This window comes from Octopus sinensis, linkage group LG11 (genome assembly GCF_006345805.1).
Source record: "Octopus sinensis linkage group LG11, ASM634580v1, whole genome shotgun sequence".
Lineage (NCBI taxonomy): Eukaryota > Metazoa > Mollusca > Cephalopoda > Octopoda > Octopodidae > Octopus > Octopus sinensis.
This window is the reverse complement of record NC_043007.1, coordinates 67,743,924-67,816,012: the sequence shown is the minus strand read 5'-3', so window position 1 is coordinate 67,816,012 and position 72,089 is coordinate 67,743,924. Positions and strand designations below refer to the sequence as shown.

General features: G+C 36.9%; 2 protein-coding genes across 10 annotated transcripts in view; both read left to right on the top strand.

Moving 5' to 3' along the window:
• The first annotated feature begins 12,831 nt into the window (after positions 1–12,831).
• Positions 12,832–36,752, top strand: LOC115217316 (26S proteasome regulatory subunit 4). The gene is made up of 12 exons (XM_029786969.2): positions 12,832–12,979; positions 19,539–19,595; positions 20,468–20,564; positions 22,370–22,494; positions 22,904–23,089; positions 24,752–24,880; positions 26,394–26,490; positions 27,471–27,559; positions 29,241–29,341; positions 31,349–31,445; positions 32,033–32,242; positions 36,535–36,752. Exons 1-12 carry the CDS (start codon positions 12,977–12,979, stop codon positions 36,667–36,669), a joined length of 1,326 nt encoding a protein of 441 aa, XP_029642829.1. The 5' UTR covers positions 12,832–12,976; the 3' UTR covers positions 36,670–36,752.
• A 23,844-nt stretch (positions 36,753–60,596) lies between these two features.
• The window catches only part of LOC115217511 (pleckstrin homology domain-containing family D member 1), a 204,037-nt gene continuing 192,544 nt past the window's right edge, over positions 60,597–72,089 (top strand). For 6 of the 9 annotated variants that reach the window (XM_029787230.2, XM_036507643.1, XM_029787234.2 and 3 more), the window contains exon 1: positions 60,597–60,847. In XM_029787230.2, the coding sequence (XP_029643090.1) occupies positions 60,660–60,847 (188 nt within the window). In that variant the 5' untranslated portion in view covers positions 60,597–60,659. The remainder of the gene's footprint in view (positions 60,848–72,089) is intronic. The other 3 variants (XR_003882169.2, XM_029787231.2, XM_029787233.2) reach the window with 1 other exon arrangement.

Here is a 72,089-nt window from a genome sequence, read left to right as displayed (position 1 = left end):
GGATTTAGTAGACGGAAACTGAAAGAAGCTCGTGTGCATGTTTGTATGTGTTTGCGTGTCTGTGTTTGTCACCTCAACATCGATGCTGGTGTGTTTACGTCCCCGCAACTTAGCGGTTCGGCAAAAGACATTGATAGAATAAGTACTAGGCTTACAAAAAATAAGTCCTGGGGTAGATTTGCTCGACTAAAGGCGGTGCTTCAGCATGGCCGCAGTCAAATGAATGAAACAATTAAATGAATATATAAGAAATGATTGTTAACTTTCATATAGACGATAGAGCTGTTTTCTTCTGGCCAATATTATCATGGGTGCATATAAACATCTTATCTATGATCTATAGTATTTCAGTCTATAAATGAAGCAAACATCGCACAAGCTTTGGATTATGTCTAGTACAAGATAAGTAAATAAAAGTTCGGAGAAAACTAAAAACATACGTACAATAATTTATTGAACTTAAGTATTACAAGGAGTGGCTGTGTGGTAAGTAGCTTGCTAACCAACCACATGGTTCCGGGTTCAGTCCCACTGCGTGGCATCTTGGGCAAGTGTCTTCTGCTATAGCCTCGGGCCGACCAATGCCTTGTGAGTGGATTTGGTAGACGGAAACTGAAAGAAGCCTGTCGTATATATGTATATATATATGTGTATGTGTGTGTGTGTGTGTTTGTCCCCCTAGTATTGCTTGACAACCGATGCTGGTGTGTTTACGTCCCCGTCACTTAGCGGTTCGGCAAAAGAGACCGATAGAATAAGTACTGGGCTTACAAAGAATAAGTCCCGGGGTCGATTTGCTCGACTAAAGGCGGTGCTCCAGCATGGCCGCAGTCAAATGACTGAAACAAGTAAAAGAGTAAAAGAGAGTAACAAACAAAAATACAAATATCTTTTCTTAGACGAATATAGTGTGACGTTGACAACATCAATTCAAAGTTATTAATCGTTCTGCAAATTTTATTTTGTTGATCCCATGGTTAAAAACTTCCTTATAGACAATTTTTCGGGTTTTACCAGTAGCGGAAAAAATGAAAAGATTGTTCTTGCTCCCCACTCTGGATGTTCCAACATATAACTGACTGTGTGAGAAACAGTTCACTTCTAATTGCAAACCAGCAACTTTCAAAGTCTGACCTTGGGGCTTATTAATGGGCATTGCAAAAGACAGACGTATTGGAAATTGAAGTCATTTGAATATGAAGGGCACATTTGAAGGTATTAAAGGTAAGCGAGGAATAAAAACATCTTTCCACACCCAGAAATTATTGTGGCTTATATGACATTTCTCATTAATTTCTTGATAAGTCTTGTGTGCCATTGCAGAGCTTTGGTTGAGAAAGGTTGCGCAGAAGCATGATTGGAGCGCCTATTTTCAATAGAAGGCAACGAGGAGGAGCTCTTGGTAGCTGCAGTGAGTTTAAGAACTCAACCGGGTAATTGACTATTTCCGGTTCTGTAGATTTGGAAGTGTGTTCGTTCTCTGGTTAAAGTTTCTCGAGTCTTTCACTTAAATTATTCACAGTAACGTTCTTTGGCGCCATGATTGCTCTTTCGCACAACCAAGCAGCATTTGTGTAATTTGAAATTATATTTGGAAAAACTTTTTCAATAAGTTCCTCAACCGAACTGACCAAGGTGCAGGGTTTTGACGGATTCAAATCACCTTCATGATTGATATCTAGCTTTTCTTCTCCAAGTTGCCAAATAGTATAGGCAATTTTTTCCGACAGATGATCCTCGTACAAATGTGCCCTCATATTTGTAAAAAGCATTAACACTTTCATATGTTTCCATAAAGTGAAAGATTCCAAGCATGCTTTCAATTCATCCACCTTTGTTCCCCTGAGAATCACTGGCAAAGTTTGTCTGAAATCACCTGAAAGTACTATTGTCACACTTCACATCAAACAATTGGAATTGCACAAATCCTGCAGCATTCTGTTAACAGCTTCTACTAATTTTTTATGGGACATTGTAGCTTCGTCCCATATGATCAAAGAACATTTCATGAGAACTTGAGCTAAAGAACTTTTACTAATATTACAGACAGGTTCATCATTTGAAGTTAGATTGAATGGCAGCTTGAATGTTACGTGAGCTGTTCGACCTCCTGGGAGTAAAATCGCAGCAATTCCAGAGCTCGCAACAGCTAAGGCTATTTCCTTTTTTCTGCTGGACTTTGGCTAACACTAAATTTGTTACAAAAGTTTTTCCAGTTCCTCTTGGTGCGTCTAAAAAATATAATCCTCCTCTCTTATGTGTCACTTGGTCAATGTTTGTTATATATGCAAATTGTTGGTCTGGCAAGAGTTTCGGGACATTTTCTTCCAGGAATCTTGTTAAGGAATCAATATCATATGAAATTTAAGGCAGCGAGTTAGCAGAAACGTCAGCACGCCGGGTGAAATGCTTAGCGGTATTTCGTCAGCCGTTACGTTCTGAGTTCAAATTCCGCCGAGGTTGACTTTGCCTTTCATCCTTTCGGGGTCGATTAAATAAGTACCAGTTACGCACTGGGGTCGATATAATCGACTTAATCCGTTTGTCTGTCCTTGTTTGTCTCCTCTGAGTTTATCCCCTTGTGGGTAGTAAAGAAATAGAAATAAGTATTCCGTCTGTTTTTACGTTCTGAGTTCAAATTCCGCCGAGATTGACTTTGCTTTTCATCCTTTCGGGGTAGATTAATTAAGTACCAGTTGCGTACTAGGGTCGATCTAATCGACTGGCTCCTTCCCCGAAGATTTCGAGCCCTGTGCCTAGAGTAGAAAAGAATATCATATGAAGTTTCTCGGAAGACTTCTGTGATCAAATTATTCACCTCATTTCGATGAGTTTCAGGTAATCCAAACTTGCTGAGCTCCCCCACTCCCATTGAGACAGCGCAATCTTCAATATCAACCAATGCAGAATTATATGTCATCGTCGAATGCTAAATCCCTCTCGGGGAATCTTAATTGTGCTTGATATTTGTTGTCTTCTGATAAATCACTCTTATATTTGTGCCAAAACGCTAATGGATTACTTACTTCACGATTCAGAAGAACTGCAAAAAGATCTCTCAAAGAAATAGGTGTGTGCGTGACACTGAAGCCTCAACCATTGTTCTATCCCACTGATTGTCATCTTCGAACAGACTTAAGACTAAACAGGCTTCTCTATAAGTACGAACAGTTTGACCATCAATCGTTCTTAGGAAGGAGAAGGAAGTCGGTCCTCTTATTTCATGAAGAAGCAGACTCAAAAAAGAAACATTCATAGTGACTCGGATGCACAGAGTAAACTCTTCCGATTGTCGAGTCAAATAATTTTATACTTGGATGATCCTCAACGTCAGCTTCTCTTTTTCTTATAGCAATGTAAAGTAATAGAGGATATTACAGTTATACACACACACACACACACACACACACACACACACACACACACACACACACACACACACAACACACACACACAACGACACACATGTTATGTGTCGTTATATTATAAATACAGCATACCTACAGAAGAGTGCCCCACCGAATTTGTTTCTTCCTATGTTTTGGGAAAAATGGGTATTCTCAAATGAAAAGTTGTACAAATGTGCTGAAGTGAGATAAGAAAATGACAGCTGACCTCATAAATTTTGATGTAGAGTACGTGAAACAAAGAAAAAATGTTTGAGTGAAATTTAAGTTACGGTTTCTATTCTGAATGCCTGCAGGGAATAAAGCGAAAGTGATCTTCTACGGTTTCTATTGTGACGGTAGATAGTGAAAAAAAGAAACTGATCTTCTACAGATATAGAACGAATGCAAAATAATACTTATAGCAATATGAAGTAATGGAGTTTATTACAGTTATACACACACACACACACCACACACACACACACACACACACGTTATTTTTTGTGTCGTTATATTACACATATGGCATACTTACAGAAGAGTGCCTCACCGTATTTTGAAATAAAATGAAGAAATATATTAATCCTATAAAAATTATGTCCCTTACGCAGGTTATTTATTTTCAATTTGATTTTATTTGGTTTCCCAGCAATCCTCCTGAAATCGTGCAAACGTTCCCTGGTGAAACCACTACAGATTCTCTTCCAGAGTCTTCTTGCATATGGCAAGTTGCCACGCAAACTGAAGGAGAAAATAATATGCCCAATCCATAAAGGAGGAAGCAGAGCAGATGCCAAAAATTATAGGCCTATCTCTCTGACTTCACACATCAGCAAAGTCATGCAACGAATAATCAGAAGGAAACTAATAGCATCCCTTGAAGAAAACGCTTGCTGAGTGATACCCAACATGGTTTTCGACCACGTAGGAACTACCTGACACAGCTTCTACAGCACTATGACTGGGTGTTGAAGCAGTTACACGACAACTCAAATGTGGATGTAATATACTTCGATTTTACAAAAGCTTTTGATAAAGTGGATCATGGTATGATATGCCACAAACAGAGCGATCTTGGCATGGCTGGAAAACTTGGAGAGTGGTTACATGACTTTCTGAAAGATAGAAGTTGGGCAGTGGTGGCCAATGGAGCCACCTCAAATGAAACACAAATAGTGAGTGGTGTTCCACAGGGCGCTGTCTTGGAACCCCTGCTTTTCTCAGATATGCCCTCAGATGCCTGGATAGCCACCCTTGCTAGCTACGGAGACGATATGAAAATCTCGCAGGAAATACAAAACCTAAGCGAAGTTGCACACCTGCAGCAGTTAGACGCAATTTACAGATGGGCTGAGGACAATAATATGCAGTTTAATGCTGGAAGATTCCAAACTCTGCGCTACCAGCACCCAAAACTAAATATAAAACTTAAAGGGTACACTGGCTCAAGGGAGATTAGAATCCTAGAATCTAAATCAGTGCGTGGCCTGGGTATCGGCATGTGCGATGATAACCTCTTTCCAAGTACACGTTACCAAGATGGCGACAAAGTGCAAACGGCTGGTTGGATTCTGAGAACCTTCAAAAGCAAAGAGAAGGAAACCATGATAGTTCTTTGGAGGACATTTGTCCTCAAACGCCTGGACTACTGCTCCTAACTATGGTCACCCTACAGTGTAAAATTAACAGCGGACTTTGAAGCAATCCAGCGAAGCTTCACGAAGAAGATCGTCTCAGTGCAACAGCACAGCTACTGGGAAATTCTGAAACAACTAAGACTCTACTCCTTGGAACAAAGGCGGGAGAGATATGCAGTAATATACATCTGGAAGATCCGGGAAGGGATTGTGCCAAATTTTGGCATTGAAAGCTACACAAATGACAAAACGGGTCGTCACTGCACAGTACCAAAGATCCCAACAATGCCGTTGCACTTCAGGACCAGTTACTGCAACAGCCTGGGTTTCAAGGGCCCACAGCTTTTTAATATTCTCTCAAAGAGCCTGAGGGAACTACACAAAGTGGATGTAAGTGTTTTCAAAGCAAAACTGGATCTCTTCCTGTCGAGAGTCCCAGATAAACGTTCCTCGCCACAGGAAGTGCAAATGAGGGCAGCGACATCAAACTCCTTTATTCACCAAATGCCACATATCAGAGAAGGCTCTCAATAATAACAGTGCAGCAAAACGACGGTACCCCAGCATGGCTGCACGGCCGCAGCTGTGAACTGAAACTGATAAAAAAAAATGTGGTATGTTAATCCGATAAAAATTATTCCCTTTTTGAAATGCGATTTTGTTCTTGTTGGAAAAAAGTCAGTAGCTCTCTTCGGAGGGTCGCTAGAGACTCGGGACGACTTCCATTGTCTTCGTCGTGAAATTTTACACAAGAGTTAGCTTTTAGTTTTTACATCCACGCGGTAGTTTTTCTTCCTATAGCCTCATACAAACGCGTGCTCACACACCCACATTTAACGTTATAGACAGACTTCGTAAAATGTAGTGATTTTGATCACCAGCAGAATTTACTTAAAATTACCAAATTTACCACAACTAAAACATTTCTTCCTACGTGCAGAACAAGATCCTGAAGGTTATTGGGATCTTTCCGGTTTGAACGGCAGTTTTTTCTAGTGGTGTCATATGAAATTGTCACCCATAATTATGACCCTAGTATCGATCTATTGCATTTCAATCTGTTTTAGAGTTAGGGTTAGTTAAGGTTAGGGTTAGTTAGGGTTAGGGTGGGGGGAAGGGTATCTTTTTTTCTTCACAAATGTAAATAAACCCAATCTGTTTCTTAAACGAAGGACATATTCATACGGCACCGAATGTTTTCACCTCAATAGACGGTCATTGATTGGTTGAAATTGCCGAAATGCAAGAAATTAAAGACCAAATATCTTACAAACTATAGAATTTTCTCAATAAAGCCAAGAGAAAAAGATGTTTTATAAACACATTCTACCAGTATACGAAGTTTAAAATTTTTTAGTTACCTAGAAATTACGTTAAAAACTGCCGTTCAAACCGAAAAAATCCGGTTATTGTTATCCACATTTACTGCAATTACTTTACTTTGATTTCGTTTAATTTTTGTTTACCAAACCTACTTGCTAATGGTATAAACTACTTCTGTTTTAGAACTTGTCTATAAGTATTGACCCTAAAGCACAATACTCACTTTGATTTTATCATTGATGATGAAGGTTGTCTCGCGTAGTCTTAAAAAGACGGTCCTGCAATTTGTTTCTGAACAACCTGCACAAATAGTTTGTTTTTAGTGATCAAATGTTTGTGTTGTACATTAATTCTTTCCATGAGATCGACGTTGCCTGAACAGAAATGCACCAATACAACACAGCCAGCCAAGTCTATGATGGATGCTTTAGGCACATTTCTTACACAATCGAATATGTTTAATCTGTCTGGACACAGCTGGTGTCGTCAGCGAAACTGTTTCAGGAGCCTGTGATTGCAGAGAATATACTTTACCCTTTGAACGTCGAAAGTGAATATATCCGCTCAAAAATGTTATTGCTATTGACTGAATGAAAGCAGTTTCACTTCACACCTTTCAAAAACAGTCCTCTTTATTCGCTGAAAGGCGGATACACCCTCAGTAATCAAAGATATTTTTTCGGCTTTTTACTTCTTTCACTAAATATCTCTTTTGAGCAAGAATCAAATACTTTTGGTGACGGATAAGAAAATTGCACCAACAGGAGATACTTAAGAAGTATTGCAGAAGCAGAAAATATGAATTCTTGTTGTTGTTGTTTTTTTTTGTTTTTTTTTGTTTTGTTTGGCGGGGGGATAAGGAAAAGTGACCGTGAAATTTAATTAGCAATCAAAGAGTTAAAGAAAGATAAGCGTTGAGCAAAGGTATTTCTCCTTGTTTTATACTTTATGTTCAAATGTTTAGTAGGTTTTTCTTTAGGTAAAGTCACTTACCATAGTCATTTTCTTTTTCTTTTGACACCTTCCATCAAATATCTCTTTAGAGCGAGAATCAAATACTTATAGTGAAGGATATGAAAACTGTACTAACGAGAGATCAAGAGATCAAGAGATCAAGAGATCCTGAAAAAGCAAAAAATGTCAATTCTTTTTTCTTTCTGCTGCGTAATGAACATCATTACAGAAATTACTATAAAATTTAATTAGGCGATCAAAGGTCCAAACAAACTAGGATAAACGTTGAGCATAAGCAGTAAATTGTTAGCTATTTCTCCTTGTTTTAATGCTTTAGGTTCAAAAGTCTGGTCAGTTTTTCTTTAGGCATAGTTATTTTATTTTCTCGACTGCACATTTTAAATCATCAAAGGAATCTTTGAATGCCCATTTATCTTTTACTTGTTTCTGTCATTGGACTATAGCCATGCTGGAACACCGTCTAGAAAGGTTTTAGTCAAACAACACGAACCTAAAACTATTTTTTTTTGTTAAGTCTAATACTTATTCTATCGCCTTTTCTACCGAACCGCTAAGTTACGGGAATGTAAACAAGTCAACGCCAATTGTCACACGGTTTTGAACACACGGATACATACATACATACATACATACATACATACATACATACATACATACATACATACATACATACATACGAGGGACGTTCAATAAGTAATGCCTCTGACCCACTTGCATTTGTTTGATCTAGCTGAAATTTTGCATGTGCAATTATTTATATCTCTATAGAGTAAGTGGCAAATTACAGCTCTGAATTGTGGTTTCTGATTTACAGGTGTTTGAACCGAGTCAAGTGTGAAATGGAGCCTGTTGAGTGTCGAGCAGTGATCCGGTTTTTGTATTTGAAAGGACGCACACCACGGGAGACTTTTGATGAAATGAAAGTAACTTATGGTAATGATGCCCCATCATATGACCTTGTAAAACGCTGGCATCGTGAATTCAAACATGGTCGGAACTCTGTGGAAACAGCTCCCAGATCTGGTCGCCCCCTTCTGCCATTGATGAGGCATCTGTCCGTCAAGTTGAGGCAGCCATTTTGGAAGATCGACGCATAATTATTCGCCAAATAGCCCATGAGGTCAAGATTAGTACCGGGTCTGTGGAAACTATCATTCATGACCATTTGCATATGCAAAAAGTGTCTGCCAGATGGATTCCCAGGTTGCTCACGCCTTTCCAGAAGCAAGAACGCGTCGAGTGCTCGAGGGAGAAATTTGGAGATGTGCCAAGAAGATGAGTCAAATTTTTTCAAAAGACTGATTACACAGGATGAAACCTGGGTCCATCACGATGATCCAGAGACCAAAGCCCAGTCAATGCAGTGGAAGCACCGTGACTCACCCCCTCCAAAGAAGGCAAGGGTGCAGCCCTCCGCTGGCAAGGTCATGTTCACAGTCTTCTGGGACCAGGACGGAGTAGTGATGACAGATTTCCTGGCAAAGGGTACCACAATTGCAGGAGCCTATTATGCTTCACTTTTGAGGAAATTAAGAGAAGTTATCAAAATCAAGAGGCGGGGCAAGATCAGCAAAGACATCCTCCTCCTGCAGGACAACGCTCCGGTCCACAACTCGCTTGTCGCCAGATCAGAAGCACATGCGTATGGCTATGAATTCCTCCCCATCCCCCCTACTTTCCTGACCTTGCACCTTCTGATTTTCACCTCTTCCCAATCATGAAGTTGTTTTTGAAAGGAAAACGTTTCCCAGATGATGCAGCCTTGATTTCTGAAGTCACGTTGAGGTTGGAGGACCAAGCTGGGTTCTTCTACAAAAACGGTCTCCAGAGCCGCATCAAACGATGGGAGAAATGCGTAACTCTGGGTGGTTCCTATGTAGAAAAAGACTAATAACTGTGCCAAGTTTCGTTGCGCTACTGCTATGGGAAGTGGGTCAGGGGCATTACTTATTGAACGCCCCTCGTACATACATACATACAAACATACATACATACATACATACATACATACATACATACATACATATAGTTAACGTCGTAAGAACATTTTATAACCATGAAATAATTTACTTTTTCTTTTAATAATGGTTCTTGAGACACTTCACATACAGCTACAAAGAATAGCTGTAAAGAATTTTTAGAAGCAAACTATCGCTGTATGTGATGTGCTTCGAGAATTATTATTCTATATCATTATTATACACGTGTGTGTGTGTGTGTGTGTGTGTGTGTGTGTGTGTGTGTGTGTGTGTGTGTGTGTGTGTGTGTGTGTGTGTGTGTGTGTGTGTGTGACGGGCTTATTCCAATTCTCGCATTCCAAATTCATTCGCAGAGTATTGACCAACGCGGAGCTGTAAGTAGAAGAGACTGAAACTAAGGGGCCACGCAGTGGGACTGAACCCGAAACAACGCGTTTGCCAAAGTAAGCTTCTTAACTACTACACTGTCATGCCTGCACCTATTTTGAAGAATATAGTGGTGGAGGAACTTTTAATTTGATGCCTTGTACTGATGTCACGAAATTGTGTTATGCAGGCTCAACGACAGACATTTACAAACATCTGCAGTGATGCTGTTATATTCGTAATTGTTTCATAACTGATGTAAACACCGCATCTATATAATATCTTCCTAGACAGAAAGAGAGAGATCAGCCAGATTAGTAACATTTCTACTCCGAATTTCATCGGTGATTGAGTGTCTTCTTTAATTAACTCTAGGAGAGAACTTAATGTGTCTGTGGGTACTGGGGAATTTATTGTGTGTGCTGAACACTTCATTTTTTAACCAATCAAATCCATAATGATGACAACCAATCAAATCTCTAATGATGATTAATTATATTTTGATATGTTTGTTAATATTTTGTCATACCTTGCTTGACAGAATAGGTATGGCGAGAAACTAAATCATCGGTTACGTACGAATGTACGCACGTGCGTATGTGTGCACGTGCGTGCGTGCGTGAGTGAGTGTGTATGTGTGTTTGTGTGTGTGTGTGTGTGTGTGTGTGTGTGGTGTGTGTGTGTATGTGTATGTGTGTGTATGTGTGTGCGTGTGTGTGTGTGTTTGCGTGTTCGTGTGCATGTGTGCGAGCCAGGCGTGTGGTGGAAAAATCAGTGCCTCGAACAAAATCCCTAGTGATACCATGATCTTTCATATCTACGACTACTTGCATTCTTCTTCAACCAAATCGATAAAACTTGCAACAGATTAAGCTCTAGGATCGATGTTATCAACTAAAACCTTTGAAAGCACTGCTACTCCAGCATGGCTGCAGTCAAGTGACTAAAAACAATAAAAGAAAATAAAAAACAAATACCCAGTTGTAAAAAAATATACAAATATAAATGAAAACGAATATTAATTTAACACCAACCATAAGATATCTGTATTTTATTACAGATTAATTGCAAGTTAGTCACAGCTATGTTTAATTAATTAGATTATACAATTAAGTAAGACGACTTGGCATCATAATATCCACTTTTATGTTTTCTTTTCTTGTTGTTTGTTCTTGTTCTTGTTCTTGTGTATCCCTTGCTTAACTCTGACTTAGCAAACTTAACATCAAAGACGGTGCATCTGTAACCATATAGTCCTTTTATTATTGTTGTTGTTGTTATTATTATTATTATCATTATTATTATTATTATTATTATTATTATTATTATTATTATTATTATTAAGGCAGTGAGAGAGCAGTGCATGCCATCAAAGTGACACGGGGGTAAAATATACAAAACCCGTCTGATAAGGGTACACTAGGTACATGCATCACAACCATGTGTGCGCGACATGGTGATCTCATATCAAGATAAACAGTGCATGACCTTGCAGGTGGAGCCCAGTTAGAATTTGTTTCTAGGCGAGTAGCACATCCCGCTCAAATGGTCCCTGAATAAGGGTTGTTAAAGAATGTTGAACGAACCACGCATGTTTCCAAAGGTGAATTATCCACACCTCCAAGAATTCCTTTTAACACATGGCTATGATGCTCCCCCACTACTTCTGCTCGGGATCAGAGATGCACATATCGTCAGCCACAAAGAGACATGCTCAACTGGTTAAGGTCAAACAACTGACAAGCAAATCTGTGGTATTGAGCAGAATATTTGCTGTAGCCCATCTTTTATACCAAGACAAAACAATGTACATGATAACACTTCCAATCAGTTAAGATCAGAAGCCATGAGAGCCACTGCCTGGTATTGCATCAGGGCATTTTATTATTATTATTATTATTATTATTATTATTATTATTATTATTATTGTTGTTGTTGTTGTTGTTGTTGTTGTTAATATTATTGTTGTTGTTATTATTATTATTATTGTTGTTGTTGTTGTTGTTATTATTATTATGATTATTATTATTATTATTATTATTATTATAATTATTATTATATTTTAATATTATTATTACCGCCATCATCATCATTATTAAAACGGTGAGCTGGGAGAATCGTTAGTATGCTGAAAGAAATGCTTAGCGGCATTTCGTTCATCTTTACTTTGTGAGTTGAAATGCCACCAAGGTCCACTTTTCCTTTCATCCACTTGGGATAAATAAGAACCAGTCGAGCACTGGGATCAATATAACAGGCTTGCTCCAACCCGCAAAATTTCAGTCTTGGTGCAGAGTAGAAAGGATTACTATCATCATTGGAGAGAAAGAGACAAAATGAAAAGATGAAAAAAAAAAAAAAAATTGAGGAAGAAAGGCCAATCTCATGGGTAAAGGTAAGTAACTCTTTCAATGATTTATATTTATCTCCCTTGGAGAAATTTTTATATTTGCCTGCAAGCCAAATAATCGAAATTTTTGCCTTTGAAAAAACATGAACATAACGACACCCTCTTTTTTCTTCGAGAAACATATTTCTCTAGTCTTATACAAATGCAGTAAATAATTATAAATGCCAAACAAAAAAAACATGGAGGCGAATTAAATAGATTTTCAGTTGTGTTGTGATTCCTGACCGAAGTTTTACTAATATTACTACTGGATTTGGAACGGCATGAACATGCCCTAATCTTTTCCTTTATTAAAATTCATTGTTTTGCAATTACCAAGATAGAAATTTATATATGTGCGTGCACGTATGTGTATCTGTGAACGTATAAATATACACACACACACATACACACACACACATACACATACACACATATATACACACACAAACATACACACCCACGGTACGCGCGCACATACATACATACACACACACACACACACACACACACACACACACACACACACACACACACACACACATGTATAATTGATAATTGATAATAAAGTAATACATTTTTATCTTAAATTAGAATTTCACAAAAATAACAGCGGTTGGGAATGACCAAGTTTTGTCGTTTCATGCTTAAGGCCACCATTAAACAGTATAAAGGTGTAAATAAAATGAAACAGCTGCGAGTGGTAATCGAAACCTTGAGTTCATCTTCAGATCTCTCTGAAACTTCATTACTTGATGAAAAAGAAGAAGAAAATACGACGCTCAAAAATTTTCAAGTTAGATAACTCTGTTTTTGCCGGTCTGTTGTAGATGGCAGCACTGTCTTACCGGAAGATGACAAAGCACATCAATTAAGAAGTCAGTGTTTCCAACCCGTCTCTGTCGTATTAAATATACAATGGTGAGTTACTTGGACATCTCTTCCACTTATTTCTGCTCTTTCTCAACTATTCTATACAAATACTCCATAATTTCGTATTCCTTTACAGCACGCTGATATATATACATCATCATCAAAACGGGCTTTCTGAAACTGTAGAAGAAAATTACAGCTTAATGAAGCTTTAAAATAAAGATTTCTTATTTTCAGTCGATCATGCTGATTACAAATTTATGGATAATAGATGTTTTAATCGTTTATGGTTTGCAATTTCTAGTCTTGGTGTTCCTTTACTATCATAAAAGGCCCTGCATTTTTGATTTTCTTGGTTTGTGTAATCCCATCAGCCTATTTAAATTTTCATGCAACAGAGGTCTGTAACAAAAATACCGGTAATATATTGTTTCGATTCAGAGGACCTTTACCTTTTCTTTATTTAAATCGTTAGAATCTCTGACAAAACGCCTTGCAGTATTTGTTCTGGCTCCCTTTATGTTCCGAGTCCGAATCCTGCAGTAAGCAACTTTAGCTTTCATCCTTCGGGGTTCAATAATGTAAAGTGCCTCCAGTCAAGTTCCTCGACTAACTCCGTCCCACTAGACTTCAGGCCTTCGGTCTATGATAGAAACCTTTATTATTATCATTGCTAATGTCCTTTTGAAAAAAAAACGTGTGGCTGTTACTTCTATTCAGTTGGACAGAGGACTTAGACGTGGTTATGTACGAAAACGTTATTTTTAATAATAATTAACGTGTTTTACATATTATATTATCTTGAAGCCACAAAATATTGTGGGAGTGGATGGAATCGAAACTAATTACATTAATGGTATGGGGCTAATGCAGTTTCTTACCTCTCCTTGAAAAATGCATTAAAAAAAAAATCCATTGAGATGGATGCTTATAATTGACGTCGACGGGGTTTCAACTGAGATTATTGAGGGATGAGACCAATACTGCAGTTTGCATTGTACTTTAACCGTTTCTACTTAGTCCATTACTGCTTGTGATGATCCCTGCTGTTATTACCTGACGGAATGAGTAAGGGTGTTATTGTAAGTAAAACTTGCTATCCCAGGTTGTTTCAGCCTTACTATATGAAATATTTTTTTTAAACATTAAGAGAAGCAGTGATAGATTTGCTTAAGCGTCGAAATGTCTCGCAACTTTTTTTTCCCCTTAATCTCTATTCGTCTCTATTGTATCATCTTTGGGGTTTAAGTCGTTTGTTCTAGCCCCAAGTGCTTTATCTGGTACGTCATTCGTTATACAGTGGAACACTTGATCTCATTTCACTCATACTTTGATACTGCCAATTATATGGTGTTTTTGTAAGAATATACAGATTCTCGTCCCTACATACACTCACCATTATAAACATGTACACTCTCTCAGACTCATATACACACATAATCTTATGATTACCTGATTTGTTACCTAATATATGTATGCCCACACATTGTCATGTGAATTGTTTTTGAAGTCTTGATTTGTCTCTTTCTCCTAATGGTTTCTTTAAGGTTTTGGCATGTCTCAGAGTGCCACTCTGTTCACAGTACAGTCACATTCTAGAAAATCAAGGAAGAGTTGCTGGCTTTTTAACTTCTTAGTCCTTTGAGAAGAGGTGTGATGCCATTCTATGCACTAAGCTTTTGTTTCCAGATCATAAAGACACACCCACGTTTCATTCCATCACCAGTTTGGGGGGGGGGGGGGAAACACCTTTTCATTCATTTCAAACACTTGCATCAGATCAGTGATGACTTCACTGTTCTCACTTTCAAACCAAATGTCAGCTGCTGAGGTGCCCACTTTCATATTTTCTAATGCCCAAAGTCTTTCACCATCTTTTGTAATGCATTGCCACTATGGTCCAATTGTGTAGCAAGCTCACAAATTGTAATTCATCTGAATCAGTTCTACTCACTGGCGATTTGAGTCAGCAGTTGCAGTTGATGGTTTGTTAAAAGATATTTATTAACGAGAGGTAATATTTATCCCCACTTAAACATTCTGTTAGAACAAACTATACTTCTGTAGTTATCATGAGAGGAACTCTCATATTGGCTTTTGATGCAATGGTTTGTCTTTAATGCTGGTTTCTCATTTTTAGACCTTTCCATCCCTCTGTATATATTGCCATTTTTCATTGTGTCATCTCCATAAATAACTTGTAGCTCTCTGTAGATATTGGACTCAACCTTTGACAAGAACATGATGATGATACATTGCTTCTGCTTGAAGAAGTGGTGTTCATCTACCAACATGTGCAGTTTGAATGACCTTTGTCAGTTAATAAAACAAAACTAATCCCACTTTTGCATTACTTTCAAAACAACCTTCATTTTCTAAACTCTATGCTTTGGCTGTCTTGCAGACTGACATTACACATATACATGGTCATATGCAAATTGTAAAACATGCTTCCAAGTTTGGAACTTTTCTGCTATAATAAAATAGAAATACAGTATATAAAAGTTCCCAATGGTACTGAGTCCTGAAAGGTGGCGAGCTGGCAGAATTGTTAGCACACCAGGCGAAATGCTTAACGGTATTTTGTCTGCCGCTATGTTCTGAGTTCAAATTCCGCCGAGGTCAACTTTGCCTTTCATCTTTTCGGAGTCGATTATATAAGTACCAGTTATGCACTGGGGTCAATGTAATCAAATTAATCCATTTGTCTGTCCTTGTTTGTCCCCTCTGTGTTTAGTCCCTTGTTGGTAGTAAAGGAATAGGTACTGTGTCCTGAAATCTTATATTCTAGCTTCAAGAATTATAATTAAAATGGGCTGAGACTGTATCTCCTCAACTGCACTATAGGCCCCTATAAACACAGCAAAGGCATGCATAGATTTACATTGGATCCCTAGGTCTGTGGAACCCCTGGATAAGTGTCCTCTGTGCCCATATCTTAAGACAGGATTGGGCTGAAGAGCTGCACTAAATTTCTCAATGCACTCAGTGTATTCCACTTTGCTAAATTTCTTTTCCTGATCAACAAATGCAAACTAGCTTGTAGCTTTTTCTTAACCAAAAACATCTCGTAATTATTTCAGTATGGTAATCACTCAGTATCCTGGCATAAACTCTATCTACATTTTATCCAAACTAATTCTAGTTTATAATAATTTGCTAGCTACTTTTAAGACATGGTACATCCATTCTGTAATTGCTCTTCTGAAACTGTTAAAACTGTAATAGATAACATTACTTTCCTGTGTTAATTAATAATGATGATGAACTCCCATCAGTTTTTACAAACAATCCAATGTTTGATCAACCTACTCATTGAATTATACTGTAACTAGTTGTTCCACAGACACATGTACTATTAAACATATTCTTCTCGCAGACACAGCATCTCCAAATTAGATCTTCAAATTTCATGCAGTAGGTCCATCCAATGGGCTACTCCACAAATTCATCCACAAGACTTCAATTAAGCCTAAGTGTCATGCACTTAGACTGAATGTGGGACCTTGTAATAATAAAACCACTTTTTCTAAACTGAAGTAACTAATATATGACATTTGTTGATTCATCACTATTAGTAAACATTTCACCTCATGAATATTTTTACCAAAATTTTAGACTTCTCTTCCTTACAGCAAAATAATTTATTCCATTTTTGTCCAAAAATCAAGATCAAATCAAAATCAAATTCGATGACTGGCGTCCATGCTAGCGGGGTGCAAAGAGCACCACACGAGTGTGATCATTGACAGAGCGGCTAACTGGCTTCCGCGCCAGTGGCACCTGAAAGGCACAATTTGAGCATGATCATTACCACCGTCGCCTACTGGCACTCAAGCCACGTGCTAGTAGGGTATTAAGAGCACCATCCGAGCATGATCGTTGCCAGAGCAGCTATCTGGCCTCCATGCTGGTGGCACGTAAAAGACACCATTCAAGCGTGATAGTTACCAGCATCGCCTTACTGGCACATATAAAAGATTCGAGCGACGTCGTTGCCAGTACCGCCTGACTGGCCCCGTGCTGGTGGCACGTAAAAGCACCCACTACACACTCGGAGTGGTTGGCGTTATGAAGGGCATCCAGCTGTAGAAACTCTGCCAGATCAAGATTGGAGCCTGGTGCAGCCATCTGTTTCGCCAACCCTCAGTCATTCGTCCAACCCATGCTAGCATGGAAAGCGGACATTAAACGATGATGATGATTATTTTATTCTGTACCAACACAAACTATCACTAGCTTCTTTGTATACTACTGTTTCACTAAGCACAACATATCCTGACAATTTATCAATGAGTATCCTCAATACATGTACATTTTCCTTACCTTCATTTTAAAGTCCACTTTTCTATGTTTGTGTGGATATCACTCAGTGTTAAGACAAAGAGACAAACATTCACATATGTATGTACGTATATATATATATATATATGTATGTATAATATATTGTGCCGGTGGCACATAAAAAGCACCATCCATTCGTGGCCGTTTGCCAGCTCTGTCTGGCACCTGTGCGGGTGGCACGTAAAAAGCACCCACTACACCCACGGAGTGGTTGGCGTTAGGAAGGGCATCCAGCCGTAGAAACACTGCCAGATTTGACTGGGCCTGATGAAGCCTTCTGGCTTCACAGACCCCAGTAGAACCGTCCAACCCATGCTAGCATGGAAAACGGACGCTAAACGACGATGATGATGATGATGATGATGATATATATATATATATATATATATATATATTATATATATATATATATGCTCTACCATCTATACTGTTTTGTTTCTCCACCATATCAACTGCTACTTGGCTGAAATCGTACTATATTCTCAGAAGTAAGTCAACATTATCTCTGAAGAATGTCCTGCAGTCCTGTCTTCATACACCTCTCTTGAAATGAGCAGTACCTGAGACACCTGGAAGTTTTTCCCCAACAACTAGATCACTCAACTTCTATGCCTTTAATCTCCTACTTTCACTTTTGAGTCAATTTTGTCAACTCCCTACTGTTCGCTTACCATTAATCTACATTCCGCATACTCCTAGGTTGACATGTCAGTACGTTATGTGTTCAAGCATTTTGATTCTGTATATTTTAGAGACAATGCTTCATATAAAAATATAACATATTCCAGAATCAGTTCTCATTTAATATTGTTTTTTTGAAATGTAAAGATTTATATTTAATATAGATAGGGGCTAAACATAGAGGGGACAGGTATATGTGCAGTTGTATGGTTAAAAAGCTTGCTTCCCAACCATGTGGTTTTGGGTTCAGTCTCACTGTGTGGCACCTTGGGCATGTGTCTTCTACTATAGCCCCAGGTTGAGCACTTGTGAGTGAATTTGGTAAATGAAAACTGAAAGAAGCCCATTGTGTGTGCGTGTGCATTTGGATACACCTATCTTGACATCATGTGATGGATGTGAACAAGCACATTTACAGCCACATTAATGAATATCATTATACACGTGATATTATTCACTTGTAGTCCTCCATGAAAAACATTTCCAACTGAGAAAAAGTGTTTTCTTGCTTAGTAACAGGTGAGGGCTGGCAACAGGAAGGGCATCCAGCCATTGACAATTTGCCTCTATGAATTCCATTTGATCCATGCAAGCATGGAAGAGTGGATATTAAAACATTAATGATAAATATGTATTCTGAAATCTACAGATTTCTCATCCCTTTAGCATTTAAACCAGCCATATCCAACGAAAATATTCTAAGTGTGTTATGCTCAAAGTGGATAGATCTTGCTTCTCACACCAACCCTACAATATTATTATAAAACTTAAGTTAGCTCATCAAAATCTCAAAGCTAAAAAATAATGCATGAATAATTCAAAACAATATGAATAAATAAGGATTACTTTTGACAGAATAATGTGAGTATAAAGGGGTTAAATATTGTTCTCTACTTTTCTTTCAATTTTTTGAAGTGTAATGGCTATATAATAATTACTCTTTTTTTTTATGTAGTTCTTTGTATTTTTATTAAACTCAGCAAGATCTTTTGAGCTGCAAGGGCTGGGTAATAGAAGGCAGACAGGGCAGTGCTCCATAGTTTAGTCTGCTTCTCTACATTCACAGGTAGTTGGACCAGTCTTGTAACACTCAACTTTTGATCATCCTGCTCTCCTCAGACTGTTGAGTGTCTCCTATTGAATGCATGGTCCTCCAACATTGAAGCTGAGTTGAAAGATTGTTTTCTATGAAATGTAAAGATGTATGTCTAATATATTCTGAAACCAGTGTAGAACAATGGTTCTCAATAGTTTTTTTGCCTATGAACCCCCTTGATTCTTATTTTACTCTACTGGACTTCCGTAGATATTCAATGCATATATAAAAAAAAGTCCTACTGTATTTTTATAATTAAATATAATTAGGAATTGTATTAAAAAAATTGTTAAAATGTTTTGTTTTGTAGAAGTATAAGTAATTTATTGCACATAAATTTTAACAAAATTTTATATGGTCCCTTCCTCCTGAAGAGGTGGGCATATTGATCCTGGTTGAGAACCACCACTGTCTAACAAACTAAGCTTTCTCATTAAATACTGTTTTCTCTGAATTGTAAAAATTTATGTTTAATGTCTATTTCAGGGTCAGAATCAATCATCTGGAGCTAGTGGTCAAGGATCAGATAAAAAAGATGATAAGGTACTTATATTTTTATCCTGAAGATTTCTTCATAACAAAAATAATTTCTGCTATCACTTACCAAATTGCAAGAATTCTTAATGGTTAACTTTCCTTAATCTTATACATATATAATGGTTATAAAGTAAGTATATCTATATATGTAAAGTAAACTCTAAACCTGTCAGGTGAATCTAAAATTAATTAAGCACTTGAAACTCAAGTTCATTACTATCTAACACTTTTGATACAAACTTGCCTGAGACTACATCAGGTTCTCTAGTACAGAGTTCACCATTTTTAAAGTGTTGATATTAAAATTTAATTTTCAACTGAACATTTTATATTAACTTGTTAATGAAAATGTTATTTTACTAAATCCTTCCAAATTCTAGGTAAAAGTTTATTGATACCCATATATTATTATATATTGTAAAGGCACAGGAATGGCTGTGTAGTAACAAGTTTGCTTCCCAACGGCATGGTTGTTGTTTTTTGTTTTTTTGTCTCACTGCACAGCACCTTGTGCTACTATTGCCTCGGACTGACCAAAGCCTTGTGGGTGGATTTGGTAGACAGAAACTGAAATAAGCCTGTTTTGTGTATATATTTGTCCCCCACCACCACTTAACTGGTGTTTGTACATTTATGTCCCTGTAACTTAGTGGTCTGGCAAAGGGACAATGGAATAAGTACTAGGGTCAATTCATGCAAATAAATTCTTCAAGGCAGTGCCCCAGCATGGCCACAGTCTAATGACTGAAACAAGTAAAAAGATTTTTAAAAATTAGAAACATATTTTATAAAATACAATAATTATGTGATACTGATTGTATGACATCATCATTATGTGCCGTTATATAATCTTTGTTAATACTATTTTTATTTTACAGGAGAAGAAACGAAAGTATGAACCTCCAGTGCCAACAAGAGTTGGTAAGAAGAAGAAAAAGCCCAAGGGTCCCGATGCTGCTAATAAACTTCCTCAGAGTAAGTCATTTGGCTTCATAAGTGCTTAGTTATCCCCCTCCTTGTAACTCACTTCCTTTTATCACTATCTCACATTTTTCAATATCAACCCTACCATATTATCTTCCACTGAACTCCCTCTCATATCTGTTTTCAATGCCCCTTCACACACATACACTTGTTCGTCAATTACTATTTCTACTTGTACATTCCTATGACTTTCATCTCTGCTACTGTACATCCCTATCATTCCCTTTGTCACTTCACATCCTCTTCCTATTTCTCATCTATCTATGGTAATGTTATACTGTTGCTCTCCAACCCCTTTCTTTGGCACTGTCATTTGCCACTTCCTACTCCCTTCACTTCCCCCACTAAACTAATATACCTCATTGATCATGCCTCCACCTGTGTTCACCTTTATCACCATCACTAACCATCTATCATTCTCATTTCACACTCTTAAAGACTTACCTGCCCATTCACCCTTTCGAATCCTCTGTCCCTATTCTCATATTCACTTACTCACCTTGAGGTTACACTCTGACAATTCATTACCAACATCTTTTTTCCCTTTTTCCATCTGGGTAGCCATGTAGCTCCCCTTGTTCCTATCCTTCTATCATACTTTAACCTCTTAATACCTGGTATAAAGCCACCTCTCTCAATATTATACCACCACCCCACTCACTTGAGAGGTCTTGTCTTGCTAATTATTTAGTGACCTTGCTGGTGCCAGTGGCATGAATAAAAGCACCCAGTACACTCAATAAAGTGGTTGCCATTAGAAAGGGCATTTAACCATAGAAACTACACCAAAGTAGACATTGGAGCTCAATACAGTCATTTGGCTCATCAGACTGTCAAACCATCCAACCTATACTAGCATAGAAGATGGACATTCAATAATAATGATGATGATATGGTGCCAAACTGGTTGAATCTATAAAGCTCTATATAGAATGTCTTGTTGTATTGATTGTAGTTCTTTGCACTTTGAGTTTAAATACCACTATGGTCAAGTTAGCCTTTCATCCTTTCAGAATCAATAAAATAAAATAAAGTACTGACTGGGGTTAATTCATCCTCTTTCTTTTTATGTGTGTTTCTCCCTCTTTCTCTCTTTCTCTGGAACAAACCAATTGTGGTCAGACCTGGTAAGGAGGGTGATCGACTCTACCAGTTTAAGGCCAAAGGCAAGGCTATAGTATATAATGTATGAGTGTGTGTGTGTGTGTATCATTTCTCACCAAATCTGCTACTTGAGCCCCAGGTCAGCTCTCTTTGAGCAGACTATATTCAAAGACTTTCCAACCATAACCACTTTGTCTTGTTTTCAGTAGTGTATTTAGGACTACTGTATTCAACGTACTCTTGCTTTTTGTATGAGGAAAATCTGGCTGCTATAGATAGCATGTCAAGTGACTACATAGAAGCTTCCCATGACCATCTCACCTTGTTTTTGATAGTGAATCTAGTATATCCAAAACTACATTATGTAAATGCCTTTTTTTTTTGTCTTTTTCTTCTTCTTTTTTTACAAATTTCTGTTATTTCTCATATGTCAATCAACAAGATAGAGGCTTCTCATGACCACCTCATCTTTTCAGAAGTATTCAATAATACGTTTTTTTTTTGTTTTTTTTTATGTTCAAGAAATTTGGTTACTTTTTCGAGCTTGTTGAGTGGCTAGATAGAGACTTCTTTTTTGTATCAGTGGACAGTAGAAGTACTTCCCATCCCTAGCTTTATAATTTGTGTGTATACATAGCTTTATAAGGAATCAGCTCTTAAATTACATTGTATTTTGTTCTTGTTATTATTAGTTACTCCACACACCAGATGTCGGCTAAAACTTCTCAAACTTGAACGGATTAAGGATTACCTTTTGATGGAGGAGGAATTCATTAGGAATCAAGAGAGATTGAAGCCACAAGAGGAAAAGCAGGAAGTAAGATTTTATCTTATTCTTTGCAACTGTATTTTACTGCTTTATATGTATATCCTGTATATTTACTGTATGTATGTTTATCAAGGTTATTACTGTAGTTTCAGACTGTCCTTTAATTGATAAAAACAATAATTCTTTTCATCATTTAATGTCCATTTTCCATGCTGGCTTGGGTTTGACAGGAGCTGGCCATGTATAAATAGCATCTTTTAACTATTTACTGATCAAAAGATAGTGTTAGAAAAACAGAACCTGAAAGATTTACCCTGTAACAAGTGATCTCAGAAATACAGACACTTAATCCACTCATTCCAATATACTTGCATTGTTAATATATATACATTGTTTACTTCAACCTATCAGTTATTGTGCTTACCAAACATGTTTAATGAATGTTGTATCCTTTCAGGAAGAAAGAAGCAAGGTTGATGAACTAAGAGGTTCTCCAATGTCTGTTGGTACCTTGGAAGAAATTATAGATGATAGCCATGCCATCGTTTCTACTTCAGTTGGTAGCGAACACTATGTCAGTATTCTCTCCTTTGTTGACAAGGACCAACTTGAACCCGGATGTTCTGTTTTACTCAATCACAAGGTAATTTTTAATGTTTTTAGTCTTTCTTTTACTGGTTTCAGCCATTAGACTGGGGCACCACCTTCAGGGATTTTAATCAATCATGTCAACCCCAGTAATTTTTTTAATTTGGGGGCTTTCCATCCTAGCTCTGCATGATCAAGGCCTACTTGAAACTAAACGGTAACAGCTACTATATATGGTCCTTACAAAGGCCCAGATGAACTAACCCATTATAAATTGTCTCAACCATAGAAGACTCAGTACTAAAGGCAAAAGACTAGTACTTATTCTGTTAGTCACTACTTACTAAGTTACAGGGACATAAACAAACAACACCAGTTATGTGGTGAGTCACATACACATGCATACAAACGTGTATGTACAATAAGATTCATCACAGTTTCTGTCTGCCAAATTTTCTCACTAGTCATTGGTTGACTTTGGGTTATAAAAAAAAACACTTCATACAAGATGCTACTCAATGGGACACTTTGCAAAGCAAACTTTTTAACCGCATGGCCAGGCCTGTATCTGGAAAATGGGTATAAAACAACCTGTTTAAATACTTGAGCTGTTTCTCTGATAACTTTAAATTTGACTATGTGAAGTTTCAATCCACCTAAGAAAATCAAAATAGTCAGATTTAGGGGTTTCCAATCTCAAAGGGTCAGATGTTAGGTTGTAAGCAATACCACTGTGGTTATTTTATGATAGCTATCAGAAAGATTCATCTTCAGCAGCAGCATAGTCATTTTACATCTACATTCCATACTGGCGAGAGGTGAACAAGTCGCCACAGTCAGTCTGGTCCTATTCACTGTTACTACTATACTTCTAGGCAAGTCAGAGGATGATATCTTGTGCTTATGTTCCATTTATGACTAGTTTTTCAGAACTGAATGCATTTCCTAACACCAACCTCTTTACAGAATGGGCACCAATATTAGAGGGCTGGTCATGTTCGTGGCCAGACTTAAAGGTCCTCTCAGACCTACATTGACTCTGCTTGTCAACCACTTTATGAAGTGTACTAGATACATTTTATTGTGGCACCAGCACTAGTGAGGTTGCTTTGTCCTCATTAATTTATGATGTCTCTGTTTCTTTGAAGCAACATGACCAAGATTGTGAATAGAAGAGGGAGCAGATCAGGATGAGTTGATGAAGGGCATTAGAGTATGATAGAAATAGAGTGATTGGGTTGTGGAGGATGTAGAGAAGGGAGTAATAGAAGAGATACAGTGCTGGATGGAGTAATGGAAAAGAGACAATAATAGTGGGGAGTGAAGGAAAACAGTAATGGTAGCTGCATATTTGTTGGTGAAAGTGAAATCAGTTGATGCATAGTAATAGAAATGGGCAATGGTAAAAGAATGTGAGTAATGGATCTTATTAAAAAATAGCCTGGGAAATGGATCATGTGGAATAAATTAATTTTTTCTTTTCAATATATAAAACACAAGTGTAAAAGCTATTGTTCGATATTTTTATAGGAATTTTTTTCTAGTAAACTATATAATTCAGGTCATAATGTTATGTAAATTTTAATTTTCGTATAGCATTTTTCATCTTTTGTTTTTCCTTAAATATTATTATTAGACATGCACAACATAAAATTTGGGTTTCTTTTCTTCTAACTCAAAGTAACATGCAATATTATTTCTTACTGACTCTTTTCAGGTCCATGCTGTGGTTGGAGTGCTTTCAGATGATACTGATCCAATGGTTACAGTTATGAAATTAGAAAAGGCCCCACAGGAAACTTATGCTGATATTGGTGGACTTGATACACAAATCCAAGAAATCAAAGTAATTATGATAATATTTTTGAGGATTCAAACACAAACAACATATTGGTTTCAAATCGTGGTACAAGGTCAGCAATTTTGGAAGAGGGCGCAAGTCAATTGTATCAACCCCAGTCCTCAACTGGTACTTAATTTATCAACCATGAAAGGCAAAATCATTCTTGGCAGAATTTGAACTCTGAACATAAAGACAGATGAAATGCCACTAAGCATTCTTCCCAGTGTGCTAATAATTCTGCCAGCTTAGACACAAATGACCTATTTACATCACCATCATAATTCAAGGGTCTATGGTTGCTTTTTCATTGTGTATGGAGTTGGAACTTTTCCTTGGAATGAGGCAATTTTATTTATATTTCTTAACCCTTTTATTATCATATTTCTTATTTCTTTATTGCTGACAAGGGGCTAAACAGAGGGGGAACAATCAAGGACAGACAAAGGGAGTAAGTCGATTACATCGACTCCAGTGCGTAACTGGTACTTAATTTATCGACCCCGAAAGGATGAAAGGCAAAGTCAACCATGGCGGAATTTGAACTCAGAACATAATGGCAGACGAAATGCCGCTAAGCATTTCGCCCGGCAGGCTAACGTTTCTGCCTGCTCGCCGTCCTGTATCATATTTCTATTGAAATACACTGCCTTTGTTGAAATTAATTTTGAAAATAATGAAGAACTTAGTAAAATAACTGTCATTATTAAGTTGGTATTTCAAATATAGACTAAAAATGAAATTTTGATGGGAAGCTTTAATTTAGCTCACTTTAACAGAAAGTTTGTATCTTAGAACCAGATATGACCTTGGATTGGATGATATCAAATAGGTTAAAATGTTTTTGTGTTTAAAATTTATAGACAATTTCTTTCTTAATAATATTGCTAAAATGGTGTGAGGGTGTGTCTGCTATTATAGGATGTGTATGCTTTATTGCAAGGAATTAGGGCAAGTGGTAAACTCTTGTTGAACCATTGTCTCAAGCTGTGTCAGTCCTTGATTGAATTTCTTACACTTTCTTCTCATTGCTGTACCCTTTTTCAAGGCATGAATGTCACAGAACCTCAGTCTTTTCACTGGAAAAATTTATGGCTTTGTGCTGCAATAAGTGATCAATATTGTTTATGATTGAAGAATATGTAGTGGTATTCTGTTATAGACTCTTTTACATACGATTTGCTAATAAAAAATTTTATCAGAATGTTTCATTTTTACACAAGTTTAAAAAAATGTGAAATGTTTGATTGTGTATCTATTTTACTGGTATAATGCTATTAAGTTGAATCACATCAGCTTCTAACAGAACTTTCACTATTGTTAGAAGTTTACTGATCTAATTGATAATATTTCTGTAGCAAATAGGCAAGAATACATTGATCTAATGACTTATGTGTTAACACAAAGTCTCTAACTTTGTTAGATTTGAATTCTAGCTTTCATGGGGCTTGTTGCAAGGCCCTGCATTCTCTCTCTCTCTCTCTCTCATATTTTTTAATTATTATTTCATTCTCTCCAGGAATCTGTGGAGTTACCATTAACACATCCTGAATATTATGAAGATATGGGAATTAAACCTCCAAAAGGTGTCATTCTTTATGGAGCTCCAGGAACAGGTATGTATCTAACATGAACTATTATTAATGTCTTTGTATTAACTGTTTTCTTCTATTTTCCCACAAATATTATTTCTGCTATCTTTGCTACAACCATAGGAAAATCTACAATATTATCAATGTCCACTCTCTCATGCTTGCATGGGTCACAATTTTTATGGCAAATTTTCTACAGTCGTATGCCTTCTTTCTTACTCCAAGCCCTCACCCGTTTCCAAGCAAGGTAATATATCCCCACATACATATATATATATATATACATATATCTGTACCGGTGGCACTTAAAAAGCACCCACTACACTCACGGAGTGGTTGGCATTAGGAAGGGCATCCAGCTGTAGAAACACTGCCAGATCAGACTGGAGCCTGGCACGGCCTCCTGGCTTCCCAGAACCCGGTTGAACCATCCAACCCATGCTAGCATGGAAAACAAGCTTCTTTCAGTTTTCATCTACCAGATCTACTCACAAGACTTTGGTCAGCCCTGGGAAGACAATTGCCCAAGATGCCACACAGTAGGACTGCACCTTAGTTCACATGGTTGTAATGTGAATGTTTTAAACCGGCTGTGTCCAGCCCAAATATTCTATCTGTACTATGTTCAAATCAGCCAGATCTGGCCTCTCACACCTGTCCTGTAATGTCATGCAAAAAATAAACACATTGACTACACTCTCGGAGTGGTTTCACCAGCTCTCAGTCAAAATCGTCCAACCCATTACAAGCATGGAAAGCGGACGTTAAATGATGATGATGATAATATAATGAATGACTAACTGAAAATAATGAATAAATAAGCATTGCATTTGACAGATTAATCTGAATGCTAAAGGGTTAACCACAAAGTCATGCCTTGGATTAAGTTTAAGATAGAACATTTTTATTCTTGCTAATATATATTTCCTCCTTTTGGCACTAGCAATTAATTTCGCATCCATTAAGCAAGAACCAAATATATGTTTACATGATTGTGTTTACAGGTAAAACTTTATTGGCCAAAGCTGTAGCTAACCAGACATCTGCAACATTTCTCAGAGTTGTTGGTTCTGAACTGATCCAAAAATATCTGGTAAGTATTAGTTTCACATATACCCCAATTTAAATTTTTTTAATTAGAGAACATTTAAGATTTTTGTATTCCTTATTGATAAACAGACACACACACACACTCATGTGTATACATGATGATTTCAACAGTATTGTGCCTTCTAATTAGCTCACTGTGTCAAATTTACAGAGTTATTAACTACTGGAGAACCAGTTGACCAACTTTTTCACAAGTTTTCAAATGTCACATGTACTCTGATAAAGTATTCAAGCTGATATGTATACTTGACTCTGAAGTGGTGTTCAAGCAGCATTATTTCCTTCCTGTGTGTAAACTGTGTAGAAGTTCTATTTACCAAATAAATATGTCTGAGAAAAATTTCCTGCTTCATAACAATAAATATACAGTATTTTAATGGTATATAAGACAGTTTTTTTGTCAAAAAATTTCTCAAAATATCATCCTGGGTCTATAGTACATGCTTTAATGCCCTAAAAACTTCTTCTTCCCCCCCCCCTAAATATGCACTGTTGAAATTGGAATGTGTCTAATGTGCCCATGCATCTTTTAATACCTTCGAAGAGAGTAATTATCATCTTTTAAAGGGAGATAATAACCAGGAAATACAATCAGTCGTGTTATGAATGGTTTTGTATCACATCAGTTGTGTATTTACACATACACACAAAATTGAATTAACAAGATGCAACTTATTCTATAAACACCATCTCCTTTATCCTCGTGATTGCCAGAACAATACACCCTCGTGGAGTGTTGTTCATATTTTCATACAAAAAAAAAGCACTAATCATCATCATCATTTAACATCTGTTATGTATTTCTGGTTTAAACCCCACTTAAACACAAGGATAACTGGTTTGTATTGGGTATTACATGAAGTGGCTTGTAAATATAGGCATTGGCCATATATGTTGGTATACTATGGTAACCAGTTCACATAGGTGCATGGCTGATTGGGAGTCATCAAGGAAGATTTCCATTTGATCACTGGACCAAATATCTGCAAACTCTACACTGATGCATGTGGATCTAATATGGCCATCAATGACAGACATCATCATCATCATCATTTAGCGTCCGTTTTCCATGCTAGCATGGGTTGGACGGTTCAACTGAGGTCTGTGAAGCCAGAAGGCTGCATCAGGCCCAGTCTGATCTGGCAGTGTTTCTACGGCTGGATGCCCTTCCTAACGCCAACCACTCCGCAAGTGTAGTGAGTGCTTTTTACGTGCCACCCGCACAGGCGCCAGACGGTGCTGGCAAACGGCCACGAACGGATGGTGCTTTTACGTGCCACCGGCACGGGGGCCAGGCGAGGCTAGCAACGGACACGAACAGATGGTGCTTTTATGTGCCACCGGCACAGAGGCCAGTCGGGGCAGCGCTGGCAACGGCCATGAACGGATGGTGCTTTTTACGTGCCACCGGCACGGGGGCCAGGCGAGGCTGGCAACAGCCATGAACGGATGGTGATTTTATGTGCCACCGGCACGGGGGCCAGGCGAGGCTGGCAACGGACACGAACGGATGGTGCGAGGTACAGTTTTGCTTGAAGTGGCCACCTAAGCCTGCAGGATAAATGTCAATGAAGGAACAAGTCGAATGAAATAACTTGGTGAAATTTTTGAAGTTTTATCCTATCAGTAATTATGCTTTTCTTTGTTTTCTTCTTTCCTTCTAGGGAGATGGTCCTAAACTTGTAAGAGAACTCTTCAGAGTAGCTGAAGAACATGCTCCTTCCATTGTCTTCATTGATGAAATTGATGCTGTCGGTACCAAGAGGTAGGTCATTTCATTGCAGAGTGGAAAGAATCATTTCTGGTTAACATTCTGTCATATATATGCATGCACATCCGTAGTTTTATAAGTTTAAGATTTCATTCATATTGTGGAAACTTTTGTCTGCTACAAAGTTCTTAGTTGGAATGATTGCATGATTGCAAACACACTCTTCGCATCAACAATTTGGAAATATGTATATTAAAGCAGGGTATCCTAAATATTATCAACTAGCTGTGATTGTTCCATTTTTATTGTGAGCTTGTGATTCCTATTTTAAACAGCACTAAAATAAAAGTTGGTTGTTCAAGATTTAGTTGCTATATTGAGGTACAGGTTTAGCAATGAGATAGCGGTTATCCCTAGCTTTGTATCGTGTGCTCTTGGACAAGAAGTATTGTTCTCTTTCCTTCAGAGTAAAGACAAGCTTAGAGGGTTCAAGAACCAATTTGCAGTATTCCACAGAAGTGGGGAGAATAGGCTAAATTCATTTTTTTCAATTCCTTTCTCTCAGTAATCTACTGGCTTCACTAGAGCAATACTGACCAGCAGATTATTAACCTTTTTACCTTTTTGATACCAACCTGCCTGAGACCGCCCCAGGTTCTGCAACATAAATTTATTGTTTTAACCCTTATGCATTTAAACTGGCCATATCCAGCCCAAAATATTCTATCTGTTTTATGTTAAAACTGGCCACATCTAATCTTTCACACCTACCTAACAATGTCATTCAATAATCACATCATTGAAATCTTGAAGCTACAAAATAATGCATGATTAATTCAAAATAATGTGAATAAATATGCTTTACATTTGACAGTAATATGAATGCTAAAGGGCTAAAGTAGTCTAAATTATAATCTTCCATCATAATTTCATGCTAAATTGTTCCAGACCCCAGCTTAATAATGAGAAAGTTACTTTACTAAATTCTTCATTATTTAAAAATTTAATCGAAACAAAGACAGCATATGTGGACAGAAATATGGTAACAAACAGGTTAATATAACACAATGGATAGTAAAAAAAGCGTAAATAGACATTGTACTGTTACTGTAGTTGCTTGTGGGAACATCATCGTTTAAAGTCCATCTTCCATGCTGAACTTGAATTAAACAGTTCAGCTGGATCTGACAAGAAAGAGGACTGCATTGTTGTCCTCTGTATGCTCTCTACAGTTGGCTGCTTTTTCTAATGCCAACCTGTCAACAGAGTATACTGGGTACTTTTTTTTTTTTTTTTTGGTGCATATAATGTAAAAGATGTTGCAAGTGCTAGAACATAAGATGTCTCCATTCACATTTTTTTTCTTTTTTAATAAAATACCATCTTCAAAATATTTAAACATTAACATATATTAAAATCCATACAGTACACTAGATAGTGTTTTGTTAGTTTACAGTATTATGTTCAAAATACTCCCATCAATATTGATTGAAGAGGGATGGAAAATACTAGACTAATGTGCTCGAAGTACACCATACAAAAATAAAGACTCACATTATATAACCATGACCATCATTCAGAATCATGGATAACTTAGTAGCTTGTACCATACTGTCACTAATTGTTTAAAGTATCAATTAGAGCTGTGAGCAGACATAGACATCCTTTCAGCACTCGTATCTTTGACTCAGCAGAACATTGAGAATGTGATAGCTGGAAGGACTGAGGGCTGGTGTAACTAGCCCTTGGCTGGTACTCATTTTAGTTGAGTAGACAGGAGTAATATGAAATGAAATGCCACATGCTGTCCACTCTAAGAATCAAACCTATGACCTTAATATCATAAACTCAGCACCCTAACCATTGTGCCACACACCTTCCGATGCTACATGCATAGTCAGAAATTTGTAAAAATGAGATGTGTTCAATAAAATCCCGTACTGTTGTCATCATTTTCATTGTTGCCACTTCTGTTTTGTTTATTGTTATTTATTTCCCCCATCTTAATGTGTTTGTAAAATGAAATAACTTTTGTTTTGTGTGTCTTTCAACTACTTTCAGATACGAATCTAATTCAGGTGGAGAAAGAGAAATCCAAAGAACCATGTTGGAACTGCTCAATCAGTTAGATGGCTTTGATTCCAGAGGAGATGTGAAAGTAAGGAACTTTTCAACTTCATTATTCTGGTGGGGGATTTTTGTTGTTGTTGTTGTTTTTTTAAGTGACCCTAGGATTACATTAATGTGTCCTAGGGGCAGGCATGGCTGTGTGGTTAAGTTTGCTTCCCAACTTCATAGTTTCTGCTTCAGTTCCACTGAACAGCACCTTGGCCCAGTGTCGTCTACTATAACCACAGGCCAATCAAAGCCTGGTAAGTGGATCTGGAAGTAGAGAGTGTATGGAAGTACATTGTCTAGTTTGTATGTATGTGCGTGTTTGTTTCCATTTGTGTTTTCTTTTTTATAAGTTACGACATTGAAGCAGTGTGGTTGTTAGCACTTCTGTTAATGAATTATTCACTCACTTCATTGCCTTCAAAACTGTGTGAGATAAGTGATCCCTTACCTGAAAAACAGGTATGGGTTAGCATCAGCGTAGGCAACAGAAATCATTCTGTCTTATGTTATTCTTATTCTTTCAATAAAGTCCTATTTTTACTCTGGAATATAATGTCTCTTATTTAATATTTTGTGTGTTTTCAATTTTCTTCCTTTCACTCATCAATGTCTTGTTTTTGCCTGCAGGTTATTATGGCTACAAATCGTATAGAGACCCTAGATCCTGCATTAATTCGCCCTGGTCGTATAGACAGAAAAATTGAATTCCCACTACCTGATGAGAAAACCAAGAGACGTATCTTCACTATTCACACAAGCCGTATGACCCTGGCTGGTGATGTCAATATTGACGACTATGTGATGGCGAAAGACGATCTTTCAGGAGCAGATATCAAAGTATGTACCTTTTTAAAATGTTTTAGGTTTCACCCTTAGAAAATAAATGCAACTTAACCCTTTCGTTACTATATTTCTGACCAAATTACACCTCTTATGTGTTTCAATTAATTTCTAACGTAATCATAAATTTAGTCTGGTTTCATTAAACAACTATAACTTTTTTATTTATCGATATATTAATCTGATTTTTGGAAAATAATTTAATGAAATATTCTCAACCAATTCTATACTATAATTTTTGTCACAAAGTGACTCTAATTGCAGGTAGATACAGGTAAATTCCACAAAATATAAAATTATTAAAATTTTGTTCAAACATCGCTATAGAAAATGGGTTATTAGCTAATATTCAATTGGATATACAACAAAATTTTACTATAGAATTAGTTATTCTGGGTAACTTTCTGATACCCATAATAATATTTATGGCAAAATAGTCTTAATTTCATTTAAGGTTGTGGGAAACCACAAACTATCCTTTCTTTCGCTTTGTTTACGTTTAGCGTAACGGTTCGTTTCTGCCGTAATGATTTCAAATAGGCTCATTCGAAAAAGTAAATAGAAATAGTCTAAGGCTTTACCCTTCTGGGAAAGTCTGTGGCTTGGTCCAGTTTCTTCAGAAAAATCACCGAAAGAAACAGTTTTTAAATTTTCACTCCATTCAGGTGCCAATTCGTTTTCTTTATCGCTATCGGAGATCTCAGATTCACTGTTTTCACTTTCGGAAAATGAAACATCAGATTCATTATCAAATACCACATGCTTTTTTTTTTCAGTCATAGAGTTAGATTTATGAAGGTCTTCAGTAGAAAATCCTTCGAATTCTGACTCGCTGCTTGATATAATGAAATTCGTATCCATTTTTTGTCAGAATTACAAATTTTGAAAACACAATAGGAACAAATTTCGGAAAAAAATCTCCCAAAATTCACGGAATTAAAATTACACTTCGATTATTGTACAAAACTGTAGTTGAACTGTTTACGAAGTATAATACGTGTTTTCACGAATGTACTGAAGAGATTTGCTCTGATATTCTCATTTAAATATGAATAGGTAAATTCGGACGGCTTTGGGCGGTTTGGTCTCATAAACCAAAATTTTTTTCGGGCGGCTTTGGGCGGTTTGGTAACGAAAGGGTTAAACAGGATTGTCATAGATTGTACATTCTAAATTCCAAGGGGCTTAGGGACCAACAGTTAGCTCTGATTTCATAGATTGAAGCAAATGAGATCTTCCCTTGGATTTGACAGCCTTGTTTTGCGGGTAGCATTCCCAGATAATAAGTGAGATACTAGTGAGATTGCCATGCCTTTCAATATTATATATATATATATATATATATATATATATATATATATATATATAATATATATATATATTTAGTTGGGAGGGAAAACAATGCCCATGATCCTTTACAGGGCTCCAAAACTTAAGAAGAAGAGTGGGAGTTATCCTCAAACTGGAAACCTGGTCCAAATGCTTGCAACAGAGTGGGTTCTGCTAAAGGCATCAAAGATGCCAAGTAGTGGTATTAAACCAAGCAATGAATCAAGTCTACCACCCATAAAAGCCATGGTGGGATATGAACTCAGAATACAAAGAATGGAGCATTGTGGCTAATGCAATTAACTAACCCAGTTACCTCAAAATTGTTTGCTTTGTGCCAAAATTAGAAATTATTATTATCATTACTACTACTACTATTACTAAGGTAATGAACTGGCAGAATCGTTAACATGCTGGGCAAAATGCTAAGTAACTTTTTGCCCATCTTTACATTCTGAGTTCAAATTCCGTAAAAGTTGACTTTGCCTTTCATCCTTTCGGGGTTGATAAACAAGTACCAGTTGAATGCTGGGGTCAATGTAATTGACCTACCCCTTCCACAAAAAACTGCTAGCCTTGTACCAAAATTTGAAACCATTATCATTATTAAAGCAGCAAGCTTGTAAAATCATTAGTGCATTAGAGAAAGTGCTTTGTGGCATTTCTGCTAATTCTTCACATTCTGAGTTCAGATTTTGCCAAAGTCAACTTTGCCTTTCATCCATTCAAGGTTGATAAAAATAAGTACCAGTCAAACACTGAGGTTGATGTAATCAATTAACACCTTCCCCTAAAATTGTTAGCCTTGTGCCAAAATTAGAACTTATCATTATTATTATTATTATTTCGCAAAACTACAACTGCATACTTAAATGTTGAGCAGCAATATAAGAAGTAGCTGTTGTTACAGTGTCTCGGCATATTTCTCCAGCAGGGATTAGTTTAGTCATAGTAATTATTGCTGATTACAACCTGACTGCTGGGTTGCTTCTTAAGCCCAGCTCTCCATAGCAATAATTGCTGATGTCCATTCACAAACCTAGTAAATTGGTAGTGTTGTATTAAATACTTGGCCACATCCTGTCCTGCTCGACCTTGTCAAGGACCATTACAGTTGTATTATAGATCTAATTAAAGCAAAGATATCTTTTTGTTAGATGCTACTTTTAGTACAGACACAAGATCATTATTTTATTGTTGCAGGTTTAAGAACTGGAATGTAGAAGTGGCTATTTTTCGATAGATAAGAATAAGCTGCTTCCAGACATGTATGCATACATACACACATACAAGCTGTCATGTATGCATAAATATGCATATGCACATTGTGACTAGCTTAGATAAACATGCACTTTTTTTTTTTGCGGTGTGGAATAATTATAATTAGATGGCTCTCTTATTTAGGGTTACTATTCCTCCCCGATTCTCATGGTGTATATGTTCCCAGTCATACTGTATGAAGTGAAATACATAAACATTAGAATAATAGAAAATGCTTTTTTAATGACTTCTAGTCATGACATACTTGAAAGATGAGCTGTTCCCCATCAGTATAAGTATGTGCATATATATATATATTTATGGATAATAAAACGAATGGTTTACACTTGGTAGCTTACTAGTAAAGCACGGCCACTTTCAGTGATCATTAGGTATATAGCAAATGAAAGACAGATGAAATATACGAGAATTTATATTATTCACAACAATTGTTTCGACACATCTAGCATCGATTCCTCTTGGGTGGGACACTCAACCACTGGTTCAGGAGCATCCGGTGGTGCAGATGTATCTCGTCAGGTGATAAATAAATAATTGCGTGTTCGCTTCTCTTTTTGCTATCTGTGATTTAATTTTTGATCTTCTGTATAAATGAAGATATTTCGTCCATCTGACTGCTTTCTCTTTACAAAATGGAAAGTTAGATTTCGGAACAGTCATTTTAACAAGTTGTATTTATTTATCACCTGATGAGATACATCTGAGTATCCCACCCAAGAGGAATCGATGTTAGATGTGTTGAAACAATTGTCATGATTAATATAAATTCTCATATATTCCATCTTCTGTCTTTCATTTGCTATATATATGAGGGGTGCTGAAAAGTTCCTGACTTTGGGTAAAAGAAAATACAAGAGGATCAGTTAATTATGATTTTATACAACATATTCCCCTCTCAGATTCACACGCTTATAGCAGTGGTCCTTCAGTTTTCTAAGCTGTGTAAAACAACTTGGAAGGTTGGGCCTCCAACCAGGCCTTTTGCAATACCCTTAAAGCCAGGAACTTTTCAACACACACACACATGCACATACTGTATATATGGATGTGTGGTTAAAAGACCATATGGCTTTCAGTTCAGTTCCACTATGTGGCACCTTGGTCAATCAAAGCATTACGAGTGGATTGAGTAGAGGGAAACTGAAAAAGGCCTGTTGTATATATGTTGTTTGGTGTAATAAGAGTTTAGAAACTTCAAGGGAACGTCAAATAATTCTTTCAGAATGGCGAAGAGCATATAAAGCTATAAATAGTAACATGTAAATATTAGATTAAATAAACCTTTGGGTAAAAAAAAATTCGATGGTTGCTCATGGGGCATGACTCCACATCTGTGAATATGAGAGGTTTTTGTTTGTGTCTCTTTGTCTAGACATCTTTTGTTAGTCATTCATTTCCTGTTTTTTTATGTGTGTGTGTCTGGCCATGAGGAAATATTACTTTGCTCTGAGACAGATATCTGGCCTTGGAAAATTTGCATCAGCCTATACCATCATGAAAAAGTGGATGGTTATGTGAGTGTGTGTGTGACAGATAGTTACATTGTGTGCATACATACATATGTACATATATAGGAAATACACAGTTATTTATATCTCTATATACAAAGTTATTTCAATATAATTCTTTTTTTCTGTCATTTCTGTTAGTCATTGTTGATTTTGTTGTCTTTCCTGCAGGCTATTTGTACAGAGGCTGGTTTATTAGCATTGAGAGAAAGAAGAATGAAAGTCACCAATGAAGACTTCAAGAAAGCTAAGGAAAATGTGTTGTATAGGAAGAATGAAGGAACACCAGAAGGACTTTATCTCTAACAATATACGCTTCTCTTTTTTTTTCCACCCTTGTAATTCTTCCTTTTAATAAATTCTAATGTATTGGTAGAATTTTCTTTGTGTGATAGCATTTGTTTTATTTTTTGCACTGTTCCAAATTTCCATGAATTTGTTAAGATAAAAGATTTCATTGAAGAACTGAATCATAATTACATACAACCAAATCCAACTTAAATAAAAGCAATATATTCACATTATATGTATACTACTGTTGTTATCTGGAAATGAAGCTGTGTCATTCATTCAAGTTCTTTACATTCTGAGTTCAAATCCTGCCACGGTTAACTTCAGCCTTTCATCCTTTTCAAGTCAGTAAAATAAAGTACCAGTCAAGTACTGAGGGTCAGTAGTATTGACTAACCCCTCTTCCCTCAAAAATTACTGGCCTTGTGCCAAAATTAGAAACCATTATTAGACACATAAAAATGCATTAGCAGTGGGATCAGTTTGCTGGACTTTCAATATTCTCATGCCTAAATAGAAACGTTATGACACGTTATAGAATACAGTAATAAAAACGCACTAAGTCCTCCCAAGCCTCAGTCTACTTAACTGGCAATTGGTTACCCCCATCATTTGTTCATACATCATTACTTCAATAAATCATGTTATTTTAACTTAATCTTAAAACTTCCAAATCTACAGACCTAAAAAAATTGTATGCATCTCTGTCTGTACTTGTATATGTATATATCCACCATTTACATTACATTATGTATGTCTGTTTGTTTGTTGCACTGCCACCACCACCACCACAGAATGTCTGTTTTCCCTACATCATTACTTCAATAACCCAAATACAGAATATGGCAGGAGATCTTCAACTTTGAGTCTCTCCATTCATGTTCATAGGGCCCCAGTCTTGACTGTCTCATCTTTTACTCAGATCATATTGTCAAATATGTCTTTTTACATGAGGGTTTGAGTAGATTAGTGAATGAATCATTGTTAGATTTGATGATGTGAATTCAATTGATTGATCAACTGAATTTTCTGCTTGTTGAATTAACATGTAAGTGACAGAGTATTCCACAGACATGTGTACTCTTAATGTAATTTTCAGGCAGAATCATTGTGACATAATGTATGACCAGGCTGTGCCTTTTGAATTACAGGTACAATCCACCCTCTGGGCTTCTATTCAGTTTCCGCCTATCTAATTTAACTCACAAGGTACAGGTCACCCCAAGGCTGTAGAAAATCTCATTTACCCAAGATGACATGGATTGGGATTGAACTCAGGAATTTTCTGGTGACATATAAAAAGCATCTGTGCCAGTGACATGTGAAAAGGCACCCACACTGGTAACATGTAAAAGACACCCAGGACACTGTAAAGTGGAAGGCATTAGGAAGGCTACCCAACCATAGGAACCAAACCAAAACAGACTAATGGTGCAGCTTGCTAGCTGAAAACGGCAGTGCAGTAGTATACACATATGTAATGTAAATGGTGGACGGATACATATATAAGTACATACATAGATGCATACAATATCTTCTGGTCTACAGATTTGGAAATTTTAACAATAAGTAAAAATTTTCAAATTTTGTTTATTGGTGTAATTTTTCATGCTGAATATAAATTTAGGATTCATTTATTCCCAGAAAAATTTAGGAAAATGTTACAGAGGTTCAAAGTCTTATAATTTTTAGTCTAATCAGAAGCAGCACATTTCTCACATGATAGCTGTCATAAAATGACAGACAGAAATAACACAGGTATAAAATGATATTGTTCGTCAAAATTTGTGGTGAAAGTGTCAGCACAAGGAAAGTGCATCCTTGTTACAATGAAAAGAGAACAGACTACAGCTTAGCTTGTTACTATAGAAGCATACTGAGAGATTATAGTCATGTATAATGATGGCTAAAATTATCAAAAATTTGCAAACTTTAAAAGCTATTAAGTTTTTATTCATTTGTTTATGGCAAAAATTAATAACTTTTTCATAATTAACATACAAAACGAAATCAGTATAACCAAATTTGAAAACAATTGAAAGAAAATTGAAAAAATGTGAATTCTGTGACAGCAAACCAAGTTATCCAGGTTCTCGAGTTATACAAATTTGACATTGTACAGATTTAAAAGAAATTAAGGGTGTAGCTAGTAACATCAATACCCAGGTCTGAATATCCCTTCCTGAGAAAAGGAGACAAGTGTCTTCCACTACAGCCTTGTTAATAGATTTGGTAGACAGAAACTGGAAGAAGCCTGTCATATATATATATATACGACATGTTTTTGTGTGTTTGTCCCTCCCACCATCACCTGACAACCAATATCGGTGTGTTTACATCTCTGTAACTTAGTGATTCGGAAAAAGAGACCTATAGAATAAGTACTAAGCTTCCAAAGAATAAGTCCTGGGGTCGATTTGTTTGATTAAAAGCGGTACTCCAGTGTGGCCACAGTCAAATGACTGAAACAAGTAAAAGAATATAGTCTGCAGAATTTTTTGAATGGCATACCTAATGAAAAACTACCTTGAATATTTTAAGTAGCATGACCCACCTGATAGTGAGCCAATGTCCCATGTGGCCTGCTTCTCAAAAAAAGCTGCCTGCCCCTGATATACAAAAAAAGAAACCAAGCTTCAGGAAGAGTTCTTTTCAGATGTGGTACATGAGCAAAGGAGACAGGTGTACCAAATAAGGATAGGTACTGATTGCAAATTCCCTGGCAGTTCAGAGAAGCAAATCTCATGTCTTACAAGCACAAGAATTATAACAATATTTTTAAAGTAGAGATATAAGAATTTGAATTAACAATATTATGAAGACCTGACTTTATATAACTCCAAGATATATTGTTCTCAGCACTGCTTGTAGATTGCATGCTTTTAGGATAATTCCCGGAGTCAAGCCTGCCCGCTATAAATGTGATAATTGAATAATACATATGTATATGTGTGTATATTTATGTACATGTGTGTGTGTGTGTGTGTATGTATCCATATATATATATATATATATATATACATACACATTCATACATATGTATATACACACATGCAAATTAATATTAGTTAAAAAGCTCTTCCTTTTTACATTTAACCTTTATTGACCCCATGACCTCTACAGTTATTACTGATTTCTGTGACCTTGTAACCAAAATACTCTTCCTTTCTTTCTCTCTCTCTCTCTCTCTCTCTCTCTCTCGTTACCATTTCATTTAACTATGTTTATATCCCTGCCCTGGGAGTAATAATTGCTCAGACCTTTCAAACATCCATGGACATGGCACTGGTTTGTATTCAATATATAAATGCATGTCGCACAATTATGCCTTCTCTAATATTTTTATGGGAAAGTCTTGAAATGATGCTACTAATGTGGGTCACTAAACATTGAAGTCACTGTGTTGTCAATGTAAAATTAGTTTCAGGCTGTTTGGGAGTCAGTTGATGATACATCTTACATGTCATGCCAATACCAAACATAGTTCCTTTTTTTTTTTGTCTCTTTCTTTCAAAAATGAATTTCTCAATTAGTTCCATTTTCTAATTAAAGACAGTTTCCATGTTTCTGGTTTTTAAAAAAATGTGCTTCTGTCAAATGATTTTTTTTTTTTACACAAAAAAAGGCGTAGGAGTAGCTGTGTGGTAAGTAGCTTGCTTACAAACCATGGGTTCTGGGTTCTGTCCCACTGCGTGGCGCCTTGGGCGAGTGTCTTCTACTATAGCCTTGAGCCAACCAAAGCCTTGTGAGTGGATTTGGTAGACGGAAACTGAAAGAAGCCCGTCGTATATATGTATGTATTTATATATATATATATATATATATATATGTTTGTATATCTGTGTTTGTCCCCCCAACATCGCTTTACAACCGATGCTGGTGTGTTTACGTCCCCGTAACTTAGCGGTTCGGCAAAAGAGACTGATAGAATAAGCACTAGGCTTACAAGAATAAGTCCTGGGGTCGATTTGCTCGACTAAAGGTGGTGCTCCAGCATGGCCACAGTCAAATGACTGAAACAAGTAAAAGAATAAAAAGGAACAGTCAACATGAACAACATACAAAAGATACAGAGAGGATTTAAGTAGTAGTAGTAGTAGTTGTTGTTGACGTCATCGTCGTCGCCGCCACTGCCGTTCTTCATGTTGTCGTTGTTGTTGTTGTTTCACCCTAGGTTATTATTGATCCAGGAGACATATGATGAAAGCATTCCAGATGGATATTACAAAATATTTATGATCCAAAGTACTCCAGCTGTGATCATCTCATCTTCTAACTCTTTAGATAGTATCAATCCACCGATGGGTGAAAGCCTCATTTTTGGCCAATCTCAGTTGGTTGTAAGTTTACTTGTCTATGCTAGCCAATAGCAGTTTAGACAGGAGTTTCCTCTTATGATTAGCCTTGGCCAAAGGCACCTAAGCAATATTTGAACATGGTCATATACTTAGTTTGTATTTCAAGTGTGGATGCTAATAACAAGTGGCTCTAGGGATGAGGGACTGATGACTGTCATTGCAGAAACGGAGATGGTAAAGTATATAGGTTTGAAACAGATGCAGTCCCTTACTCATTTGTCCCCAGGTACCATCCAGTGGGACTGAACTTGAAACCACATAGCTGTGAAGCAAACTTCTTAACCACACAACTGTGCCTGATACATGCATAGGTAGATAGATAGATAGATAGGTAGATAAGTAGATAGGTAGGTAGATAAGTAGATAGATAGGTATGTAGGTAGATAAGTAGATAGATAGAAAGGTAGGTAAATAAGTAAATAGATAGATATAGTTGCAGGCAGGGCTATGTAGCAAGAAGTTTGCTTCCCAACCACATGATTTCAGTTTCAGTCCCTCTGCATCTTGGGCAAATGTCTTCTGCTATAATCCCAGGCCAGTCAAAGTCTAGTGAATGGATTTGGCAGACAGAAACTGAAAGAAGCCCATTGTGTGTGTGTGTGCACTCTTGCTCTTTTTACTCTTTTACTTGTTTCAGTCATGTGACTGTGGCCATGCTGGAGCACCATCTTTAGTCAAGCAAATCGACCCTAGGACTTATTCTTTGTAAGCTTAGTACTTATTCTATAGGTCTCTTTTGCCGAACTGCTAGGTTATTGGGATGTAAACACACCAACATCGGTTGTCAAGCGATGTTGGTGGGGACAAACACAGACACACAAACACATACACATATATATACAACAGGCTTCTTTCAGTTTCCATCTACCAAATCCACTCACAAGGCTTTGGTCAGCCTGAGGCTATAGTAGAAGACACTTGCCCAAGTTGCCACGTAGTGGGACTGAACCCAGAACCGTGTCGTTCATAAGCAAGCTACTCACCACACAGCTACTCCTATGCCTGTGTGTGTTTTACTATCTCCTTGACATCACGTGACAGTTGTAAGTAAATGTTACCTTTATGCAAGTAGTTTCATTCATTTCCAATTCCCTGAGATATACCAGGTCATGGGAAAATATTACCTTGCTTGGAAACAGGTGAGGGTCAATGACAAGAAGGTCATTCAGCTGTAAGAAATCTGTCTCAACAAAATTTGTCCTACCCATGTGAACATAACAGATGACTTGGTAGGTTAATGGATGTCTATATCACAAGGAAACAGTTGACAGTTAACAAATATATACTCTAGTATATGTATTGAGTTATCCTGCAAATTATTATTAAATTGTTTTCATAACTAGACAAAAACAATCATGGTACATGGAAGTTAAATGATGATGGTGATTATTTGTATATTATACATACACACACACATACATATATATATATTTATGTATATATCTATATATGTGTGTGTGCTGGCATTAGGAAGGGCATCCAGCCGTAGGAACAATGCCAAAACAGACATGGAGCCTGAACAATGCCTCATCTGGTCAGCTCTTGTCAAACCATTCAATCCATTCCAGTAAGGAAAACAGACATTAATGATGATGATGATATGTGTGTGTGTGTGCAGCAACTTAATATAGATTTATCTAGATATGTACTTATAAACACTTGTAAATAGATATGTGTTTTGTATGGTTAACTACCTGTTTGTGTATGTAATAATTATTTAGATGCTTCTGTGTGTACTTCTATCTTCCTGTCTGTCTGTCTGTTTGAATGTCTACTTGTATCTACCTGTGTGCTATTTCTGTCCTGTCTCATGTTGTAGGAAACATGAGAATTAAGTGGAATATCTGCAGCCAACAAATCTAGGAGCAGACCCATATAGCTGCTTCTTAGAGATACATGTACATGTTCATTCACATACACACACACATGCACACACACACACACACACACACACACACAACACACACACACACACACACACACAAATACATAAACACAAAAACACACATATATACATGTACACAAATACTTGCACATTCACATACATATTTACACATACACATATATATGCACATATACACACAGACATACACACACATTTACTACACAGTCACACACCTGTGTGCATATACATTCTCAGTTTGCACACATACATATATCTTCATACATACATACACTTCCACAAGTCCACATGTACGTGTACAGTTAGACACCCATGTATACACAATCGCATATACAAACACACACATACATATTGATATTCATAAACAATGAGGAATCCCTGATGAAATATTAATGTCAACTTATATGTCCAACTTTTCCATCAGAATGAGAAAAAAGGGGTTGAACAATGTTATTATGGTTGTATGATATTGTTATGGATGATGATGATGATGATGATGTTATGATTGTTGTTGTTTCTCATCTGAATAGCGAACATTAACACCTTATAGCTAACATTAGCCATTTGTCTATTGAAATTAGAGATGTTTTCAGCAGTGCAAAAACTACCACCACTGTTGCCACAATCAGTAACAGTAATATTACCATCATCCCTTCAACAACTACTGCAACCACCACCATCATTTCTACAACTTCCACCACCATTTCTACAGCTACCACTACTACCACCACCACATGCCCATTACTACCTCCACCACTATAATCACCACTGCTAACACACTTAACTTTAACATTATTATTACAACCACAAACACAAATATCAACTTCCCTATCATCTCAGCCATACTTTCCACTAGCAAAATCACTACCACCACCACAATCACCACCTCCACAACCACTAACACTATTACTGTCTCTAACACCACTAGCACCAATACCGCCCCTATTACTAAAAGTATTGTCACCTATTTCTTTACTACCCACAAGGGGCTTAAACACACAGGGGACAAACAAGGACAGACAAACAGATTAAGTCAATTACATCGACCCCAGTGCGTAACAGGTACTTATTTAATCGACTTCGAAAGGATGAAAGACAAAGTTGACCTGGCAGAATTTGAACTCAAATTGTAGCGGCAGACGAAATACCGCTAAGCATTTCGCCCGGCATACTAACGATTCTACCAGCTTGCCGCCTTAATACTAAAAGCTGCAGATATTGTTACCATCATCACTACTAATTAAGGATCTCCTAAGTGGTTACTCCCTCTGGTAGAGATAGCAGCTAAAACTCACTCAAATCACACTCTTTCATCTTAAGAAAAAGTGAAGAAAACATTAGTAAAATGCAGCCCTAAATATTCTGTCTGAAAAAAGATATAGTCTAGTCACTGATGGAATGCCTCTGGTCCTAGACCTACCTGCTTTATTATGATTCTCCAAAAACTAAATAACAACAATCATCATCATCATCATCATCACTACCAACATTATGATCATCATCATCATTGCCATCACCACTGTCATCATTGAAAAGTAAGAGTCAAATGTCTTTCAGCTCACACCCTGGAATTTTTGAAAAGTAAGGATACATCAGATAATGTAATCCTAGGTACACTATGCCTTCAAAAAAAAGGAACATGGGAAGATCATGGCTGGAATTGTCTAGTTGGCCCTGGCCAATTTAGGGCTTAACAACAATGTCACACTTGTAGATAACTAGCACACTTATTGTTAGTAATCCTTTATCTAGAATGTTTAGGACTTGGAAGCATTTTGGATTTCAGATTCTATTGGATTTTTGAGTAATTGCATAAGTAAACATCAAAAAGTTATCCAAATTCTGGAAGAAGTGGTAGTCAGTGGGGGCAAGATCGGGTGAGTATGGTGGATGATGGAGAACTTCCAACTCCAACTCCTGTAGTTTTGCCAATGTCATTTTTGCAATGTGTGGTCTGGTATTGTCTTGCAATAGAATAGGAGTGGATCTGTTGACTAATCTAGGCTGTGTTTTTGTAAGTTTCTACATCATTTGGTCCAGTTGGCTGCAGTATACTTCAGCTGTGATTGATGAGCCAAGATTAATGAAATCAGAAGGGATCACACCTGTGCCAGACCACCAAAAACACACCATCAGTTTCTTTGATGAATTTTGCTTTTTGGACTGTTTTGGTGGCTTATCTTTGTCCAACCATTGTGCTGAATGTTTACAGTTGTTGTACTGGGTCCATTTCTCATCACATGTTACAATTCAATTCCGAAATAATTCATTTTTGTGAAGTAACATAATGTAGGCTTCCAAACGATGCTGTTTTTGATTTTCATTGAGTTCATGTGGAACCCACTTATCCAACTTTTTCACTTTACTGATTTGAACTAGGTGAGTCAATATTGTTTGCTTGCTAACACCAAACAACAACAATAATTCACAGGCGCTTTGAGGTGGATCTGACTTGACTGTGGCTTTCAGTTTGTCACTATCCACCTTTGTTTCTGGTCAACCATGTTGCTCATTTGTGAGGTCAAAGTTACCAGAACGAAATTTTTCAAACCAATTTGTTACTGTCTGCTGTATAATAATATTAGAATGAAATGCTCCATTAATATTCCGAACTGTCTGTGATGCTCTATTTCCAAGAAAGAACTCATATTTCAAAACTGTACGAATTTCTGACTTATCCATCTCTAACCAAAAATAACAAAAAATGATTTATAAATACTTTAAAAAGTGCAAAACAAGTTAGAATAAAGAAATAGATGGGTCAGCTTTCTAACAAATAATAAAGATTGTCAAAATATAATAATGGTGCAAAATGAACAGCTATCAAAGTTTACCATATACTTTACTACAAATTTCATTCTTGACAACCTAATATATGTGTGTGTGTGTATGTATGTATGTATGTATGTATATATGTATGTATGTATGTATGTATGTGTGTATGTATGTATGTATGTATGTGTATATACACATACATCTGACAGGCTTCCACAGTTTCCATCTACCAAGTTCTCTCACAAGGCATGGGTCTGCCTGTGGTTATAAAAGACACTTGCTCAAGGTGCCACACAGTAGGACTGAACCCAAAACTCAGGCTTCTGTGTAGTTTCCCTCTACCAAATTTTACTTACAAGGCATTGATTAATATGAATCAATTGTAGAAGACATTGGCCCCAGTTGTTACCCTATGGGTTTCTATTAATTATAATTGAGAAATTTTAGTCAGTGGATCTACTTTTCTTTCATTTTGCTGTCTCAATACAGTTATAACACCTGGTAGACAATCCTTAATCCCTGAAATTTTACTTCAAGGGTTTATAGTTTATTATAAACAGGAAGATCAAATATTTGACAAATTCTTTTATTGTGTATCAAAGGCTAAGCTTCCGCTTCAGGTAACTTTAACGTTGATCTGTCACCAACCCACTACAAAATACAGGTGTGTTGCATACTAGAAAAGGACAGATTGCCTATTTATTTCAAAGTAACCATTACACACACACACAGACACACACACATACACACACATTACTTTCCTTAAGATGTATCTTTTATCTTTATTTGTTTCAGTCATTAGACTGCAGCCAAGCTGGAGCACCATCTTGAAAAATTTTTTAGTTGAATGTTTTGACCGCAGTACTTATTTTAAAAATCTTGGTACTTACTACATTGGTCTCTTCTGCTGAACCATTAAGTTACAGGTGTGTAAACACACTAGCAACCATTGTCAAGTGGTAGTGAGGGGGGACATACAGACAGAAAGGCACCTGTGCACACACACACACATGCTACATATATGCAACAGGCTTCTTTCAGTTTCTGTTTATTAAATCCACGCACAAGGCTTTGATTGGCCTGAGGCTATAGTAGAAGACACTTACCCAAGGTCCTACACAGTGGGACTGAACCTGGAAGCCTGTCGTTGGGAAGCAATTTCTTATTGCACAACCCCACACCTTATACTCTTTTACTCTTTTACTTGTTTCAGTCATTTGACTGCGGCCATGCTGGAGCACCGCCTTTAGTTGAGCAAATCGACCCCCAGGACTTATTCTTTGTAAGCCTAGTACTTATTCTATCAGTCTCTTTTGCCGAACTGCTAAATTACAGGGACGTAAACACACCAGCATCAGTTGTCAAGCGATATTGGGTGGGGGGACAAACACAGACACACAAACATACACACACACACACACACACACACACACACACACACACATCCACACACACACACACACATATATATATACATATATACAACAGGCTTCTTTTTAGTTTCTATCTACCAAATCCACTCACAAGGCTTTGGTCAGCCCGAGGCTATAGTAGAAAACACTTGCCCATGGTGCCACGCAGTGAGACTGAGCCTGGAACCATGTGATTGGTAAGCAAGCTACTTACTACACAGCCACTCCTGCACCTATGTTAATTTTCTGAATCAAAGAGGCATTAACAACAACTATACCACATTCTTTGGTTCAAAGACTTATTAGTAATAACAATGTCACATTCTTTGAATCAGAGATGTATTAGCAACACCAATATTAAAGTCTTCAATTTAAAGATGTATTAGCAACACCAATATCACATTCTTTTAATCAGAGATATGTTAGTAAAACAAATGTTACATTTCATGGTTCACAGACATTTCAGCAACACCAGTTATCTTGCTTGGAAACAGGTGAGGTTTGGAAACAAGAACAGTGTCTCTCTGTAGAAAATCTAAGTCAATAAATCTGTTCAACCCCTGCAAGTATAGAGACATGGACATCAAAATAGGTGTGGCAGCGGTAGTGGCAGTAGAGATAGTGGTGGTGGTGGTGGTTGTGGTTGTGGTGGCGGCGGCGGCGGCGGTGGCGGTGGTGGCGGTGGCGGTGGCGGCGGTGGTGGTGGCGGTGGTGGTGGTGGTGGCAGTGGAAGCAGCAGCAGCAGCAGTGGTGGCAATAATTGTGGTGGTGGTGGTAGTAGAATATATCAAAGACTTCTGTACAGTTTCCATCTACCACATTTCATTCACAAAGCATCTGTCAACCTAAATCTTTTACAGAAAACACTTGCCCCTAGATACCACCTTGGGAATTTCTATGAATTAAAAAATAGATTTTGGAATTGCTAATAGCCTACCTTTATTCACAGACATATTTATAACACCAATAACACCTTCTTTTACTAAAAGACAGGCATTTCATACGTCTAACCCCAATAAATTTTCACATATGAATTAATTGTGAAATTTATGTGGAATAAAAAAATTAAGTACATTAATTAATATACAAATAAAAAAACCCCAAAGTCTCATTCCATTCTTAACTGTGAGTAAAATGCAACAAGATTTCTAAACTGTTTATACACTCTGACCTATGAAGTTAAAAACTTGTTTGGTGAAGGCAGAGAGAAGAGGGCGCAGATAAAGCTACTATTTTACTTGTTTTCTCTATGAACCTAACTCATCTGGTTATTTTAACATTATTACCAAGCTTAACCTTTCATTGAATATGCTATTGTAAGACACAGATTAAATATATATCAGTGTGGGAATGTTGTTGTTTTTCAGGAATACATTTTCCTCTCTCTCTCTCTCTCTCTCTCTCTCTCTTTCTATGTATGTGTGTGTGGTGTGTGTGAGTTTCACTGTTCACTTTCGTGTAATTCTAATTTTAAATCTATCTCAAGTTGGAACAACCTTGCAAGCATGATTCACACAAGTTATGTAAATGACAGAAAAGTTTATGTACTTCTGTCTTGTCAAATCTTGTCCAGTTTTCATAATGACTCATTAGCATGATATCCCATCATGCAACGTTCACTTAATTTCAGACGATAAGGTTGGCAACGGTGGATTTTTGAATGCTGTACATTCGTGGAAGTAGTTTGATAACTTAGCACCTCAATGATTTAACTCTTTTGACACCAACCCACCTAAGACCATTCCAGCTTCAATGACACAAACTTCCTGTTTTAAAGAGATCTGAATTAAAATCTTCCATCAAAATTTCACACTAATTTAAGTTCCAAATATCAGCTTAATAAGGACAAAGTTATTTTACTGAATTATCTTCATCTATCTTTTTTTTTTATATCTTTTTTGGCCATTACACTGCAGCCATGTTGGGACACTGCTCTGAAGAACTGTTAGTCAAACGAATCAAGTCCAGTATTTATTTATTTGGGGTGGGGGTGGGGGTGGGGTCTGATACTCATTCTATCAGTCTCTTTTTGCCAAACCACTGAATTATGGGGATGTAAACAAACCAACATCGGTTGTCAAGCAGTGGTGGTGGACAAACACATACGCAAAAACATACACACACACACACACACACCACATACACACACATACATACACACACACATATATAAATATGTATATATATATATATATATATCATCATCATTTAGTGTCCGTTTTCCATGCTAGCATGGGTTGGACGGTTTAACTGGGGTCTGTGAAGCTGGAAGGCTTCATCAGGCCCAGTCAGATTTGGCAGTGTTTCTATGGCTGGATGCCCTTCCTAATGCCAATATATCTATATATATACATACACAGATATATGTATATATGTGTGTGTATATATATTTATATATAATAATAAGGGTAAAATTAATTAATTAATTAATTTATAATTAATAATTCCACCAAGTAGTATTCGGCATGTTAAAAGGACCATTATCGGTAAACTTAAACAATATTTTTTATAATTATGAGTATAATTATAATTAGGGTTCAGCATGTATATATATATATATATATATACACCAGTGCAATGTCGCTGTGCATGTATGACAGAGTGGAATCAACTTGAGAGAAAAGTTGGGCATAAGAGGCATCAGGTCTGGTGTGCAAGAGAGACAACTGCACTGGTATGGTCATGTGATGCATATGGACGAGGACAGCTGTGTAAAGAAGTGCCAATCTCTAATTGTGGAAGGAAACTTGTGGTAGAGGTAGACCCAGAAAGACATGGGATGAGATGGTGGAGCATGATCTTTGAACTTTAGGCCTCACAGAGGTAATAACTAGTGACCGAGACCTTTGGTATATACTGTGCTTAAGTAGTCCTGTCAAGCCAAGGGAAATCATAGTCGTGGCCAATGCTGGTGTCACATAACTGGCATCCATGCTGGTGACATGTAAGAAGCACCTTTTGAATGTTGTGCCTCATGGTGGATAAATGATGAATGACCAAGACCTTTGGCATTGTACCATGCTTGAGAAAACCCATCAAGCCAACTAAAATTATATTCATGGCAGATATTAGTGTCATGCAAATGGCACCTATGCCAGTGGTACATAAAAGACACCCATTACATTCTCAGAGTGATTGACGTTAGTAAGGGCATCCAACCATAGAAACCATGCCAAATCAGACTAGCTTGCCAGCCCTAGTCAAACCGGCCAACCCATGCCAGCATGGACAATGGATATTAAATGATGATGATGATGATATTTCACACACACACACACACACATACACACACATATGTACAACAGGCTTCTTTCAGTTTCCATCTACCAAATCCACTCACAAGGCTTTGGTCAGCCCAAAGCTATAGTAGAAGACACTTACCCAAGGTGACACGCAGTGGAATTGCACTTAGAACCATGTGGTTGGGAAGCAAGCTTCTTACCACACAGTCACATCTCTGCCTATATTCATTATTTTCTAAATTAATTAAAACAATGTCAGTAGTGTATTTCAACAGAAATATGGTAACAATGGGTTAAGGTACTGGTTTTCTGGGGGGTTTTTTCTGTTTTTTAGTGCTATGCCTCGCCAAGATCTACTTAACCTTTTACTCCAGCACCACTCAAAGTTAGTAAAAGAAGTATTTGGTAACATACTTAGATAAGGTTTCAAAGCTAAGAGACAAAACAGGCAATATGGAATTTCAGATAATTTGATATCGTGGCATGGAAGGAAAAACTAGCAGTCATTGGAATAACCACTGAAATTTTTAGTATTTGTTCTGGTTTTTTGCATCAGAGTTCAAATCCTGCTGTGGCCAACTTTACTTTTTATTTTTCCAAGATCAATAATTGAAGCATCAGTTTTAGGAAATGAACTGAGAGAATTGTTAGAGCACCACATATAACACCATGTGATTTTTATTCTAGCTCTTTGTGTTCTGAGTTCAAATCCTGCTGTAGCCTACATGGGTGGTAGACATAATCTTTCTTCTTATTTAACACCACCACCTGTTCCCTGGATGCCTTTAGCAAAGTCCATTCTGCTGCAAAGTTTTGACCCAAGTATCCAGTTTTAGGATAATTTCTCTTGGAAATCCATCCCGGAAAGATTCATGTACACTGCTCTTCTACCATTATTACTGTCATTCCCAGCCCGTCACCCCTATCTTTATCACTCTCCACTACCACCACCATCATCATCATCATCATCCTTCATGCGATTACTCATTCTGCTAGAAATAGCAGTCAAGTTTCTCTGAAATCACATCTGATTATCTTGAAAAAAGATGAGGTGATCACTGCTGGAAGAATGCCTTTGATTACAGAGCTGCTCAGTCAGATCTGATATTGTGTTAAACAACAACAACAACAACAACACCAAACATTTTCATTATCACTACTGTCACCACCACCACCACTATTATCACTATTGCTGCCATGATCCTCAACATCACTACCACCAATACCACTCTCACCCTCCACCACCTCATCATCACCCTAATGACCATCATCATTATCAAACATCCTCATCAGCCTCCTCCTCTTCCTCTTCCTCCTCATCACCATCACCACCACTACCACTGTCATCATCACACCACTACAACCACTATTAACACCACCACCATCACAACTATTAACACCGCCATCACCATTAGCCCCCACTCCACCACTGTTGTTATCACACCACCACCACCACCACCACCACCACCGCCACTACTATCATCATCATCATGGACATTTCTGTTTAAGCCTTCATTTCCCCCTTATTAGTTACGGATGGGACAGAGATGCTATTTAACTTCTAAGACAACCAATCAAAATAAGTAATTATCTTTGCTAGGAATAATAATAACAATAATAACAATACAAAAAAAAAAAAAGAAAACACAACATCCGACAGCCTAAACAGTCAACCTTTACATGGTGCAGGAGAACTGACATGTTAATTAGATTACCATGTGATCTCTGAGAAAACAAAATCGTTAATTCCTAATTATGTATTACATCAATTCTTGCTGTTACTCACAGATATCTTCAGGTGAGATCCCAGGTCAAATCTAATCAAACAGACATATAATCAAAGACAACTTATTCATCTTTTATATATCTAGAAACTCTACTGTTCAATATAATCCTTCCATTCTTTTAAGGTGGCAGGGGCGAGATTTAAGGGAGATTTCAATGTTTTCTTGTAGAGTAAGTGACTGCCAAGAGACTCCTTTATTGGCTTCTGTTAAGGGATCATTGATAACACTTCACTAAGAAGTCAAAGTCATCATTGTATGCAAGCATGCATGTAGTATGTATGTATGTATGTATATATGTATGTATGTATGTATGTATGTATGTATGTATGTATGTATGTATGTATGTACGTATGTATGTATGTACATATGTATGTATGTGTGTGTGTGTTTGTGTTTGCGTACGTGTATGTGTGCGTGTGTAGATATAGGCATTTATGTAGTTATAATCAGAACTTTGAAATATTGTCATCATTGTATTCTGATAGTCTCAACGTAGAAGAGAGAGAGAGAGAGAGAAAGAAAGAGAAAAGAGAGAGAGAAGAGAGAGAGAGGAAATCTGTTCTGCCTTGACACCCAGGCTAGCGACATTTTAATTAGACAGTCATCAACGAACTTCTGATGATACCTTTGTGTATATATGTATGTGTGTACGTATGTATGTATGTATGTATGTATGTATGTATGTATGTATGTATGTATGTATGTATGCATGTATGTATGCATGTATGTATGTATATATTCTTCAGATGGATGGGGCACTGGTTCGTCGCAGGAAATTTTCATTTTTGCCAGCTGAGCAAATTGAAGTATTGTCAAATGAAGTGTTTAGCTCAAGAACACATGTCGCCCAACCCAGGAATCGAAACCACCATCTTACAATCATGAATCTAAAACTCTAACCACTAAACCACATGCCCCCACAAAAAAAAATGTATGCATATATGTATGAGTGTGTGTGTGTGTGTGTGTGTGTGTGTGCATATGTATGTGTATGCATGTAATGGTTGTAAGCAAGCATCACCATCATGCAAGCAATGTCGTTTGCTCCCAGTTTTCTGTAAAATCTATGTCTGACCATGGAGAAATATAATATCACTTTGCTTGGAAACAGGTGAGAGTTGAGGACAGGAATAGCATCCAACTGTGGAAAAAATCTGTCTCAACAAATTCTTTCCAACCTATGCAAGCCTGGGAACATGGACATTAAATGATGATGATGATGATGATGATGATGATGATGATAACAAAGATGATAATGTTGATGGTGATGATGGTGATGATGATGATGATGATGAACACACATCTTAACATTGGGGGCTTAAATTGTCTTTAAAATCTATAATCCTTTATGTAACACGCAATATTGTGCAACTTCTTCAAGAGGAGATAATCTGTGATAATCCAATATATTAGTATCTAAAATTGCATATTTTATAGAATATATTCATCATCATCATCATAATCATCATTGTTGTTGTTGTCTTCCACTTCAGGTTTCTCCTCATCTGGTTGGATAAGTATGACAACATCATGGTCGCTAAGGTGAGGAAAAACATGGAGGATAAGGTCGAGGAGGCCATGAGGCAGCAGTCTGACAAAGTGAGCAGCAATGGTGGAGGCAGCAACAGCGAAGAGGAGGATGACTTCTTCAGCAGTGTCACCCATCCAAAAGAGAGCAGCAGGATCCACAGGTCACTCAAAGACAAAGCCCAGAATTTGGTCAAGACTTGTTTGGAGACCAACTCCAAGGACTTGCTAACAGATGCTGCCTTCTTGGGTGAGCAAGTGTGGTGGACTTGTTCATTAAGTTCAACACGGCCATCCCTTCCAGTACTGCAGTGGAGCCTTTGTTCTCCATAGACAAGGACATCTTGAGGGCCAAGATGAAAAGTTTGGCATGCTAATTTTCATGAAAGGCAACAAGCATCTCATGAACAAAATGGAGAGTGAGAAGAAGAGGAAAAATTATATTATGTATATATTGTTTTCCATTTAAAAAAAAAATTTTTTATGGCCACTTTATCAATAAACTTTTTTAGTATTAAATACTAATATTGTGTATCATTTGAATTTTTTTATCCTTTTCTGGCTCTAAAAGCTTAAAAACCTCAAAAAAAAAGGGCCATAACTATGAAATCAGCCCTTTTTAGGTCTTTTAATTAAAAGTTAAAACTATAAAAATCATCATTTTTTAACTCTAAAGCAAAATGAAGAAAAAAAACTATAGTTATTGGGTCCTAAAGTCCTTAAAAGGGCCAAAAAAGGTTGATTTTATAGTTTTGACATGCTTTAAAGGTGTTTTTAGGTGGTTTAAGAGCAAAAACTGATTTTTGTTTTTCTATAACAAAAATTAATGTTAATGGTTTATCAATAACTTCTGTTACATTTTTAAAGAATTAACTGATTAATGGTTATCGAAGTTAACTTTTTGGTTAATGGATTAACGTTGAACAAAGTTAACTTTTCAATTAACAGTGCCCACCTTTGCTTTCCTGTTACCAATGCTCACCAGTTTGTAAGAATGGTAATATTCCATCATGACTGGAAATGGTTTGACACAAGACTGGAAATGAGCAACACCACTATGATGGTGATATTTGTTTACAGCCATCACCCAATGTCAAAACAAGAACACGCACACACACACACATACAAACATACATAAGCATGTACACATACATGCATACATCATCATTGTTTAAACGTCCACATTTCCATGCTCGCATGACTCACATGGAATCATCGAGGAAGATTTTCTACAGCCAGATGCTCCACCTGTTGGAAGGCGGCGAACTGGCAGAAACGTCAGCATGCTGGGCGAAATGCTTAGTGGTATTTCGTCTGCCGCTACATTCTGAGTTCAAATTCCGCCGAGGTCAACTTTGCCTTTCATCCTTTCGGGGTAGATAAATTAAGTACCAGTTATGCACTGGGGTCAATGTAATCGACTTAATCCGTGTGTCTGTCCTTGTTTGTCCTCTCTGTGTTTAGCCCCTTCTCGGTAGTAAAGAAATAGGTATTTTGTCTGCCACTATGTTCTGAGTTCAAATTCCAATGAGGTCGACTTTGCCTTTCATCCTTTCGGGGTCAATAAATTAAGTACCAGTTGCACACTTGGGTTGATATAATTGACTTAATCGGTTTGTCTGTCCTTGTTTGTCCCCTCTGTGTTTAGCCCCTTGTGGGTAGTAAAGAAATAGGTATTTCATCTGCCGCTACATTCTGAGTTCAAATTCTGCCGAGGTTGACTTTGCCTTTCATCCTTTCGGGGTCGATTAAATAAGTACCAGTTACACACTGGGGTTGATATAATCGACTTAATCTGTTTGTCTGTCCTTGTTTGTCCCCTCTGTGTGTAGCCCCTTGTGGGTAGCAAAGAAATGGGTATTTTGTCTGCCGTTACGTTCTGAGTTCAAATTCCGCCAAGGTCGATTTTGCCTTTCATCCTTTCAGGGTCGATTAAATAAGTACCAGTTGCACACTGGGGTCAATATAATCGACTTAATCTGTTTGTCCCCTGTGTGTGTAGCCCCTTGTGGGTAGAAAAGAAATAAGATGCTCCACCTGTTGCCAACCCTCACCTATTTCCAGGTGAGGTAATATTTCCCCATGGCCAGACATGGTTTCACTGTTGACTAGAAGCAAACGACACCACTAAAGTTGAAACAAGGATATATTAACTCTCCCCCATTGCATACATACACATACACACACACACAGCAACAATATCACTGAAAATTTAACAAGCTGATGAAATCAAGGAGCTAGTAAAAAGCCAACCATACAACCATAGAGGGGGAAAGGTGCAAATGAATTTGCAGATATACTCATTTGCATCTTTCACTCTCAATGGTAGGTTGGCATTTTACTCACTCCTTGATTTCATCAGCTTGTTAAATTTTCAGTGGGTTATTTGAGTATTTTTCGACTCATATTCCAGCAACACTGGTACTGTCTTGTAACCTTAATTATAAATTTATATACCCATGCTAGCATGGAAAGCAGACGCTAAACGATGATGATGATATATATATATATATAAAGGGAAAGTTTACGAAAATAAACAAAAGACGAAGGCAGGTGGAGTACAAACAAACAAATGTATTAGTATAGTGCTCAGGAATAGAAAAAAGTCTTTTACGTTTCGAGCCTACCCTCTTCGACAGAAAGATACACAGAAGAAAACAAGGATAGAAACAAGGAGAGAAAAAATGGAGAGAAAAAAAGGAGAGAAACAAGGAGAGAAAAAGATGCGTGTAGGAGTTAACGATCTATATACAGTAATCCTTCGCCATATTGCGGTTTACCTATCTCGCTCTCAGAACATCGCTGTTCTCAGTACATCATGGAATTTTCTGGCTAATACTTGTTGATTTATATTGGGACTCCTAAGTATATCACAGGTTTCTCTGGCTGACAGGTATTTATATCTTTTTAGATTTTAATTATTTCTATGGGAGGTTTTGGAACATAACATCCGCAATAGTCGAGGGATTACTGTATATATATATATATATATATAATATATATATATATATATATATATAATATATATATATATTCATCAATGTATCATATATCCATAAAAGAAGCACACTCTAAAACATAGAACAGTAATGTATTTATATGCAATTAAGTCTGTCTGGTCATAGACTTAACTGCATACAAAACACACACACATACAGATAAATGTAAGGACTGTGTAAGACGGATCTTTTTGTATATAAACATATATAGATTTTTTGTGTTTCATGTATTTAGTATATTTTGTATATTGAGCTGCCTAACTCGCTTATCTTTACATTTACTTCTCTATTTGCTCAAGTTTAAATCCCTTGAGCACTACTAAATATATTTTATACAGAGAATATCTGATTCTCTTCTATGAACTATATATATATATCATCATCATCGTTTAACATCTGCTTTCCATGCTAGCATGGGTTGGACGATTTGACTGAGGTCTGGCGAACCAGATGGCTGCACCAGACTCCAATTTGATCTTGCAGAGTTTCTACAGCTGGATGCCCTTCCAAACGCCAACCACTCCGAGAGTGTAGTGGGTGCTTTTACGTGCCACCAGCATGGGAGCCAGTCAGGTGGTACTAGCATCAACCACGCTCAAATGGTGCTTTTTATGTGCCACCAGCATGGATGCTAGTAAGGCAACAGTGGCATGGGTGACACAAAAATGGTACATTTTAAGTGTAACCAGCACGAGTGCCAGACAGGTGGCACTGACATCAGCCATGCTCAATTGGTGCACTTTACATGCCACTGGCTCAACAGATCTTCTCATGCACAGCATATTGCCTGATGATTGAAGGCTACTTTTAAATGGGCCAATTATGCAACACTGGCATTGGCCACAGCTACAATCTCACTTGGCTTGCTGAGTCTTCTCAAGCACAGCATATCTCCGAAGGACTTGGTTGCATGTCATTGCCTCGGTAAGGCCCAATGTTTGAAGGTTGTGCTTCACCACCTCAACCCATGTCTTCCTGGGTCTACCTCTTCCACAAGCTCCCTCCACTGTTAGGGTGTGACACTTCTTCACACAGCTGTCTTCATCCATATGCAACACACAACACATGGCCATACCAATACAGTCATCTCTCTTGCATACCACATCTGATGCTTCTTATGCCCAACTTTTCTCTCAGGGCACTTACACTCTGTCGTGTATGCACATTGACATTACACATCCAGCAGAGCATACTAGCTTCATTTCTTTCAAACTTTCACCTGTCCTCAGCAATCACATGTTTCACTACCATGTAGCATGGTTGTTCACACAGGGATTATACAGTTTACCTTTCACTCTGAGTTTGTAAGGTCCTTTGTCACCAGCAGAGGTAGGAGCTCTCTGAACCTTGCCCAGGTCATTCTTATTCTAGCAGCTACACTCTCAGAGCATCCACCCCTGCTACTGACATGGTCACCTAGGTGACGGAAGCTATCAACTACTTCTAGTTCTTCCCCCTGGCAAGTGATGGAATCTGTTTTCTGTACATCTTTGGTGTTTATTGCCCCTGTGCATCTGCCACACACAAAAACTATCCTCTCAGTTAACCTTCCTTTGATATTGCTTCACCTCTTATGTGTCCATAGCTTACACCTGGTACATCTTATGGAATTTCTACTTATGCCTTTTCTACAGATCAAGCAGGGCCATCTACCTGAAGGGATTTGTGATCTGTCTGCCTTTCTACTTACTAAGACTTTGGTTTTTGCTAGATTGACTGTAAGGCCTTCGATTCTAGACCTTGCTTCCACACCTGAAACTTCTTCTCTAGTTCTGGTAGTTACTCAGCTAATAGAGCAAGGTCATCAGCATAGAGGAGCTCCCAAGGGCAGCCTGTCTTGAATTCCTCTGTAATTGCCTGGAGAACTATGATGAAGAAGAGGGGGCTGAGGACTGATCCTTGGTGAACCCCTACTTCTACCTGGAATTCTTTACTGTACTCATTGCCAACCCTCACCTTACTGACAGCATCTCTGTACATGGCTTGTACAGCTCTCAGTAGCCACTCATCTATCTCTAGTTTCCGCATTAACCACCAGATAAGGGATCGGGGGACTCTGTCAAAGGCTTTCTCCATGTCAATGAAAGCTAAGTACAGAGATTTATTTTTGGCTAGGAATTTCTCCTACAGCTGTCTTACCAGAAATATAGCATCAGTGGTGTTTCTCCCTGGTACAAATCCGGACTGCATCTTGTCTAAACTAACTCTCTCCCTAACTAGTTGGGCTTTGACCCTCTCCATAACTTTCATCACCTGATCCAACAATATATAGATACACACAATGGGCTTCTTTCAAATTTACAAAGCTAGGGGCTATAGTAAAGGCACCAGCCCAGGGTGCCATGATGCTATACAGTGAGACTGAACCTGAAACCATGTGGCTGAGAAGTAAACTTCTTAACCACAAAGCCATCACAAAAATAATCTGAAGAAAATAAAGCTCTATCAATTATGTTTTTCCTAATAAAAATGTGTGTGATAATCTATGCAGTTTAATAAGCCTGTATCTTATATAGGTCTGTCACAAGCCTAAAGGCTCATTAGGCCGCACCTTATCCTAGTTTCTATGGGCATATATGCAATTATGAGAGTTACTGACCTGCCTTCCATGAATAAGATGCCAGTCCTTTACAGGGTTAACTCTCAGTTGCTGCTGCTACTCATTCTCAACTGAGTCAACTGGAGCAATGAGAAGTAAAGTGTTTTGCCCAAGGACACAATGTTCCTCCCAGACCAGGTATCAAAGTCATAATTGACCTTATGATTGACAGCCCAATTTCCAAACCTCAAGGCCACACTTTTACAGCCATATATTATACACCCCCTACCCCCAGTTTAACAATTGTTTTGGTATTAGAAATTGTGTATATTATACATGGAGATTTACAGATGACATCCAAAAGTATGTTGCATGTAAAAAATTCTGATTTCAGTCTTTGTTGAGCACAGACTGTCAGACCTAAAATTCCAGCTATTTTAACAGAGTTCATTGGGCCTTTAAGCTGAGTTCAGTAAGTGATAAACATGGCCTCAATATTACCAGCCTGGAAGGCAGTGAGCTGATAGAATTGTTAGCACATCAAGCAAAATGTTTAGTGGCATTTCATTCATCTTTATGTTCTGAGTTCAAATTCCACTCAGGTTGATTTTTGCCTTTCAACCTTTCAGAGTCAATAAAATAAGTAGCAGTTGAGCACTGGGGGTCAGTGTAATCAACTTACCCCTTCCCCCGAAATTGCTGGCCTTGTGCCAAAATTTGAAATCAATATTACCAGCCTGGGAGAGCTCATAAAAGCTATGGCAAATACCCCATCTCCTTTGGCTATCTTATGTACATATTACCATTCATGAAAGTCAAACAGGGTATCAGACAACCAGAAGAGAGATTAGTAGTTAATATCTATTCAATTTACTCTCATGGTTCCGTCCAGCTAGCTGCAAGCAGAGACCATAAGATAGTAAAAGCTCCCTACTACATAGGTAGAAGCGTTATAGAATTGATGTGGTGATTTGTTGGTATGCTGTGAACCTTCCCACCAAAGGGAAAGTTACCTACAATTCATTAGTAGTCTATCTAAAAGAAGACCTCTCATCCACTTTAAGTTATGCATGTGTGTTTGTGTATGTGTGCATGTAATGTGCAACAATATATTGCATATTTTCACACATGTGAAAGTGTACATATACACGGAAAGACGCACACAGACACATATACACACACATGAGTACCCTTATGAAAATACAATGACAGTCACTTGCTTTAATATTAGTCATAGATAGATATATAGATAAATAGATAAATAAATAGATAGATAGATAAACAGAAAGGAAGGGGGAGGAAAGAGACAGAGTGGGAGTGTTGGATAATAGATCTGTTTTTTCTCTCTCTGCAGAATGCTATAACGGGGAAATAGAAGAGAAATTAGAAGATAAGAGAACAAGGGGAGCAACTGTGTGGTTGCGTGTGACGTCAGCCGCTATGGTCTGTAAAGTATCGCTCGAATGGCCTGTGTTTTCCCTTGCTGTTGCGGGCGTTATGTTTACAGAGAACATGTGAACAGCGCTATGAACGGCATGCCTGAAGCCGATCCACTTACTTTTAAGCCACCAGACTGGAAAAATTATGTCCAACACTTTGGATGCCTTTACAAAAGGCCCGTAGGGCACCAGTCGACCAAGTGGTCGAAAAGGTAAGGTTGTTTAATTACGTTATATTGTCGTGTTCTTTTTATTTTGTTCTAGTTCTTTTCATACTCGGTCATGTCGCCACTTTTTTAAAGTGGCTTCTTTTCTTTTCTGCCTTGTCAAAAAATATAGACTTGCCTCTACTACCACCACCACGTCCGTTATAATTAGACTTCTATAAAGGGGCCCTTCTCTCTCTCTCGTTTGTATTAGTCTTATTTTTTCTCATATATATATCTATATATATATATATATATAGATATATATATCTTATCTAATTATTGCGGTAAGAACGAAATATAAATTAAAGCAGGATAAAAGGAAAGGCTGCTTTACTGTACTATTACTTTTAACTAAATTAAAAAATGCTTTCGAGAGAATTAGAAGGAAAAAGAAAACTTTTTTAGCCACCGAAGTTTTCCATTTTCCACCTCCTTGCCTCATTCACCGACTTTATCTCACGTAACTTTTCACCATTGTCTATGATAACACTGCTGTTATTATTTTAATTTATTATTATTGTATTTCCTGTCTACTTATACTTTTTCTCTATCGGTATTTGTCTCAGCTTATTATTATTGTTATGTCAGTCAGAACCTGTTCATACAATCCTCTCCAACTGATTATTGCTAAGGTAGATATCAGCAACCTGACTGCTTCCGACCAAACAAACCACTCGACATTCCGACCACCCACTTGCAGCAATTACGTTATAGCCTTTCACATTTATTACTTTTTCTTTTCTTTCACTTTTTTCGTCTTTCTTTTTATTGTTTGCCACTATTTTTGTAGTTCTTCTTCTCCCTTTCCTTCTTTTTTTCTTTTCCTTTTTGCTCTGCTCTCTCTTCTCTTTCTTCTTCATTCTTTCCCCTCTTCTTCTTCACTGACCTTACAACTTCCAACACCTGTTTGTCAATGTTTATGTTTACAACAATTGCATAAAATAAAAGCCGCTTGCATTTCTAATTCTCTTTTGCTGCAGCTCTCTCACTCTATCTTCTCCGACACTAAACTGAGATCACCTTAAATGTACAGATATTTATTTTCTTTCCATGACACAGATAAACATCACTACTTCCCTCGGATTCTACGGTTTTACTGTATAAATAACTCTTGCTTATATTTTCGCGACTAATTAAAGAAACTAATTAAAGAAACCGCATATATTGTTGCTGTTTAACCCCAAGTATACTATGATCAGACGTGACAGTTCTGTCTTTTTATTATTATCCAATGTGTCGTTTTATTTTAAGACGGTAGACTGTGATTTGAAGAGAGATTGGACTTCTTCCCTACGTTAGGGTTTCCTCGTTGGGTCAAGGTGCCAAAAGGTCGACTCGTTCCGTCCTTCACATTCCCGAGATCAAATATCACTAACGGTTGTGACCTTTCTTTTTATTATTTTTTTCTCTGGAAATTCATACAATTAATACCCTTAATAAAATAATAGTAAATCTCTTTAGAAAGCCATGAACGTCACACTTCCAATTCTTTCCCGCAAAACAGTTTTTATACAGACCCTCCCCAATGAAAAAAAAAAAATTTATATATATTAGCCCTATAAGTTCAGAGTTCAAATATCAACGATATCGACTTCGATTTTATCCTTCATGGGTTCCATAAAATATTACCCATCAAAATATTACCATCAGTAACATATAGTTTTAAGCCTATCGAATGACAAAAAAAAAAAATAAATCAACGAAATCCTTCTATAAAGCAACAATGCGTCAAGAAAGTTGCCTCTTCAAGATCACTCAATCTAGTAGAAATAGCAACCAAATCTCCCTCAAAGCGCACTCTGCCGTGTTAAAAATATATAGGTAATCTATAGTCGGGATGGTCATAGCTGCATCATAGGTCGGCTCGATCAGGTTTGACCTAGGGCTAAACAATAACATGATTAGAAATAGATCGATATTAGTATTGTAGTTTGTTTACGACGTAGGTAAACCAAACTGTTAATTATTTTAATCTCTTTCATTCTTTTCTTTTAATCAGCAATCAATCATTATTTATATATTTAGTTAATCCTTATTTTTCTGATAATATAACAATCTGATTGTAAACTAATCTTCATTTGAAAATTGTGAATGTCATGAAACCGTGTGTTGAAAACACAACAATAGTGTGAATGTGTGTGTGTACAGAAGACATATATATATTAAATGTGTATACCCGAACGTAAGCACACCCACTCACATCTGTCTCTTTATTTGTATGTGTATATATATCGTCAGTAGTTTATATATCCGAAAAAGAAGCACACTCTAAAACGTTAGAGCAGTAAAACTAACCTTCTACACACACACACACACATACACACGTATCTATTCATCTGTATACACACATACATATGCATATAAACTCAGTACACACGCCTATCTATGTAACTCCGTGTGCGGGTGTATGATAGAGATGTTGATATATAATCACATATATATGTGGTATACAATCACATATAATACATGTGTATACCCGAACGTGTGCACATAGGCAATTAGCTATATAACGCACACCTGTAGGAACACCTCAGCTGTAAAATATACTTAAACTCTTTAAAAACCTGCCGTTTACGAAGTGCGTTTCTATATTTCGTCTCACCAATTCTCCGAGAAAAAAGAAAATAATAAAAGCGTTACATTGGTGATCGATATTAAAACCTAATTTGATTGCGGTACTTCCGACTGGTACCTGTAAAATTCCTCCTCCTATCGATTTTCTTCTCAATCAATATCATCTTACTTTGTAATACGACGTAGTGAGAGAAGATACTAGTAAGCTTGTCATGTTTATTTGATATTTCTCCTATATTTATTTATATTCCAATGTTTGTATCTATTTGACACTGAACGACATGATCGATGGCAAGGTTTCGAACCCTTGTTTACTTAATTTGTCTAATCACAGCTGATGAAAAACTTCAATTAAATTACTAACGAACTATCGATGAAGCCGCAGCAAAATTTCAAGCATTCGTTGAGTGCCGTCTGTCTTATTGTTTATTCTTGCCGTGACCATCTCTCTAGAGTGGATATGTTATGTTAATTGCCTTTCCTAAACCGCTAGGACTACGTCGCTCTTAACTAATAGTGTTAAGGAGATGAGTGATAATCTTCCGCTTTCAATCAGATGCTGGTCTTGTGTTAGATGTTAGCCAGGTAAACTGAGGCATCGTAGAATAAGATGTTCTACCCAGAGATACAAAGGAATATCGGCAGTACACATTTTCAGCCTTTAGCCAATTAGTAAATGATCATTAGCAAGTAATTATGTATGTACTTAATGATGTTCTTATCATTCTTTTGGCATGTACTATGAAGTCTCTTCTTCGCTGAGAAGGTCTAATCATATGGAAATATGTCTGGAGTTATCTTCCGCAGTTAAAACTTTTTCTTAAAAAATGACTGAATTTTCCACCCTCCTTGTTAACACGTCTAATGCTCCCTTATTAAATATGTTAACACTAACTCATTTAGGACTGCTTGACCATTTTGCATCTGCTTCGAGATCGGATGGATGCATGTTATTGGTTTGGCACCAGCAACTCAAATATAAAGAAATTCCGTTTCCAAAATAACGCGAATCGTCATATATCCACTCAGTACCGTCTCTTCATATCGTCAAAGATGGTTACTATTTAGAATGTTTATTTAGTTTATTATTCGGGTGTTTTGATTCTCTCTCTCATTCACTTAATTTCTCTCTCACACACACACACACACTACCTACCCTAAAACCATAGAAAATCCACAGATAGTTAATATTCCGTTTATAGCTAATTAAATGCAGCAAACTCTAATGAAAGTGATTTTAATTGAATAAAATACTCGGTCCGTTTTATCATCTCATGAATGATAAAAAGAAAATTGTGCATATGTTGTTATACATGAAAACAAACCTGAGAAGATTGATGTTCAATTTCATGTGCAGACAGTTAAACTTACAAACATTTTTACTCGTTAGTTGGCTAATAAAACAACCTGTTAATGTTTCTACAAAATACAGATATAGTGAAAGTATCAATTATAGCCATGTTCGCTCTTAAATTTTCTTTATGGGTGTTCGCCGAAGTTTTCCTGTGTGCAAATTTCGTCTTTTTTCGCACAGTATATCGTCTTCAATAAAAAAAAATAATTAAAAAAATTCGATTTCATCTTGAAAACTTTGTACGCAGTTTCTTATCCTTTGAACACTTGTAAAATGTGCGCGCGCACAAGCACACAGCTCAAAAGGAAAGATTTCTTGGTCAGTGTTTCTACGAAGTTCAGGTATTAGGTGCTGTACTGAAAGCTCCATAACAGCTAATTGTCTTTGATGTGCCGGTCAGTTGAGCTGAGGTTGAGGCACACTACTATTTATATCAATAAATGTTTGTGTCTCGTGAATTACACACACACACACACATCACAGTTGTGCAGCGCATGTATTTTTACAAACGTACTTTTTTTTAAAAGTATTGATGTATTGAAACAGTTGTACAATTGCAAGGTATTGTACATAAAGTGATACCTGTCATATCACATGTAACTTTGAGAGTATGCTTTTGCTACCATGGGTAATTTGATAAAATTACCTATGGTAGTTTGATAAAAAAGAAATTATAATCATGGTATGGCTGCCATATTTCCTGATATTACCCATGGTGGCAAGTGTATTAATATTCTTTTCTACTCTAGGCACAAGGCCCAAAATTTTGGGGGAGGGGCCAGTCGATTAGATCGGCCCCCCGTACGCAACTGATACGTTTTTTTATCGACCTTGGCGGAATTTGAACTCAGAACGTAAAGACAGACGAAATACCGCTAAACATTTCGCCTGACGTGCTAACGTTTCTTATTTCTTTACTGTTCACAAGGGGCTACACACGGGACAAACAAACGGATTAAGTCGATTATATCGACCCCAGTGTGTAACTTGTACTTATTTAATCGACCCTGAAAGGATGAAAAGCAAAGTCGACTTCGGCGGAATTTGAACTCAGAACATGCTAACGTTTCTGCCAGATCGACGCCTTAAAGAGTGTGTTAATATTATTGTAGCAATTAAGGCGGCGATCCGGCAGAATCGTTAGCAGGCAGACAAAATGTTTAGCAGCAGTTCATCCGTCTTTGTGTTCTGAGTTCAAATTCCGTCATGGTCGACTTGGCCTTTCATCTTTTCGAGGTCTATAAAATAAGTACCAGTTAAGTCCTTGCAGTCGATGTAATCGACTCAATCCCTTCATCGAAATTGCTGGTCCTGTGCCAAAACTTGAAACCAATATTATTGTAGTAATTAAAGTGATATATACATTTGGAACAGTTTGCTAAAAGTTCCTAAGCCACTGAATACCCTAGTGGTTTAAGAGAAGGAAAAAGAAAACGAAAAACCTGCTCTACTAACAAAACAGCTTACGTAACAAGCATCTAAAGAAAATATTCATTATAATGAATATTAACTATTGCAAATCCTTTTTCGGCTGCAACCAACTAATCTATAATTTGCTCCCTCTTCTTCCACCTCCGTAATTCTTTCTCTCAAAGGGTAGCGTTCCTTTACTCATTGCCTGCCACAAAGCCTGGTATATACACTTATGTTAATTCACTCTGTATTCTCTTTTACTCTCTCTCTCCTCTTCTCTCTATATATGATGTAAAGCATGACTGGGGAGATGAACAAACCAACATTTATATCTGCTATTATTATATAGAGATAAATATCGCAAGCATGATTAAGAAGCTCGCTTTACATCCATGTGGTTTCAAGTTCACTGCCACTGCTTGCATCGCACCTTGGACAAGTCTTCTTTCATAATTCTGGGCCAACCATTAATGCTTTGCAAGTGAATTTGATAGACAGAAACTATAAAAAGACTGTTGTATATATAAAAATATATGTGTGTGTCTTTGTGTTTATTCCACACCACTTGACAACTACTGTTGGTTTGTTTATGTCTCCATAACTTAGTAGTATAGTAAAAGAGACTTAAAGGGATAAACTAAAAAAAATTAAGTACTGGTGTTGATTTGTTTGACTAAACCCTTCAAGTTGGTACCCCAGCATGGCCACAGTACAATAATTGAAACCAGTTAAAAAACATGAAAGAAAAGAAAACAAAAGCCTACTCTCTACGTAATCATATATTGAGTACTTCCATTGAATTGTACTCTTCTTTGGATATATTTTCTGGAACTGTAAATAAATTATTTACCTATCAAAAGCTAGATTGGACTAAACATCATTTTTTTTTTGTACCAACAACATCAGGTATAATTCACTGTAGTTAAAATACAAGAAGAAACATCAAAAATTAGATTAATATAGTTCTTAAACTAGAACATGTTTTTGTACCATGAGAAAAGTTTTTCTAACATTTCAACAAAAGATTCCACAGTATTACTCTCTTCTGCACCATATACATTTATTTAATTTGGTTAAATTTCATTGTTGATATATTGATATATAATTTTCTCATTCAACACATCCCAAAATATTAGAATGGTGTTGATAGTGGCTTTTCAACAACTGTGCAGTGCATGATTGATGTTTTACTAAGTTAATCTAGGTGTATGTTAGTTCTATAACACTTTCCAATGGGTGTTACCCTCCTGTGACGTCTTTTAATATATGTTGTATTATAATATACTCTATAATTATGATATTATAATTATACTGTCTGCACTTTCCCAAGTTTAATAAATTCTACCCTTGTTCTATTTATATGAGTATTAATTTATATCGTAAGTGCAGTGTGGTTGAATGGTAAAGAAGTTTGCTTCATCACCACAAGTTCCCAGGCTCAAATCCACAGCATAGCATCTTGGGTAAATGTTATTTTGTATAGTCTGAAGTTGGCCATACATAGTGAGTGAAATTGAGTAGACAGAAACTGTATAGAAGCCCATTGAGAGGATTCTACCTCTAATTCAAAAGGCACAACCTTAATACACATTGTGTCACAGTGATTGTGCCTGAAAATATGTCAAATGTACAAGTGCAGAGGTGAGTGGATTTGGCAGATGGAAACTGAAAGAAGCACATCGTATAATATATATATATATATATATATATATATATATATATATATATAATGACTGTGGGCAATAAAGATATATATATATATCTTTATTGCCCACAGGAGGCTAAACATAGAGGGGACAAACAAGGACAGCCAAAGGGACTAAGTCGATTACATCGACCCAATGCGTAACTGGTACTTATTTAATCGACCCCGAAAGGATGAAAGGCAAAGTCGACCTCAGTGGAAGTTGAACTCTGAACGTAACAGCAGATACTCAATTTACACACCTGCAGGATAAAAAAAAAAGGGAAATAGTTGGGAGGTAACTAAGAGGAGAGGAAGATGTCTGGTCTGAATTCTTCCAATAGTGTGAAATCCACTAGAGACACCAGAAAACCAAGTTGTGATATTAAATTGAGTGGCATAATAGTTCTTACACTAATGTACTGGTACTGATTCCATCAACAATACCCCTCTCCCCTTGCAAATTTGTAACCTTGTATTAACCCATTTATTGCAGAAATCAGATATACCTCAAAATGCCAGATATATATATCTAAAAAAATCAGATATATACTCAAAATTTCAGTTCCCTTAACTGCAAAAAGCTATTTTATATCCCAATGTATTTTTTGTTAAGGAATGTCATGTTCGAAACCTTTTTTGTTGAGACATGTCAAGTTTATTAAGAGTAATGTGACTTGAAGAAAATTCCACTTTTCTGTCTTTTGGTAAATAGCTAACATCATGACTGGAATAATCATGAAATTTAACATTGCAGTTATAGGGTTAAGGCAAGAATATCATTATTCAGCTATCTCCATAATCATCATAAATTATTATTGTTCAACCGGTAGAATATGTCAGCTACAATTGTTAATGCAAGCTTTAAACATCAAGGAAAGATTGTTTTTGTGTGAGCATGTATGTATTTGTATTATACAATTTCCATACACCTGTTTATCTGTCTAGGAAAGAAGTGTATTCAAGTGTTACCAGTTATAGCACACTCTTAAACCTAGAATGATTTCAGCAACTCCAGAAGAGAAAGAAGCGCAAATACACACGAACACTCCTGCAAAGATAACATCTAAGAGAAGAACACCATCATGTCATCATATAAAGTAGTTTGTAGTAGATAAGTGCAAATATGATTTGTACATAATACAAAAATGAGCACATACATTGTATACAAGTATGATAAATCACTTGATCAAAGCTAGATGTTTGACCAATGGGAAGACATGAAACCTATACATATTAGCTCTCGTAGCAACACTGGAATACATCATCATCATCCTCATTGTTATTATTATATGTAACAATAAAGACAGAGCAAATAGCAACTGCAATAAAAATAATGTAAACAGCAGTAAAGTATAAAACAAGGCTTGTTTGTGTGTGTCTGTGTATAAGTATTTATAGGCATATGTGTTAGTATATAAAATAATAAAACGACCTAAAATGACACAATATCAACATAACATAACAACGAACATTGTTACAGTGAGCATGTCATTTTCATCTAATTTCTTTATTGCCCACAAGGGGCTAAACATAGAGGGGACAAACGAGGACAGACAAATGGATTAAGTCGATTATATCGACCCCAGTGCGTATCTGGTACTTATTTAAACGACTCCGAAAGGCGACGCAGGTAACGCTCACGCTCAAATGGTGTTTTTGGTGTTTTTTATAAATATATATACATATGCATATACAACTGGCTTCTTTCAGTTTCCATTTACCAAATCCACTTACAAGGTTTTGGTTGGTCCGAGGCTATGTAGAAGACACTTGCCCAAGGTGGCATATAGTGGGACTGAACCTGGAATCATGGGGTTGAGAAGCAAGCTTCTTACCACACAGCTTTTTTTTTTATCACTAAAACTATTTAACTTCACTAAAGTTTTGGGATTACTTTTCCAACTTAAATTTTTCATGATTTTAAAACTAACATCAACAATACTAAAAAAAAGTGAACCTCTACTATAGACAAATTATTTAGCTTCAAGTTCTGTTGGCTTTGGCCTAGTAAAATGTAATTTAGTAATACATAAATAAATACCAGCTGTGACCATCCTGTTCGTACCTTTCTATTGGAGATATATTATCCAATATTTTTGTATTCTTAAGACAGTATGGTTTGTAATTTAAAGGATATTTAACTAAATAACCATTGTTATTCTCTACTCAAAGACTTTCCAACTGTGAACATCTCTTCTTTTTTCAGACGTTATACTTCTAATGTACCTTAAACTATCCATTTTTTTTTACAACATTACTGTGATTTAAGGGAGATTTGGCTGATATTTGCAACAGATTTATCAACCACATAGTGACATCCTCATTAGCTCAATTCACATACTTTTCTTCCCTGTTACTGCTGTTTATATGTCCTTGAAATGAATAGAATATATATATATATATATATATATATATATACACACACACATATATATACACATATATATAAGTTGTCTGGCTAACAAGCTAATGTAACCTCATTTCTTGCCTTTGTCATTTTCCCTTCTCAATGAGGTCAACTTTGCTTTTTATCCACCTGCAGTCATTGATAAAATAAGTATCGTCAAATACAGCTCTGATTTAATCAATTGCATTTACCCTACCCTCTAACTCTTTTGGTTTTTGCACCTGTGTTATCATAGTTGCATTCTGTCTGCTAAAACTTTGTTACTCTCCACCTTATTTATATATTTATATTATTATTATAATTTTTATTATTATTATTATTAAGGTGGCGAGCTGGCAGAATTTTTAGCATGGCAGGCAAAATGTTTAGCAGCATTTTGTCTGTCTATACATTCCGAGTTCAAATACTGCCAGGTTTGACTTTGCCTTTCATCCTTTCAGGGTCAATAAAATAAGCACCAGTTGATGACTGAGGTTGATGTAATCGACTTACCCACCCCACTGAACTTGCTGGCCTTGTACCAGAATGTGAAACTATTATTATTATTATTATGCCTATATGATAGTGATGCTAATAGACAACCATCATGTAATGTGAAGACAATGGTACACACACATGTACTCATACACATATGACAGGCTTCTATCAGTTTCCATCTATGAAATCCATTCACAATGCTTTGAACCTGGGACTATTGTAGAAGATACTTGCTCAAGATGCTACTTAACCAAAGAACATATGGTTGAGGAAGCAGGTTTAACCTCATAGCCATGCCTGTGCTTCTCTCTCCCTCCCTCCATGTGTGTGTGTCTATATATATAAAACAAAGAAGGCATAAGCTTTTTCACTCACAAGACTTTTGTCAGCCCAAGGCTTATAGTATTATAGTAGAAGACACTTGCACAGTGGGTACTGAATGCATATATATATATGCTCAGACCCCCTTCAGCCATGACTGACCATGGGATTGCACCTAGAAAGTTACCCTACTAGGCACAAGTCTGGGCAAGGTTGTTTTATGGAAGACCAGCAGTCACCCATGCATACCGGCCTCCCCTCTCCATGTCACCAGTGTTATCCAAGGGAAAGGCAAAGGCTGATACAGCTTGGCACTTGTGACGTCGCAACTCATTTCTACAGCCGAGTGAACTGGAGCAACGTGAACTAAAGTGTCTTGCTCAAGAACACAACATGTAGCTCATTTCGGGATTTGAACTCACAACCTCACGATCGTAAGCTCGACGCTCTAACCACTGAGCCATGCTCCTTCACCATATATTATATATATATATATAATGTGAAATAGAAAGATGAATAATCTTGTAGTAGATTAAACAAAAGTTTAACCGATACCTTAGTAGCAAAAATCACAGCAGTAAACAGCACGGTTGGAGGTACAACCATCTGGCGTTGCAACCGTGCGTTGGTGCGGATAATTGTTCAATCTGCGTTCAGCTCCATTTCTTCAATTCACCAATAATGTTTTATATATATATATATATATATATATATATATATATATATATATATATACTGTAAAACTTTATGATATGTTGATTTTTGGATGAAATTTTCTCAAAAAAAAAAAAAAAATAGAAACTATTGTGCCATTTTTTTAATAACATGCAAAGTTGTACAACTTCTACAAGAGTAGATAATCTATTGTAATTCAATATATTATTTGTTTAATATTCCATTTTATTGAAAACACATTGATATTTAATAAGAACAAAATAGGAGACCTGTTGATTGAACAACTGGAATGGTCGTCTCTGGAACTGGTAGAAGAATTGCTCATTTATTTCATACT

Coding starts and splice junctions, on each gene's coding strand:
- LOC115217316 (XM_029786969.2), top strand. Junction 19,596..20,467: donor CAGATAAAAAAGATGATAAG/GTACTTATATTT, acceptor TTTATTTTACAG/GAGAAGAAACGAAAGTATGA. Junction 31,446..32,032: donor ATTCCAGAGGAGATGTGAAA/GTAAGGAACTTT, acceptor TTTTGCCTGCAG/GTTATTATGGCTACAAATCG.